This window comes from Nannobrachium achirus, assembly GCF_963921795.1.
Source record: "Nannobrachium achirus genome assembly, chromosome: 20".
Lineage (NCBI taxonomy): Eukaryota > Metazoa > Chordata > Actinopteri > Myctophiformes > Myctophidae > Nannobrachium > Nannobrachium achirus.
In genome coordinates this window covers 7,516,724-7,585,435 of record NC_137827.1, presented here as the reverse complement: position 1 = coordinate 7,585,435, position 68,712 = coordinate 7,516,724, and the positions used below count along the sequence as shown (strand labels likewise).

At 42.2% G+C, this 68,712-nt stretch overlaps 2 protein-coding genes across 2 annotated transcripts in view; both read left to right on the top strand.

Annotated features, from left to right (window-relative positions):
• The window catches only part of gabra2a (gamma-aminobutyric acid type A receptor subunit alpha2a), a gene marked incomplete at its 3' end in the record, with an annotated part of 18,273 nt that extends 4,574 nt beyond the window's left edge, over nucleotides 1-13,699 (top strand). Inside the window, exons 4-7 of the mRNA XM_080750426.1 lie at nucleotides 393-496; nucleotides 1,176-1,224; nucleotides 8,486-8,688; nucleotides 13,388-13,699. Of these exons, the coding sequence (XP_080606552.1) occupies nucleotides 393-496; nucleotides 1,176-1,224; nucleotides 8,486-8,688; nucleotides 13,388-13,699 (668 nt within the window). The remainder of the gene's footprint in view (nucleotides 1-392; nucleotides 497-1,175; nucleotides 1,225-8,485; nucleotides 8,689-13,387) is intronic.
• Nucleotides 13,700-32,898: 19,199 nt separating this feature from the next.
• Nucleotides 32,899-62,073, top strand: gabrg1 (gamma-aminobutyric acid type A receptor subunit gamma1; the record flags this gene model as incomplete). Its single annotated transcript, XM_080750312.1, has 9 exons — nucleotides 32,899-33,263; nucleotides 45,372-45,544; nucleotides 46,087-46,154; nucleotides 49,018-49,238; nucleotides 53,853-53,935; nucleotides 56,301-56,438; nucleotides 59,419-59,571; nucleotides 60,290-60,495; nucleotides 61,792-62,073. 9 exons carry the CDS (start codon nucleotides 32,899-32,901, stop codon nucleotides 62,071-62,073), a joined length of 1,689 nt encoding a protein of 562 aa, XP_080606438.1.
• Between the last annotated feature and the right edge of the window lie 6,639 nt (nucleotides 62,074-68,712).

Here is a 68,712-nt window from a genome sequence, read left to right as displayed (position 1 = left end):
ATATTATTGCTGTTGGGAAGAAATATCATATCTCCTTTTTTTCTTCTTCTTCGTAAGTCCTACGTCATCGTTGAAGAGTGTCACACAAACATAGCGAAAATGGCTAATCTGCAAGCACACAATGCCAATTGGGTCGTTTGTGTGTGTATTTGAATCTCCAAGTTAAAGTGTATGCACCATGCAATTTACCTTGCAAAACTTCATGTCTCTAAAATTCCCCCTAAGTATTTTTAACATATATTTGAGTCAGATTTCTTTGAAAATACATTTTAGACTAATTAGATCAACTGCGGCCATTTTGGGTAAATAACATATCACATAAACAGTAGAAAAATCACTTTAAGTTCAGTGTTGAGTAAATGTACTTAGTTACTTTTTGCCCCTGTCTCCAGGTGAGTACACGGTGATGACGGCTCATTTCCACCTGAAGAGGAAGATCGGATACTTTGTCATCCAGACGTACCTACCCTGCATCATGACCGTTATACTGTCACAGGTTAGTATTATCACTAGTAAGACGCCTCAGGGCGACAAGCGCGCCACAGTGATGTGGACATCAGGGATCTCCATATATGGGCATAAAAGGGATTTTGTTCCGCTGGCATCACAGGGATCTCCATATCTCCATATATGGGCTGTAAGGGATTTGTTCCCCCTGGCATCACAGGGATCTCTCTAACAGGGCATCATTAATATATGACGTCAGGGAACTCCATATATGGACATAAAAGGTATTCTGTTAGTGTGACATCACAGTGAAGCCAGAGCATGATGTCAGAGAAGCAAACCCATAGACCGTAAAAATGTGTACACATCTTCACGCAAATAACAAGCTGTGACGTTTCTCATAGTAAACTGCGACCTTGTAAACTACGATCTTCGGTCGCAACAACTACCTGTACTTCTACTAATATTTTTTGGACTTTATTCCTTCCATCCATCTATCTTTCTTTAATTGGTTTTCTTTTTTTTCCCTTTTTTATCACTCACAATTTTATTTTCAGAAATTCCCCCCACCACAGTTTACACTTTACAGTTTAGGCATTTAGCAGACGCTCTTAATCCAGAGCGACCAACATACTGTACAGAAAACAAAGCAAAAAATAAATAAATAAAAACGCTAGTTTCATTTACATGAATGTATTCACTAATTCATTGTATTAATTATGTTACAGGTGTCCTTCTGGCTCAACAGAGAATCTGTCCCTGCCAGGACTGTGTTTGGTGAGAAAACAATATGACTTTAAATCAATATCACCATTGTTTCAATATTTCACATAGTGTCTGTGTGTGTGTGTGTGTGTGTGTGTGTGTGTGTGTGTGTGTGTGTGTGTGTGTGTGTGTGTGTGTGTGTGTGTGTGTGTGTGTGTGTGTGCGCGCGCGTGCGTGCGTGCGTGCGTGCGTGCGTGCGTGCGTGCGAACAGCCGTTAACACTTATGTTGCAATGATTTTTTTCCGGCCAATGTCCCGCGTTGCCATGGTTACCATAGACTTCCATGTAATTGTGCAAGTGTGTAAAAAGTGCACGCCCATGCCTAGATGATGCACCACGTGTGTAGATGCTGTTCACAGCTTTCAAACAAAAAAATCCGCTTGGAAATCCGTGCAGGCATTCATGATTTATCAGCCATTATGTTTTCTTCAGATGTAAACAAACATGGCTGCCATGTTTGAAAGAATGGGTTGGTATGTGGGTTAAACATGCAATTTCGCGATCGCGATCATGCCTAATACATTTCTGGAGGTCCAAAGAAAATTTTTGAAAAAAAGATTTTTGAAAAAAAAAAAAAAAAAAAAATTCAAAAACGGCCCAAACTCGGGAAACTCGGGGTTGGCACAGCACTAGTACCAATACAAACTCGGGAAACTCGGGGTTGGCACCATATGTGTTAAGCCGTCCGTTAAGGTTTTTTAACGGCCTTGGCATGGCTCTGAAGAACCAGTTTCGATTCTAGTTGGCACCTTAATTTTTTTCTGTACGCACACTCTCACCAGCTTAAAGTGTGTGTGCAGGTTTTTCAATCATTGAACCAATGAATGACAAGTATAAACCAGTAAGACTCCCTAATCGAAAAGATAAGCATGTATGCACACATTGGCCTTGGCAACCTCAGGGTGGCACTAGAAGAGGGGCATGTGAGAAATCAGGGGTGGAGGTTGTGGTTTGCCAGCCAAAGATTGTGTGTGCAAAGTTTGGCATGGATAGGGGCAACGGTGCCGGAGATAAGAGTAGGGCCAAAAGTGTGACTTGACGTGACGGACAGACGGAGGGACTGACAGACAGCCGGCGGAGGTTTTCATAGTAAATTGCGACCTGACGGAAGCAACAAGAGCTTGCAACTAAATTATAACATTGGATACAATTGAACACAGGTCGTTTTTCCCATTTCCTGAAAAGTACGAGTTTTGCGCATACAAGGTGTGCACATACGAACATCTCTCGTCAGTGACTTATATATTTGCAGTGCTTCACAAACTCTCCAAAATTAATCCATAATCTCGCCTTGATTGCAGTAGCGGTGAGGAAGTTTAATTTAATCTTTTAAGACATTAATCTTCTCTGCCATGAACCCGGCACAGGAAAGATGAGATGTGCAAATGCACTTCAGATTTCACACAAAGGTAACTGTACACGATGATGGCTGTACATACAGTAATAACCAAACTCTGAGGTCAGCTTTACATGCACATGTACTGCTGCCAGCAGGTACAGTACATGAGTGGGTCCCACGCACGCACGCACGCACGCACGCACACACACACGCACCCCATGGTTGTGTTCAGATACTTGTGTTTGTCAGACACATCATGTCTTCAACGTTTTCAGGCCAAGGATCCCTTAGTTGAGATAAAGATGAAGCAGGGACCCCCACAACCTTTTCATAGCTTTCATATAGTTTCATTGTTTAACAGCACAATCATCAGTGTATTTTGGATTCATGTCCATTTGACTTGACCTTTCACTCTGTACTTAGTCTGCTATTTTCACAAACCCCTTTGCCGAAAATAGCCGGTCTACAAGCTCACAACGCCTCGCAGCGCGAGTCGTTGTGAGCTTGTAGATCTGCTATTTTTGGTTACAGTTCTCAGAATATGGACATAGGGTTCAAGTTGTTAATATAACAAGGATTGGAAGATTTGGAGGACCGCCTGTAGTAACTCTGAGGACCCCATAGGGGTCCCGGACCCCCTGTTGAAGACCCCTGACATATGTAACTTCCCTCTTCCACCCAGGATTTGAACCTGGTTTCCTCCGCATGTGCTGACCATTGCTCGTACCATATAGGCTAAAGTTTGAAATAATGGTGATGCACAGTATAACTAATAACAATTATCTGTGAGAACTCAATATCGATACTCAAATAGGCTATATCACTTCATTAAGTCTAACATATGTCACTACATTTAGCATAAAGGTGCATAAACTGACATCTGTAATAATACTCTGGTGTATTATTACAATCCACCAAATCTGGAAATACATTTCACACTGAGACCAGGGGTTGACTAACACACAGGAAAACTTGGGATGCATTGCAAACTCTCCCTCTAGGCTCTTTAACCGTGTCAACAGTTGCTTTCACCATTGCAAATGCAGCGTTGCAAATGTTGTAGTCTTGTTTCCATCATTTTAGAATAATAATAATAATAGATACCTATTTCCTCCCGCAAGGGAAATTAAGTATTTTCAGCCCAACCCAGCTTATTTGCTGCCCACAAGGAGCGTGTGAGCAATGAGGGGTTAAGAGTCTTGCTCAGGGACACACATCGACATTGCTACCCTTAACTGGGACAACCAGGGGCTCTGGTTCCCCAGGCGAGCTCCCTTAAAAGAAGCCCTTAAAGAAGGAGGAGAAGCTGTCACAGATAAAAACTCTGCGTACAGTAAGTCAGGCTGAAAAGTCTTACACCATGTTAAAGTTGTGGATTTGATTCCTGTGAGAGTGTCAACGCGTTCATCAAAGTTATCTTTGTAGCTTCCGCACGGCAATTCCATCGGGTGTCACTGAGCGACGTGACAGTTCTACAGGGGTGTCGCACAAAATTCTGGGCCCTGGTGTGGTTACAAGGATTCACTGCGGGGCCCCTGTGCTTTAACTATTGAAAAATAGCAGATATACAAGCTCACAGCGCGGCACCGAGTGCCGCGCTGCAAGCTTGTAGATCTGCTATTTTTGAAAAATCATGAAAATCTTTGAATATTTCAAATCCTTCTGAGGTTTTTTTGAAAAACCCATGTTTCTATGTCAGTGGAGCTCAAACCTTTTCATGTGAAGGACCCCCAAAATGATATGTATTTGGCCACGGAACCCCATCTCAAAATATTGAGTTCCAGGGACCCCCCAGAAGCAACATTTTAGTTACAAATGTTCGCTTAAAAAATACATATATTCAAAGATTTGCACACATTTTCACGACTTTTCAAAAATAGCAGATCTACAAGCTCGCAGCGCGGCACTCGGTGCCGCGCTGTAAGCTTGTATATCTGCTATTTTTCAATAGCTAAAGTATAAAATAATTAAGGCCCCTCCACCACCTTGGGCCCTAGTAACTCAGTCCCACTTTCCTACCCCTTGTGACGCCCCTGCAGTTCTAGCCCCACCTGCACATTGTTCATTAGCTGTCATTCGCTCAAACACAGCGTGGCACTTTGCACTGCCTTCAATGGAACTCCTCAGCGTCTGAAGTGTCCCAAAGGCATTTCGGGAGCTGCCATACCTTGGCTCCAGAGGAAAAAAAATAACTCTACTTCTTAAAATGAATTCACGAATGTCTTTATGACTATCTGCGTTGATTATTCTGTTATTAAATTACTTTAAACTAACTACAGTCCAAATTAGAGCAAAATGATTGCTTTCACAAGGTATTATATTCTCCACAACACTTGTATCCCCCCCTATCTTGACAAATAGGTCAGCGTACAGGCACATTCTTTTCTAGTGTGGCAGTACTTGTGCCTGCAGTAAAATAACACTATCCACTGATAGTAATCATCTTCTTCATGCCTGTTGCTAATTATGGCAACATGACTGGTGTCATCAACGTGATAAGGTATGGCAACATGACACCAGTCATGTTGCCATACCTTAGCTTTTGCTGAACTGACGCCACTGATTAGAAACCATACTTACCGGTATGTTCAAAATGATGTGCATGACAATGACCATAGACAGTTTTGTTTAGGATCCAGAATGCAACAACCTTGCATAGTGGCAGCCCAATCATCAGTGGTGGAAAGTAACTACGATTATTTACTCAAGTACAGTTTACAGTTTAGGCATTTAGCAGACGCTTTTAATCCAAAGCGACTTACAATAAGCAGGTAATACATCAATATAATAAGCAAGATAATATGTCAGTACATCAACAACAATACAACAAATGCATAGGAATACAAATCTAGAATCAATAATAACATAGGTAGACCACGCACCTAATCAGTAAAAAATAACTTTTCTAAAACCTAAAAATGCTATTTAGCTTCATGTGTGGTCATTGAGGGAGGGGGAGTGTTACAGTAGTTAGAGGTGAGTCTTCAGTCCATGGCTGAAGCTAGGTGGAGTCTGAAGAGACTCAACTACTTCAAGTACTCTACTTGAGAAAAAATATTTATGTATTTTCTACTTCACTGTAGTATTTCCTATGTTCAATATGTTTACTTCCATTACAGATATTATACTCACTCTACTACAGTGAACACTTTAATTACAAGTTACTGTGTTACTGTAGATTTTGATTATTATTACAAAACACACAAACTACTTCAGCACTATAACTTTTGGCCAAGTGCAACCACAAAGTGCAACGATTTGTGGGATGTTCAGCATCCCTAACAGTACCATAATCAATTGAAAAAACCTTTTGTATCAATGTGTAGGGAGGTTTAGTGGTATTCTTTCATATACCGTAGGCCTATTGAACTGTCTATTTCTCATTAAAAAAGTGCTTGTTGTTTAGGAAGGATGGAAATTACCACCTGAGAATGAAATAATATGGGTAAATTGTACATTTCCTGAATCCTTAGGATTATGTCAGTATTCCAGTTGTTGTGTTCAGTAACTCAGATTTTTCTTGATGCCACAGAACTAAAAGAACATATACGGTATGGTTATTGGCTGTAATTGTGAAAAAAGAAAAAGAAAAAAATATACATAAGTTTGAAGAGCTCCAGTGACCACTATAGGCTAATTATCATACATACTCACAAAAGGGTTGAGCTCCAGTGACCACTATAGGCTAATTATCATACATACTCACAAAAGGGTTTGAATGAAAGCTCAAAGTGTCCCCTTAAAATTATACCACACATTGCAGTATGTCCTAAACATAAGCCAATGTGTCATGTATCTAGAAGGTTGACAGTACTTCATTAGACCCCCTGGTGTGGTTGTTATGAGCAATTATGCATTCTCTTTTTATTTGGGTTTTTAGCTGGAGGATGCCACCTCCTGGGTCAGATGTGCCTGAAATTGTGAAAAAAGAAAAAGAGTTTTAGTGACCACTGTAGGCTACTTATCATACATGTTCACAAAAGGGCTTGAATGAAAGCTCAAAGTGTCCCCTTAAAAATTATACCACACATTGCAGTATGTCCTAAACATAAGCCAATACCAAGATATGCACATGTGTCTAAAACACTTTCAATGGGGGATCAGACAAATATAATTTGTCATCACAGGTGGGGCCGTACCAATAGTGAAACTTTGGGTCTCGGCCCAAGGACTAATGGGAGAACGGGTAAAGGGAGTACATTCATTGTTTCATCTGAAATTATGAAAGCCACCTGCATCCTTAACTTCAGCTACAAGTGTTTTTTTATTTTTTTTTGCACTTTTTTTAGCCATTAAATGAATCATTTTGTTTTGAGACTCACTGTATAGCATTTCCTTGTAAACATCTTTTTGACTAAATCATTGTCAGGAGCGTTGCAGTTTCACCAGTTCTCTTGCGTTTCCTTGATTCTCAATGAGGTGCTTTAAATATCCCCGGTGTTCTTCTTCCCCTGCTGTGCGTCTCGGGGTATTTAGTTGCGCTGCCACGTTCCCTTTTCCAGCTGCCATCTGCCTGAGGCGTCGAGATGGTTCAGTCTGGTAGGATGTTCACGAAAATTATATATATATATATATATATATATATATATATATATATATTTCCCAGTGGTGCAGTGGTTTGAGTATTTACTGATGTTGTGCCTGCGTGCGTGTGTGCGTGCGTGTGTGCGTGCGTGCGTGCGTGCGTGCGCGTGCGTGTGCGTGTGTGTGTGTGTGCGCGCGGCGCATCCGTGTGTTCTATATTTGACCAAATCAGTCCCAGCGGAGGAAGTGCTGCTGCTGCTGCTGCTGCTGCTGTTGTTGTGGTTTGGAAAGTCATTTCCTGTAGTGTTTTGTGCACTTTAGAGCTCATCCATTATGAAGATCCTTGCTGTGTCCATGTTTCACCTTTTTCTTTGGAAACCGTGTATCGTCAAAAACGTTACTTTTCAGATGATGCAAAACAAATATACATGTTTATATACTTTAATAAAATGTGTTCCAATGTTGTTAATTTAGTAACAAGCTCTTGTTAATGCCTTTCATTGGTTCAAGATGTATTACAAAAAATAAACATAAAAATAAACTCATAAACTTAAAGGACAACTTTAGTTTTTTACAACAAGGGTTCATATTTTCGATTGTAATTAGAGAAAATAAAAGATGAGTGTTCAAATGTTTGGTAACACTTTGTGTAGTTATGAAGCATTATGAATGCATTATAATGCATTATGAATGCCTTCATAATGCATTATAAGTGTGCTTCATAGAACATGTTACCGATACCTTTACTTAACTGCGGGTCGACTCCGAGATCGACATTCTAACTAGGAGACTCTCTGCCGAGCAACTATAATCGACGTTTATATTAAAAGCATTTTTTTGCATTTCTTTTTAATATTTTCGGCGGAGGAAAGGGTCTTACCTGACTGATAGCATTGTAACGAGTGACTGTGAAATCTAAGGATGAGTTCATGCCGTCACCGGTTTTTCAGGGGTCCTCTGTGTGAAATGGCCTCTCCTAGCCGTTATTTTCAATACACACTACTGTCCATTCCGTCGGATTTTGACCCGGTTTGAAGTGTCTGTGGTGTAGATACATGTCCCATCATAATAATTACACCATCAAGCGCGCGTGTGGCGCACAGCGTCCCGCGCTATTCCACGCAAATGGTTAGCTCCAGGCCAATGTAAACGGCGCAGCAGAACACGTGATCACTCAAACCTTGAATAGCATAGAATATGTTGAAAAGCTTGTCGTTGGCGCTCTCTGGTGATATATTAAATCCAACACAGCCTCTAGGCATTCAAAGCCCCCTTTTAATCCTGTAATGTTGAACTGAAAATTAATGATATTCCTGGCAGTATTAGCGCACATCCATATTTTGGGTTCGCAGGGAATGGGTTAAATAAAATAAAAAAATAAATTACTTTTTTCCCACCCCTGTCTCCAGGCGTGACCACGGTGCTCACCATGACCACTCTGAGCATCAGCGCCCGCAACTCTCTGCCCAAGGTGGCGTACGCCACGGCCATGGACTGGTTCATCGCCGTGTGCTACGCCTTCGTCTTCTCCGCGCTCATCGAGTTCGCCACCGTCAACTACTTCACCAAGCGAGGCTGGGCCTGGGACGGCAAGACCGTGGTCAACGACAAGGTACAGGTACACCAGGTTCTGGTTCAGGTTTTTTTTAGATCTTTATATGTGTGTTTTAACCCATTTAGGCCTAGAATTTTTTAGAAATGATGTATTCTCTTAGTATTTGTTTGTTTTCTCTTGGAGGCTGCCACCTTGTGGTGAAAAGTGTCAGTTAAAAAACACAGATACTAAGTATGTCACAGTATCAACTCCTCCCCTATTTACCATTCACCCAACACTGTGGGGTGTGGCTATATCAGCTGGGTCACCACCCATGCCATCCATGCATACTTAATGAACTGGGGGTGTGGCCACATAAGAACCCAATTCTAACTCTTTCTGTATACTTTTTTGGAAAAAATCTTCCTCCTAGTATAATCATAATACCTGATAATCATGTTTTATAGGGGGGGGGGAAATCATGGCACCACCTCTTTAACCAGTGAAAAATAGCAGATATACAAGCTCACAGCGCGGCACCGAGTGCCGCGCTGTGAGCTTGTAGATTGAAAAATTGTGAAAATTAGAATTGTGACCCGATTCTATAAGTGTCTTTTGAATCCTTCTAAGATTTTTTGAAAAACCCTATGTTTCTATGTCAGCAATCTGGCCAGCCATCGTCAAAGAAAAGGTCCTTTTCACTTAACTTGAGCTCAGTTAGTCTGTTCTTTTGAGAGACTACTATGTCAGTGGTTCTCAAACCTTTTCATGTGAAGGACCCCCAAAATGACATGTATTTGGCCACGGACCCCCATCTCAAAATATCTAGTTCCAGGGACCTCCCCAGAAGCAAAATTTGAGTTACAAACGTTCGCTTTGAAAATACATATATTCAAAGATTTGCACACATTTTCACGATTTTTTTTCAAAAATAGCAGATCTACAAGCTCGCAGCGCGGCACTCGGTGCCGCACTGTGAGCTTGTAGATCTGCTATTTTTCACTGGTTAAAGCATTCAATAATTCTAGGCCTGAATGCTATTTAGGCCTGAACGCAAATCTGTGTCACTAGATTTAGAACCATTTTAAACATTGTTTTAAGCTTTAACTATTAAAAAAAAAATTACAGATCTACAAGCCCACAGCGAGCTTGTAGATCTGCTATTTTAGAAGAATCGTGAACATTTGTGCAAGTCTTTGAATATTGTTGCAGCGAATTGGACGTGTTTTATTGCAATGCATTTATTCTATGTAAAGGTGCTTCTGTGAGGTTGCTATGACGACTGATGAGACCTGGGCATAGGCTGGGAGTCAACCAATAGCGGGGCACAGTCTACATTAGGGTGTCACTGGGGCACAGCTGCCAGGGATTGGCAATCACAGTGGGAAGCCACATATTTTTTCAACCATCTGTGCGTGCCTTTGTTTTTGTTTGTTTTCAGTTGTTTTGAGTTATTTTCCGTTTATTTCTAGTTGCCAGTTAGAAGTTTGATTTACAGTTTAACACCCGGCTTTTGTTCATGCTGTCATCATCTTCTGGCTTCAAAATAAACCCTTTAAATGCACTCAAGACCTGCTGTGCTGTCAACTGCACCACAATAACACGCTGGAAAGAGCTTGGAGATTACCATATCCCTCACTGGCAAGTTTTTGTTGTCCAATTGCCTTTACAAATATTTTTGAGCCAGATTCTATAAATGTCTTCTAAATAAGTGGTTCTCAAGCTTTTTCATGTCAAGGAGCCCCAAAATGCACATGTATTTGAAATTTACATCTCAAAATATGTTGTTCCAGGGACCCCCCAGCAAATATCTGAATTACAAGCGTTCGCTTTTAAAAAAGATACACTGTATACAAAGACTTGCAAAATGAAAATCACGATTTTTCAAAAATAGCAGATCTACAAGCTCGCAAAAAGTTCCGAAAAGTGAGTTCATTTGTCTCTGGACGTCGGCATCATCATCCAGGGAAGGGTGTGATTGTAGGTGAGGGTGAACGCAACAACCCAACTGGTAGATGGTGCATTGGACCGATGCAAACACAATGTGAAGTAACATCAAAGGTGTTACACCCTCCCCTACAACCACACCCTCCCCTGGATGATGATGCGTACGTCCAGAGACAAATTAAATCACTTTTCTGAGCCTAATTATTCAAAAAAATACAGATCACAGAAAAAAAACACTGAATGTTGAATATTTAATTTTTTGGGTGTAATTAATCTCGCCTACCAGGCTTTCTGGGGGAAAGCCTGGTGTTCGTTCACAACAGTCCGTTTGGTTTCCGCCTAGTCTGGGATCACTTCACTTTTCGGGTTTGTAACCGGTCTGGAGCGGAAACCCCAAAACGTCACGTTGTAGTACTCAAAGGACTACAATTTGCCGGAAAGATCAAACCGGATTCAGTTTTAACCCAAAATATTCCCCTGCGCTCAAGGACATACTTTTAGGGCCTACCTAATAAACTCCTCGATGCGGAGTAGTTTTGCTTTTGAAAAATTCGTTTGGTATATACATCTTTTAGTCCAACTTTTAGCGACCGGCAAGACCACACTAGGCTACTCGAGCATTTTAATAGGGATTGGGGAAACAAACGGTGGGAACCAAATCAAAGCGACGCCGCTTCTTCTAGTGGTTTCCGCACTTTAGGCGGAAACCAAACGGTCTGTTGTGAACGAACACCAGGCTCTCTCCCGGGAGAAAGCCTGGTAGGCGAGGTTAGTTTCCGCCTAAAGCGCGGAAACCACTAGAAGAAGCGGCGTCGCTTTGATTTGGTTCCCCCCGTTTGTTTCCCCAATCCCTTTTAAAATGCTCGAGTAGCCTAGTGTAGTCTTGCCAGTCGCTAATAGTTGGACTAAAAGATGCATATACCAAACAAATTTTTCAAAAGCAAAACTACGCCGCATCAAGGAGTTTATTAGGTAGGCCCTAAAAGTATGTCCTTGAGCGCAGGGGAATATTTTGTGTTAAAACTGAATCCGGTTTGATAGTTCCGGCAAAATGTAGTCCTTTGAGTACTACAACATGACGTGTTGTGGTTTCCGCTCCAGACCGGTTACAACCCCGAAAAGTGAAGTGATCCCAGACTAGAGGCATGTTTTCACTACAGTTCCGGAATTTTTCCTGCAAAATAATTAGCATAATCATTTTCAACTTGCCGGGAGTTTTGTTTTTTGGGTGTTTTCACATGAGCAAAAATGCTGGCATCGCCATAAAATACATCGTTTTCACTACTAAACCGTCACGGAATGAAAATCCGTGTTGCCAGACTTTGCGAGAGAAATAAGCAACCAGGTGTACGAAAATAAGCCCCAAAAAGTGATATTATCTAGGCCACAAAAGCAATTTAAAACTATAAGCATCGCCACATCAGCTACTTGACAATTACCGATCTAAAAGATCACAACAAATAAAAAGCAGCCAGAAACGATCAATACATACAAGCAACTTTACGGAAATCAAGACCATAGTCGCTTATAATTAGCAAACATGGCAACCAGTGCTTACCACACCGTCTGCGTCTGGACGCTTGGTCGCTTGCTAAAGCAGCAGCGAGTCACGTCTGTTCGTCTCTCCTTTTCTCTCTCACCAATGGATTTAACAAGTTACAAGAAATATTCTTCATGAAACAACACATGTGAACCTTATGTGTGTCACATAAGGTTCAGAAAGGATCGCTTATGCAACGTGTTGCACATGTGGGATTGTGGGCTTGTTTTTTTTTCTTCATGCGTCACCGATGGATGCTGGTCATCCACTCGCTCGCTGCTCAGTAAAACACTTTACGACGAGAAACTATTAACTAATGATGCCGCTCTTTGAGTTGGTAGCTTCCAACTTTCATCACAGCATAGGCCAAATGAGCGCATTGTGTCTCACTCAGACAAAAAATAGGCTATAGCACCGTAAAAAAAGTTGGTAAAGATTCCAGCTTTTATCACATTACGAGCGCATCGCGCTCCTGTCTCCAGAGCGGACTTGTATCAAAACCCACACAGCTTAATTACAAATAGGCTATAGAATAAACCATGCGTTGATCTAGCATTAAGCTTGCATTTCTCGACGTCTGTCTTCTGTGTTTGGCTGGCTTACATAACATTCGAATGCAATATGGATTCTGAAGCTTTCAATCCCAATTACAATGCTTTAACTGTTAATATTGGCTCCTTGCGTGCACCTGCTTGTCCGAAAAAAGTAAAAATCACGGTATGCCGTTTTCACTGTGGGGATATTTCTATTCTGCCGGGACTTTAGGCAAAAATTACTAGGTATTTTCCCGTCACGTTTGGGACACCAAAACTCACGGAAGACAAAATAAGTGGCCGTTTTCACATGGCGTGAATTTCAAAATTGCCGTCATTTTGGAAAAAACTTCCAGAAGTTTGACTCAGTAAAAACGGGGCTTAGGTGTAATTGAGGTCAGGAAACATGAAAAAAGCCTACCGTATTTTCCGGACTATAATGCGCACTTAAAAGCCTTTAATTTTCTCAAAAAACTACAGTGCGCCTTATAGTCCAGTGTGCCTTATATATGGATCATTCATTGACATTGACATTCCCTTTAGCACAGCTCCATCTGTTGGATGCATAACGCAACGGTAGCGTCTATTATGTGCGCCTTATATTCCGGTGCGCCTTATATATGAAAACAGTTCGAAAATAGACCATTCATTGACAGTGCGCCTTATAGTCCGGTGCGCCTTATAGTCCGGAAAATACGGTATTTTTTTCCCCACAAGACCTTTAAGTGTTTAAAAATGTGTTGTTCTCTCCGTGCAGAAGAAGGAGGCGTCGGTGGTGAAGAAGAACAACGCCTACGCCGTGGCTGTGGCCAACTACTCCCCCAACCTGGCCAACAAGAACTCCACGCTGCCCACCGTCTCCAAGGCAACGGGAGGGGGAGGGGGAGGAGGCGGGGCCAAGGAGCAGCAGCAGCCGCAGCAGAGCAAGAAGACCTTCAACAGCGTGAGCAAGATCGACCGCATGTCCCGCATCATGTTCCCCGTGCTGTTCGGAGGATTCAACCTGGTGTACTGGGCCACCTACCTGAACCGAGAGCCCGTCATCAAGGACATGGTGCCCTCCCAGTGAATGCCACAAGAGGCCGCCATCGCCTCCTGGTTTTTTGGTGAATTTCTTATTAGGTTTTCTTTTTTCGTTTAGATTTTTTAAAGATTTTTTATTTATTTTTTATTTATTTTTTTGGTTTAAGTTTACTTTTATATTTTTGAACCCATTTAAGACCCGAGTTCATGTCAAGGACCTCGCACAATGATACATAATTGGCTGCTCTGAAGTAAAGATTTGAGTCAAAACATTTTGCTTAATAAAAATATAAACACAAAAATTACACCGATACTTTGCCGGTTTTAATGGGTTAAAGTGGGCTTACTAGTTTAAATTAGTTTATATTTTGTGGACGTACCCCGCATTTTCTTCTTTTTTTTTCTCAAAAATATCATAATTATTTTAACTGGGGACACCCCCACCCTGACGAGCACTAAGAGTTGAGGCGTTACTTTTTGTAACACGGTTTTATTGTTGCGAGGCTTTGTGAGCATGTAGATCGTCTATTTTCACAATTTCTGCCGCCAATATTTGACTATTTGGCAATTTTTTTAAATTTTAGAGGTATTAAGAAGTCCTTAAATTGTCACCTTAGAAATGAGCAGATACCCTCAATACACTTAAACTTTATGTTGGTTTGTTAACTGTTGAGTGAGAAAACAACGTTGCACACGTCTGGGGATCCCGACCCACAGGTTGAGAACCAGTGGTTTTACCAGACCACTGGATTGGCCTTGGTAAATTAACCCACTGAGACCCAAGGCCCATTCTACAAATGGTTCTCACACTTTGAATATTTTTTCTAAATTGTTCATAAAATAGTAGCACGGCACCAAGTGACGCACTGTGAGCTTGTACATCTCCTATTTTTGAATAGCCATCTCTAAAAATAGTGGCACCAAAGGCTCTTAATAGAGCGACACACGGCCATACAATGGTGTACAGTATGTGTAAACTCGTGCTTTTTTGCACTGACCAATGGAGACTTTTGTTTGGCTCCGCACTATTAATTTAACTCATTGATTGCCAAGGCCCGAGTTTCCCGAGTTTTTCCCCGATGTCTCTGACGGCCCAGGCCCGAGTTATTATCATATTTATAAAATGTATTAAAAGAATAATTGCCGAAAAACTGTGCCGAAGTGCCAAGAATAAAGTGCTTCCTGTCTGCATTGTACATAGAGTAGAGTAGAACACGACTCTTTAGTTCCAGTGCATGAATTGTTCACACAGTGGACGGGATAAAAACATTGCTATGTGACTTTTGCATCGTTTTCACTACGGATTTGCTGTGATGCATCGGGCAAGCAGCTTTCTCGCTTCAGTTCATTAGAAATGATGGCCTTTAGTGCCTGAAGTCTATTTCCCATCGATTCACTCCATAAATGTTTCAGAAAATCATTGCGTAAAGAGTTCTTCGTTTGAAATCAAGCAAATCAAGCAACTGGGAGATTAATCGTGATCGTCGTCGGGCATTTGGACGCTCGGGTGACGCAGTGGTAAAGTCCCCGCTCACCACCACCACAGAGGTTTTCAATGTTAGCCCAAAGACAGCGCCCCGTTGCCAACATAGGGATTTGGGTATTGCATCTGAAACGGCTTGGAACGGCTTTTAAAACCTGTATAAAACCGTATTATGGACCAATATTTATATAAAATATATATTTTTAAAAGCATGGTGTGGCCCCTTTAATATTGGTTAAATATTTATAAAACCCATAGGCAGACGTAGCCACTTTCACTTTTCACCCGTTCTGAGCTTAAAGATTGCCTATTTTCACTAGTTTTTATGCGATACTCTTGTACAACGAAGTAGTATTGATTTACTAAAAAGAAAATAATATGGAATTTACTGGGCAGGGACGTGCTGGGCCCCTGATTCAAGAGTTGCAGAGGCCCTCATTGCGCACTATAGAGAGAGATCTCTCTCCATAGCGCTGCTGCTACTCAAAGATTTGCCATTTCAGATCATGACAAGTGACAAGCCAGTGGGCCAATTACTGTACATGAGTTATATTTTGTCGTTGTCGGGTGGAAACCTTGTATGTCCAAAACCGTTTGTTTTGTATTTATCATTTTAAAAATGATTTAAACTAGTGAAAACAGCCGATCTACAAGCACACAACGCCTCGCGGTGCGAGGCGTTGTGTGCTTGTAGATCTGCTGTTTTCACTACTTTTTTTTTTTTTTTGCTTTTTTTTAAAAATATATCAATTTGAAACTTGGAGATACAATGTTTCTGCCCGACAGTGACAATTTACTTTGTTGGCCGTCCAGCCCCCAAAATGGAACGAAGGCCGACATTTTATTTTATTTATTACCGGCCGTTCGGGAGTTGTCCCGCTTTTCCCAATGGCCAGCACGTCCCTGTTACTGGGACATTGTTCTCAACCCATTCATTAACGTCCTGTCTGCATTGTACATAGAGTAGAGTAGAACACAACTCTTTAGTTCCAGTGCATGAATTGTTCACACAGTGGACGGGATAAAAACATTGCTATGTGACTTTTGCATCGTTTTCACTACGGATTTGCTGTGATGCATCGGGCAAGCAGCTTTCTCGCTTCAGTTCATTAGAAATGATGGCCTTTAGTGCCTGAAGTCTATTTCCCATCGATTCACTCCGTAAATGTTTCAGAAAATCATTGCGTAAAGAGTTCTTCGTTTGAAATCAAGCAAATCAAGCATTTAGGCCTGAACACATTATGACGCAATATTTTATGCTTTAACTATTGAAAAATAGCAGATATACAAGCTCACAGTGCGGCACCGAGTGCCGCGCTGCGAGCTTGTAGATCTGCTATTTTTGAAAAATCGTGAAAATTTGATTTTTGACCCGATTACATAAGTGTCTTTTGAATCCTTCTAAGATTTTTTGAAAAACCGATGTTTGTATGTCAACAATCTGGCCAGCCATCGTCAAAGAAAAGGTCCTTTTCATTTAACTGGAGCTCAGTTAGTCTGTTCTTGAGAGACTACTATGTCAGTGGTTCTCAAACCTTTTCATGTGAAGGACCCCTAAAATTATATTTATTTGGCCACGGACCCCCATCTCAAAATATTTAGTTTCAGGGACCACCCAGAAGCAAAATTTGAGTTACAAACGTTCGCTTTGAAAATACATAATATTCAAAGATTTGCACACATTTTCACGACTTTTTCAAAAATAGCAGATCTACAAGCTCGCAGCGCGGCACTCGGTGCCGCGCTGTGAGCTTGTATATCTGCTATTTTTCACTGGTTAAAGCATTCAATAATTTTAGGCCTGAATGGGTTAATCGTGATCGTCGTCGGGCATTTGGACGCTCGGGTGACGCAGTGGTAAAGTCCCCGCTCACCACCACCACAGAGGTTTTCAATGTTAGCCCAAAGACAGCGCCCCGCTGCCAACATAGGGATTTGGGTATTGCATCTGAAACGGCTTGGAACGGCTTTTAAAACCTGTATAAAACCGTATTATGGACCAATATTTATATAAAATATATGTTTTTAAAAGCATGGTGTGGCCCCTTTAATATTGGTTAAATATTTATAAAACCCATAGCCTATAGGCAGACGTAGCCACTTTCACTTTTCACCCGTTCTGAGCTTAAAGATTGCCTATTTTCACTAGTTTTTATGCGATACTCTTGTACAACGAAGTAGTATTGATTTACTAAAAAGAAAATAATATGGAATTTACTGGGCAGGGACGTGCTGGGCCCCTGATTCAGCCCAGGAAAAAGAGTTGCAGAGGCCCTCATTGCGCGCTATAGAGAGAGATCTCTCTCCATAGCGCTGCTGCTACTCAAAGATTTGCCATTTCAGATCATGACAAGTGACAAGCCAGTGGGCCAATTACTGTACATGAGTTATCCGATCTACAAGCACACAACGCCTCGCGGTGCGAGGCGTTGTGTGCTTGTAGATCTGCTGTTTTCACTACTTTTCTTTTTTTTTTTGCTTTTTTTAAAAAATATATCAATTTGAAACTTGGAGATACAATGTTTCTGCCCGACAGTGACAATTTACTTTGTTGGCCGTCCAGCCCCCAAAATGGAACGAAGGCTGACATTTTATTTTATTTATTACCGGCCGTTCGGGAGTTGTCCCGCTTTTCCCAATGGCCAGCACGTCCCTGTTACTGGGACATTGTTCTCAACCCATTCATTAACGTCATCAAGCGCACATGTTGGCGTGACAAGCCAGAACAAATATGAATGAGTCTAAAACTTTTAATGTAGTTTAATCAGTCTTTTGAATACAATTTCATTTAGTTTTAGTCAACTAAATATCATAATATTTCAGTCAACTAAATCTACAGTTAATTTAGTCTACTAAAAATGTATCTTAGCAGGGGATTTATACTAAGCATGCCAAAAATAGCAGATCTACTAGCTCTCACTCGCCGAGCTGCTATGCGCTGTGAGCTTGTAGATCTGCTATTGTCAGTGCGCAAAACTGAGCGCACCCAGAGTTCGAGTTACGTGGGTGCCAGTGGGGTCTTAGCTCCCATAGTTAAAGTCTGGGACCCCATAGTCAACAACCCCCTTTGGGGTCTCTTTTTTTCTAAGTGTGTTTTTTTTTTTTTTTTTCTCGTTTTTTTTTTTTTTTTAATGTTCCATTGGAAGAATTTATATTATTTATGTTAACTAGATATACTAAATAAACATGTTAGACAGTAAGACTGAACAATGACATCACACCGTTTAATCCTACTATTCATTTTATTATTATAAATCAGGCGCATTTAATGTGGGGTGTGAGTCTTCCTTTACCGTCCGGGTTATAACACACTCGCTGCAATGGTTCCTACCTTTCCCCCAGGGCCGAGGAGGCCCTGGATGCAGACCTACCCAGCTGCGTGGTCTCGCCATGGCCTGGGCATGGGGTAAGCTAGGAACCACTGCATCGAGTGTTTGTTCTAGCCACGGCCCGGACGACAAAGGAAGGCGGACACGCCGGACAGCAACAAACAACCAAACAAAACAACGCTGTCTTAGCAAGACTGTAGCCTTAGTGTGCCTGTGCCCGTGACAATGTTTTTTTTAGTAAATAAATATGAACCCGACCCGCCTTGTTTTGAGAAAGAAAAATACCCATTTTAGCCGACTTTATGCTACCAGAACGGGAACTTTTGGCTGGATGGCTCAGAGCTCAGATCATCAGATGGAGGAATTGGGAACTGGAGGCTGAGCAATAATGGTGAGTTAATATGAACAGAAAAGACTGCCTGGAGTTGTCAACATAGCCAATGTGAAGCCCGAATTAATATTGTGAAAGGAAAAATATGATTTAATATAGGAAATACCCGTTTTAGCCGACTTTATATCCGCGAAATACCCGATTTAATATGATTTAATATAGGAAAGTACCCGTTTTAGGCGACTTTATATCCGCAATTACCCGATTTTTTTTCGCCGCCGCCTTCGGCGGCGGCGAAAGGCCCCCAGAGCTATGGGAGCCCTATTCTGGCGGCGCCTTCGGCGCCGCCAGAATAGGGCTCCCATAGCTCTGTGGGTATAACTCGTTCACTGAGCGCACCTAAACATAAAATGACTTCTCTTTTAGTTCTACTGGAATTGTTCTCCACTGTAGTCCCTCCCTGACATTTTAGTCTATTTTGTAAGTTGAAGAAATTGTCGATATAGCTAGTTTCTTTTCTTGATATATTTTTCTTTTCTGTGAAAAAAGGTAGCCGACTAACATCTTTCGTCATAGTTTTAGTCAACAAAATCAACACTGTCAGAAACAAGTGCCATGTTTTTTTGTTTTTATTTTACTTGATAAACCGTGCCATCGGAGCACTGAGAACAGTTCAAGTTCAGCTCTGCTTTGTTTTGTTGCTTTTGTAGCTCAAGTGTTGGGTCTTTCATGTCGCTGGCTTTTCTGAAATATTACAAAATCACACGCAGGAATGTGTCTGGATGTCACTAAAATCACTTGTTGAGTCATCTGATGTACACACACAGAGTTCAGGGAGGACTTTTTAACCGTTTGTAAATTGTTTATCCAATCCCACCCGGGAAGCCATGTTAGTGAACAAACACTCTATAGCAATGACTATCATAATGGAGCGCTATTTTTAACACTTTGTAAAACCATACAGCGTTTCACGTACACCAGTAACACCACCTTTACATTCTGACTCATCCTCAGGTGTGTGTGTTTCAGGGTTGCACCTGCCTCCTAAACCAGGGGTCTTCAACGTTTTCCCCTTAGCTGAAAGAGAGATGAAGCAGGGACCCCCTCTACATGTTGTATAAATGTGTGATGGTAGGGGGCACGGTGGTGCAGTGGTTAGCACTTTGCCTCACAGTTGGAAGGTCCTGGGTTCAATTCCCGCCGGGGGAAGCTGTGGGTGCTGGGGGCGCGTTCCTCCACCCGCATCATCAGCACCCACACCCTAGGTGGGGTTGGCGATGGGGCCTCTCTGTGGTGAATTTGCATGTTCTCCCCGTGTCTCCTTGGGCATAGGCCCTCACACAAAAACATACAGTAATCCTGGTTTCTATACTACCTCCTAGCCAGCCGAGTGCTCCCCAATGTCCCCTGGCGTGGCAGGGGGAGAGCGGAAACCAGGACTACAGGTTAAGTAGTCACCGGGTGAGAAAAATGGGTTGCAAAAATCGTGGCGTAAAAAATATATAAAAAAAAAAAGTGTGATGGAGATTTTCATCATCATTGAGAGATTGTAGATCTGCTATTTTTGGCTAAAGTTCACCTCAGAATAGGGATGCGAGGGTTATCAAGTTGTCAATTTAAAAGAATTATCCTATCGCACAAAGATTTGGCGGCCCCCCTGTAGTAACTCTGAGGACCCCCAAGGGGTCCCGGACCCCCTGTTGAAGACCCCTGTCCTAAACTGATGTCAAGCTTTATGTCTGACCCTGAAATGCATTGTTATTATTAGCATTATTAGCATTATTAGTATTAGTAGTAGTAGTAGTAGTAGTAGTAATAGAGTATATCCTATGCACAAATACATGTTTAGACTTCTTTATATCTCTGTTGGTGTGTTTATAGCTGGGGCCAGACCAGGGTTATTCATATTTATTTTGTTAAGTTTTGATGCACTTTTTAAAGCTGGTTTCCTTTTTTCATGGATTGGTTAGGGGCAAGAACATTTGCAAAAGCTATTATCGAGCTTGTAGATTCTTTGATATGTTTATTTGATCATTTATTTTACTTTGAATTAATCAATAACCCTGGTACAGACATTTGTACATTTTACAATGTTGCACACTGCACTGCATTTGGACGTGTGTGTTGAAACGTGTCACAGAATTGCACAGAACAGCACAAAGCCACGAGGTGTTGTTGGGTAAATACATGTCTTCTATGTTGCTGGTGTTTTTTCTCGATGTCTTCTGGAGAACGTCACATGAGAGCCGGACACTATTTTTTAAATAAAAAGTTCCAACATGTTTCTGTGACGTGTCATTCTATCTGCTTCTTGTTTCAGTGTTAATTGACACGATTTGATGTCACACAGGATGTATTCTCGCGTAGCCAAACAAATATTCCACAATCTCAGAATGCTATATAGAGTCTGGAACTACAGCTGGTGAGTAATGGAAGCTGACATTTCCGTTCAAGAAACTATATTTGAAAATGTCATTTCTGATAAGCAGCAAGCTAAATATGCTTAGATGATTTTATTTATATAATGAGGAGGAGGCTTCACTTCCGCTTTAACCAGGTACTCATCATTCTTCTTACATTAGCCCAAACTGTATGACGTGTGTGTGTGTGTGTGTGTGTGTGTGTGTGTGTGTGTGTGTGTGTGTGTGTGTGTGTGTGTGTGTGTGTGTGTGTGTGTGTGTGTGTGTGTGTGTGTGTGTGTGTGTGTGTGTGTGTGTGTGTGTGTGTGTGTGTGTAATGAGTCGTGTTCTACTCTACTCTATGTACAATGCAGACAGGAAGCACTTTATTTTTGGCACTTCGGCACAGTTTTTCGGCAATTATTCTTTTAATACATTTTATAAATATGATAATAACTCTGGCCTGGGCCGTCAGAGACATCGGGGGAAAAACTCGGGAAACTCGGGCCTTGGCAATCAATGAGTTGCCAAACAAAAGTCTCCATTGGTCAGTGCAAAAAAGCACGAGTTTACACATACTGTACACCATTGTATGGCCGTGTGTCGCTCTATTAAGAGCCTTTGGTGCCACTATTTTTAGCGATGGCTATTCAAAAATAGGAGATGTACAAGCTCACAGTGCGTCACTTGGTGCCGTGCTACTATTTTATGAACAATTTAGAAAAAATATTCAAAGTGTGAGAACCATTTGTAGAATGGGCCTTGGGTCTCAGTGGGTTATTTACCAAGGCCAATCCAGTGGTCTGGTAAAACCACTGGTTCTCAAACTGTATGACGTGTGTGTGTGTGTGTGTGTGTGTGTGTGTGTGTGTGTGTGTGTGTGTGTCTGTGTGTGTGTGTGTGTGTGTATGTGTGTGTGTGTGTGTGTGTGTGTGTGTGTGTGTGTGTGTGCGTGCGTGCGTGCGTGCGTGCGTGCGTGCGTGCGTGCGTGCGTGCGTGCGTGCGTGCGTGCGTGCGTGCGTGCGTGCGTGCGTGCGTGCGTGCGTGCGTGCGTGCGTGCGTGCGTGCGTGCGTCCGTGCGCTCGCACAACATTTCTATTTGAATGATCTGTTTATTCCAAACAGGTACTGAAGTAAAAGTAGTACATAGTTACTGTCCACTACTGACTACTGACTTCACAACGTCACAAGCCCTGAATACATAAATATTGAGGATAATGATCTAATTCTGGCAGAACACTCAGGACTGTCTCCTAGCCAAGTACAGTATCTCTCTGGCTCCATTCTCTCTCTCTCTCTCTCTCTCTCTCTCTCTCTCTCTCTCTCTCTCTGTCTCTCTCTCTCTGTCTCTCTCTCTGTCTCTGTCTCTGTCTCTGTCATTGCAAGCAGTAGAGAGAGTCATCAGACTGTGCTTTGAGATCCACATGTGTGTTACCAGGGGTCATTGATGGGGTTCCAGGCCCCTGAGGATTAAATACTAGTAAGACGCCTCAGGGCGACAAGTGATCAGGGATGTGGACATCGGGGATCTCCATATATAAAAGGGATTTGTTCCCCTGGCATCGCAGGGATCTCCATATCTCCATATATGGGCATAAAAGGGATTTGTTGCCCCTGGCATCACAGGGATCTCTCTAACAGGGCATCATTAATACTGATGACATCAGGGGACTCCATATACGGTATGGGCATGAAAGGGATTATGTTAGTGTGACATCACAGTGAAGCCAGAGCATGATGACATCATGATGACACATTTGGGTTTGCCCATAGACCGTATACACGTCTACATGCGGACAAGCTGTGACGTTTGTCATGGTAAACTGCGGCAATAAAGCATCACAATCAGAAGCTTGTAGATCTGCTATATTCCAAATATACAGTTTGAGAACCAGTATGGTCTAGGAGGCTACGGAGCGATGGCCAGGGTGCCTTTGGGAAGGGAAGGACATCCTCCACATAAGCTCAAGGAGACCTCCTGGGGCTTCAGCACCACGGAGAGCTCCTCTACAAGGAGACCTCCTGTGAGGCTCCAGCACCACGGAGAGCTCCTCTACAAGGAGACCTCCTGGGGCTTCAGCACCACGGAGAGCTCCTCTACAAGGAGACCTCCTGGTCCTGGGGCTTCAGCACCACGGAGAGCTCCTCTACAAGGAGACCTCCTGGGGCTTCAGCACCACGGAGAGCTCCTCTACAAGGAGACCTCCTGTGAGGCTCCAGCACCACGGAGAGCTCCTCTACAAGGAGACCTCCTGGGGCTTCAGCACCACGGAGAGCTCCTCTACAAGGAGACCTCCTGTGAGGCTCCAGCACCACGGAGAGCTCCTCTACAAGGAGACCTCCTGTGAGGCTCCAGCACCACGGAGAGCACAACGGGCGGTTTGATCCGATCTAGGCGGAAACCACAAGCCGAAGAAGCGGCGTCGCTTCGTTTTGGTTCCCTCCGTTTGTTAAAATGCTCGAGTAGCCTAGTGTAGTCTTGCCAGTCGCTACGACTTGGAATAAAAGACGCATATCCCAAACACATTTTTCAAAAGCAAAACTACTCCGCATCAAGGAGTTTATTAGGTAGGCCCTAGAAGTATGTCCTTGAGCGCAGGGGAATTATTTTGGGTTAAAACTGAATCCGGTTTGATAGTTCCGGCAAATTGTAGTCCTTTGAGTACTATAACATGACGTAAAGTGGTTTCCTCTCCCGACCGGATCAAACCTCGAAAAGTGAAGTGATCCCAGACTAGGGCTAGGGCACCGCAACGCGTTGTGAGCTTGTAGATCTGCTATTTTCAAAAAAAAATTTACTTTTACTTTTGGTACTTTAAGTATATTTTGACGCCAATACTTTCGTACTTTTACTCAAGTACATTTTGAATTCCAGACTTTTACTTGTAACGGAGTATTTATATATTCCAGCTGAGTACTTTTTCCACCCATGCACTCGCGCTCAGAGATGAGTCAGGAGGACACGTGGCATCCGACTCCTGAAGCCACGTTCACACTTCACACGTCACAACATCCTGCCAGGTTTTTGTTGTGAGCTTTTAGGTGGGCTTTAAGATGAGGCTTAACGCTACCTAATGCACACTGCTGTGCTGAGACCTCTGGGGTGATAAAGACCTGTGTGTGTGTGTGTGTGCGTGCGTGCGTGCGTGCGTGCGTGCGTGCGTGCGTGCGTGCGTGCGTGCGTGCGTGCGTGCGTGCGTGCGTGTGTGTGAACACATTTCCTTAACGGTTATCCGGTCACTAACCAATAAGGCCTAAAGGTAACCGGTTAATAAAATGCATCCAAATGGCTCTCCCTATAGCAGATACTCAAAAGACATACGTAGTACTCAAGTAGGCCTACCTACCGGTATCTATGCTGAGCTGTGAGGGTCAGCAGTGCTGAGAACACAGTAATGATAAAGACCTGTGAGGAATCCATAATCCATCAGCACTTTATACCTCTGTGTGAGGCAGCACCCTGCAGTGCTATTCAATGGAGTAAACAGTAGATACACACGCACACACACACACACACACGCACGCACACACACACACACGCACACACGCACGCACGCACGCACACACACACACACATAAACACAGAATAAGCATTCTGCGTATGTTTCTTTATCCTCAGCTGCTGACAATGCGGTTCAGGCTTCTTCTTTTTTCTTCTTCTTCTGAAAGGAATCAAAACTATACTACTGGTATGACCTTAAAGCAAGGTTATTACTTAATGGAATAAGCCAAACTAAATGAGAAAACTAAATAAATAAAAAATACTGAACTGAAACGATAACAAAACGAACAAGGCATTTCGAAAAAGGTTTCACAACAAAAGAAAACTATAGGCCTATTTTGTTTTTTTACAGGACTAACTGAAGGTAACTAAAATCACAGACGTCCTCAGTTGTAGTTTTTTGTGGACTTATTGTTTGTGGGTGACATGGATGTTGCTGTTGTTGTTAACCCATTAAAACATGGCGTTAATTTTATACTTTGGCTATTGAAAAATATCACAATTTTTAGGAGGTCTAGGAGGTTGGGCTGGATGACGTATTTATTTATTTATTAGCACATAGTTAAACAAGAAAAAGTACATTTCTATGACATATTGTGAAGAAGTTAAGAAGCAAAGAGGCTTGTGAAGACCTTCCCCTAATTAATAAAATCAGACATAAGTATACATATTATACAAAATAAAATACAAACATTATACAATAATATGTTCAATAAATATGCTTAAATATAATATACATACAATAAAGTACACAAAGTACATGCATATACTGTAGTGTATACTACAAACTCTAGCTACAAACCTGTACACACATAACCAAATCCCTATGGTTGAGTAGCGACCTTAGGGAGTTCCAGCTAATTTGACGATTTAGACTTACCTAAAGTTTTTAGAAAATGACAAAAAAGAAACAAGTCAACATATATACATACTGTATGCATGAGACATGGTGCTTGGGGGCGCACATTAATGACGATAAGATTGTGTGCAGTATTAAAATGCACATTCGCACAAAATACAGAAATGCAACAGTATACAAGTACAACTAAAACATGAACACTTACAAGCAAAGGCTCTTCAAAGCACACGTGAGGAGGAAAAGGGCAGAGGAGATCTTTACACTTTGAGACACACCGTGTGAGAACCATGGCGTGTATCCAAACCTGCACGCGTTTGATGAGAATGGCTGCCGATGTGAAACCACGGCGTGGGCAGGCTGCGAAGACCCCCGGGCACACACTGATGACATCACAGTGGCACGCTATGAAGCCCCCCCCCCCCCCCCCAAGCACACAATGATGACATCACAGTGGCACGTGGAGCTGGAAGCTGTTCCTCAGACATGAAGAAGTTTAACCCAAGGATCTAACATTTTCAGGCCAAGGACCCCTAGTTGAGAGAGAGATGAAGCAGGGACCCACACAACCTGTTCCTAGATTCCATAATAGTTTAATTGTTTGGCAGCACAATCGCCAGTGTATTTTGGATTCATGTCAATGTGTGTTTTCAGATATTTAACCACTTGAACTGTCAATACTTAACCAGTAAGACTCCCTAAATCGGGAGATAAGTGACCGTCAGGTGGCTTGTAAAAATCGGCCTGATGGTGGAATAAACTTGACCTTTCACTCTGTACTTGGTCTGCTCTTTTTCCCTCTACATGCTCACAACGCCTCGCAGCGCGAAGCGTTGTGAGCTTGTAGATCTGCTGATTTTGGCTCAAGTTCTCAGAATATGGATGCTAGGGTGCAAGCGGTTAATATAAAAGAAAATCACACAAAGATTTGGAGGACCACCTGTAGTAACTGTGAGGACCCCCTAGGGGTCGCAGACCCCCTGTTGAAGACCCTTGGTTTAACCCATTTAGACCAGGAACGCATTATTACTTTCACCATCATGTTGTGCTTTAAAAGGATATTTCACTTTTTTGGTCATTTTATCATCAGGCTTTTGGGAACACCCTGAACGGGTTTTAATTAGCTTGATTCAATATTTAGATATTTGATGTAAATGTTATCAGGCCCTCCCCGTCCAGATTGATTGATTATTTTATTAGACAAAAAGTATAGTCAATACCACAGAAAAGTAGTACAGAAATCACAATACAAACAAGGTTACTCATCTATATGGAATAATCCGCGTATCTTGATAGGTAAACACTCTTTTTGCTGGGAGTCATGGCAGAGGAATGGTTTAGATGTGATTGATGATTTGTATAAGGAGGGAAATTTCATGTCATATCAGGAGTTAGTAAAACAATATAATCTGGTGGGGAAGGGAGAACTGTGGAAATATTTTCAATTAAGGAGCAGTGTGAAAAGTGTGTTCAAGCTTAACAGGGATATAGAAGAAGCTAATATGATAGAAAGCGATTTTGAGTTGCCGCCTAGATTGCATAGAGCTTCAACATTCTATCAAAGTTTAATGGAAGTACAAAATGTGAAAACTGACAATCTAAGACTGATTTGGCAAATAGATCTAAATTTGGAAATAAGTGAAGAGAAATGGCGGCGTCTAGTATCCAATGTGGGATGGGCCACAAGGGATATTAGGAGTAAATTTACCCACTACAAAATTATTCACAGATACTACTATACCCCTGTAAAGCTTTTTAGGATGGGTCTGATCGAAGACAAAAGATGTTGGAAATGCAAGGGAGAGGATGGAACCTTCTTACATGCCTTTTGGGACTGTTCGGTGGTATTACCCTTCTGGAGAGAAGTGCTCGGTAAACTGGGTGACTGGGTGGGTGTGAGTCTACCAGAGTCCCCAGGGCTTTGTCTCTTAGGAGATACCACAGGTTTACCACAGGGAGTCACCAGGGGACAACAGGCAATCATCACAGCAGGCCTATCACAGCATCAAGGATTATTTTGAGAAATTGGAAGAGCTCTGTAACGCCAGGGCTCACAGACTGGACTAAACTAATGACCGAGACTGCATCGTATGAGTATATGATCGCCAGAAGGAACGATGTTAAAGGCAAATTCCATTTAATGTGGGACTATTTCTTTCTGTATATCAAGGGTTTGCCGGGGGGGACATTGTTTAGGGGAGGGTCCAGTTAGGATAGAATCATTACGTATGCATTACGATTTAAACGATCACTACTAATGTATATCTAAGAATTGAAGGGGTGTTGTCCGATTAGCTTAGCTCGACTGCCGTTTTCTTTTGTTTTTGTTTTTATTATGTATATGTGTATTGGTATTTTATTTATGCTTATATATATTTGTTGATGTTGATGTTTAATATAAAAATAAAAAATATTTGAATGAAAAAAAAAAAAAAAAAAAAGTAGTACAGTACATAGATAGATAGATAGATAGATAGATAGATAGGTAGATAGATAGATAGATAGATAGATAGATAGATAGATAGATAGATAGATAGATAGATAGATAGAGGTTTTTATTAAAGTGTCCTGCACCAAACGATGCCCAGCCCATACGAAGATTGACCGACATAAAAATAAGCGGATATATATGTTTATTATTTTATTTTTTTCCCCCGGACCCAGACCCCAAAAAAATATTTGTGGACCTTCAAGATTTGTATTTGAGGACCCCTGCCATACGGGCTTACAAGACACTCACAAACATAGTACATACATACACCAAGATAAACCACACAAAAAAAATGCAAAAGAAAAACGTAATGATTGTCCATGCCGTTATTTACGGATACAATGTTCTCCAACGCAACTGCCATGCCTTCTCTATGAATTTTGCTAAAACAAAAACTTCCTTAGTGAACAGCCAGCGTAACATGGAACATTCAGATATCCAAAACAAATCTGGATTCTTGGCTTGCATTTTTTCAAATAAGACATTTCTTAAGTCATGATACAGCGGACAGTGAAAAACAAAATGAAACTCATCCTCCACAACTCCTAGATCACAAAGAACACAAAAACGCTGCTCCTCAGGAATACCAGTATACCTACCCACCTCAACTGCCAGAGGTAATGCATCAGTTCTCAACTGGGCACAGAGGGACCGCTGTCCTCTCTTTAAGTTAAATAAAACATAGGATTCCGTTATATAGTCATCTTTAAATTGAATATAATTTCTTAACTTTGCTTTTTTACAGATATCCACCCTCCATTGATCCTGGTGTAATATTGACAATTTATATTTAACCGTATTTATATTACATTGGAGATTATTCATGAAATATAAATTTAAATCAGAAATTGAAAAAATTAAAGAAACTTCTCTTATCCATGGATAGTTACCTGTTCTATTGCAATTAAATACAATTTTTGTAAGCCTCCCTTCTGGCAGTTGGGTCAGGCGGTTCCACAGTCTAATCATCTACAATAGCCGGGGAGCCACAGGCCCAAAAGCTCAAAGAATAGGATGTTACCTGTGATGTCATGACATACTTTTAATTTTTGTTTTTTCTATTAATTTGGTCATCAAGGTCCACAGAATGAGAGGCCTGCTCTGCCGGAAATCCTGCGAAAAAAAGTTATGGCCATTTGTATATTCACTCCATCGACTTCAATATAAAGGAAAGAAACACACCAAAAAAATATGCTTTAAGTAGCATGTGAGGGGTCAAACTAGGGATTCTTGATGATTCTGAATCCATTGCAAGCATTTGTTTTGCATGAAAAACATTCCTTGGGCTAGAAAACGGACCAAAATAACGGTGAAAAGTGATGACTCATCACTTTTCACAGGTTTGAGAGGCTGAAATCTAGCCCAAGGAATGTTTTTCATGCAAAACAAATGCTTGCAATGGATTCAGAATCATGAAGAACCCTTAGTTTGACCCCTCAAATGTAGTATAGTGAAGTCAATGGGAAACTTTTTTTCGCAGGATTTCCGGCAGAGCAGGCCTCTCATTCTGTGTACCTTATTGACCAAATTAATAGGACAAACACAAATTTGGAGTATGTCATGACATCACAGGTCCTCTCTCATTTTGGCCCAGTGGCTCCCCGGCTACAAGTACAGTTAAACACCCTGCCTAAAAGGAACATCCCAAATAAGACCTTTTACGGTCTTTTTTACGTTGGAATTCCTTGATATTTAATTCATGCCCTGTTACGTTCCACGTAGGTTTGTCTGGTATTTCCGTGTCTTCCTCCTCCCCTCCTCCTGTCTCTCTTTCCTCTGTCCTACTCTCAGGTCTGAAGTCACCACCTCATCAGCTGTCAATCAAACCATTACCTGACCATTACTCATCCAATCATCACCACCTGCTGTCTATAAAAGGCTGGGCTCCACCCACCTCAGTCTCTCCAAACCAGTCTGTGGCAATACACCTTGCCACTGACTGGACTTTAGTATATTGCAGTTTGTTTTCCCAATTTTTGAGCGGTGGTAAACCGCTCCTAAGATAGCCTGACTGCAAGCGTCAGACTCTATCACACACTTCGTTTTACACAACACCACCACTACCAACAGGGGGTGGTGTTGTGCAGTCTGGTTTATTAACCAGGCTACTCCTAAGAGTGGCTGTGCGTGTGTCTGTAGCCACTTTCCCTCAGCGTTTTGCCATAGCAATGTGTTTTCCTCAGCGTTTTGCCATAGCAATATGTGTCTGCGTGTAGCCATATTACATCACATTACATCACCAATTTTCCTCAGCGCTATCTGTAGCCACTTTCCCCCAGCGTTTTGCCATAGCAATGTGTTTTCCTCAGCGTTTTGCCATAGCAATATGTGTCTGTGTGTAGCCATATTACATCACCAATTACATCCTAGACCTATATCCTAGTCTTTTTCCTCAGCGTTTTGCCATAGCAATGTGTTTGTGTGTAGCCTGTATTACATCACCAATTACCAATTGATGAAGACGTTATTCAAGCACGACCACCGCTCACTTCACATTGGGTGTGATTTTTAACTAATTATTTCACAACACAGGGTAAAGTTTGAGTTTCACTGTATTTATAGAGAATGTGATTTGTGGATATTGATATATTGGCTGATTAATAGGTGGTATGGACTCCATTGAAGGGAGTGTTCATGCACACCTGTGCTCAGTTAGACCTCTTTACCTGAATGCTGAAACATACCAACTGTGGGTTTGGGTGAATTGTGGCCTAATGATGTGAATGCCAATATGATGTGAATAATTATTGAGATATGTGAATTATTTGAGATGTGATGAATCTTTAAATGTTTATTGTCTTTGGACATGGAAAGAGACTGGTTTATGTATCGTGGAATCGATTCAGAATTGGTACGGTCCAGTTGGAGGGGCTTAGCCTTTAAGAGGGAGACCTGCCATTGCTCTAAAATTAGTTAATGTAGAACTGTGGGAGAGGAAAGAGCTGTTACCAATTGCTGGCCAGTGAGCTGTATATACTTTGTTTGATGACGTGCCTTTTTGATCACTTCTGCCCGAACACTGGAAAGGTTTGTTATTTTGGCAACACCGTGTCCATAGGTAGTGTATTTTCTCTATTGTATGTCTACACATACATTTTGAATTTGTAAATATTTGTAAATACTTGACTTATAAAAGAAGTGTAAAAAACACCTGCACCTTTTCTTGCTCTTAATCTGTGTTGACTCCTTCACTTGCTCATCCAATGCTCAGCATCCCTGTGTTTTAATTTATGTTACAACCTTAAAACGTCTAGACCAGTAAGACTCCCTGATCGGGATCGGGAGATAAGCGACCGCCAGGTCGCATACACAAACTTTAGAAGGGAATATGGGAAATGGGACAGACCCATGTTGATGACATGACTTTAGAGATACTGTGTACCACTTTGCGAGATTTTAGGCCAAAATCTGTAGCAGCAGTGTCCAAAAATGTGCTTTGCATAAATCGGCCCGATGGTGGCGCTAGAAGAGGGCCATGTGAGAAATGAGGGGTGGAGGTTGTGAGTTGCCATCCAAGGAGTGTGTGTGCAAAGTTTGGCATGGATAGGGGCAAACTTGGGTGCAGCTGCAGGGACGTCACAAGGGGTAGGAAAGTGGGACTGAGTTACCAGGGCCCAAGGTGGAGGGGCCCTAGTAACTTTAGCTATTGAAAAATAACAGATATACAAGCTCACAGCGCGGCACCGAGTGCCGCGCTGAGAGCTTGTAGATCTGCTATTTTTGAAAAGTCGTGAAAATGTGCGCAAATCTTTGAATATATGTATTTTTTTAGTGAACATTTGTAACAAAAATGTTGCTTCTGGGGGGTCCCTGGAACTAAATATTTTGAGATGGGGGGGGGGGGGGGTCCTTCACATGAAAAAGTTTGAGCATCACTGACATGAAAACAGAGGTTTCTTGGCACACATTTTCACGATTTTTTCAAAAATAGCAGATCTACAAGCTTGCAGCGCGGCACTCGGTGCCGCGCTGTGAGCTTGTATATCTGCTATTTTTCAGTAGTTAACATTCATGGGGGGCCCGCAGTGAATCCTTGTACCCAGGGCCCAGAATTTGGTGTGACGCCCCTGGCAGCTGCATTGGGAACTCCTTATATGGTTATGGCTGAGTCAGAGTGACATCAGAGGCTGGCCGACCTGCCTTCCATTTCTATGACGACACACTAAGTGACATCATACTGACATCATAGACTGGCCTCCTATATAAATAGTGGCATTGTTCAATAAGACTGTTTTACAGAGCAAGGTGGTAAAAGTATTGATTAAACCAGTGTTGCTGCTGCTGGTCTGTCAAATAATGCACTGTACAGTGAAGCTGCGAGGAGCCCCAGATATCACCCATGGTCTTGCTGTATCGGTGGGAGTATTGGTGGGACACAAAGTGTACTCATTTGGAGGTAGCGATTGGAAAACTCAAATCAAAGTGTACGTCTTCAACACAGTGTCTCTGAGATGGAGGACGTTGCCCCCTGTGACGACTACAACAGGAGGACTTCCTCCTGTGGTTCCCTGTAGTCGCTGTGGCCACACAGCTGTGATCATTGAAGACACCGTCTACCTCTGGGGAGGATGGAATAAGCATGGGCTTTGCAACAACGTGCTTGATGCATTTGATGTCAACGCCCACAAATGGATCATGACTAGGGTTTCTGGGACCGTTCCAGAGGGGTGTTTGGGTCACTCAGCCTGTGTGTTGGGGAAGGTTATGTATATCCATGGAGGATGGACTGATGATGATCTCTTTAATGACTTCTACAAGCTGGACACCACCACGATGGTCTGGTCCTTAATTAACACTGGAGGCACTCTTCCTTTTGCTTCAGCAGGTCACTCAGCCACCATCATCGGAACAAAGATGTTTGTATTTGGGGGTGCAGGGGACAGGCAAGTCCTCTACAACAACATCAGAGTGTTTGACACAGAGACCGACTGCTGGCTGGACATTCCTTCTGCAAAGCATCTTCCAGAAGAACGCTTTGATCATTCAGCATTTGCCTTCAAAGGAGAGCTGTACATATGTGGTGGTCGGAACTGGAGTGATGAAGACTCTAAAACTGTAATCTGCAATGTGTGGAAGTTCAGTCCAGAGACCTTCTCCTGGAAGGAGGTTAAGCTCAAGGTTAATGACTCATTTTGGAGGACAGACTGCTGTTGCATGGTGGGAAGTCGTGCCATCGTCTTTGGAGGATATACAAGAGTCTTCACACCCAACGATGACCTGTACATCCTAGACTTGAGTCCTAGTCTTAAGACGCTCTGCAAGCTAGCAGTTATTCAGTACGGTCTGGGGCAGTCAGAACTCCCACACGACATCAGGTGGGAACTGGCAGCCATGACTGATGCATCCAAAAAAAGAAAAAGAAAAATTAAAGCTATACTGTGTAAGTTGCTCAACTGGTGGTCTGTAGCAGTATAGCAAACCGCGGTCGCGTTTGCTTTTTTCGTCCGGACCGGCCGTCAGACCATCGCGTCCGCCTCGCCTCGCCGAGACGCTTTCAATGAGGTCTCCCGTGTCCTTCTACGAGCAGCTGTTGGGGAGTTACATGCTAGACTCCTCCAGTGTAAACACTGCAGTGTACTTCCTGAAGGCGTGTTTCCTAAACCCACCAGAGAGCCCGGCAGTGTATGTTCTGCGCTGTGATTGGCCGGCAGTGTATAACCCTCGCTGTGATTGGCCGGTAGTGTGATGACGCAATTTTTGCGCGAAAACCGGTCCCGGGCAGGGATCATAGAAAACATATAAAGAGAAAGCTTTAGAAGCTGAAAATAATGGAGAGGGGGTTCTAAAACTTTAGCGATTTAACAGCTAGGACCATTTTAAGATTTGTTTTATAAAAATAGTTACATGGTACAACTTTAAATAAATCAAAAAACAAAACAATGTTATTATAGGATTACTGAACAAAGTACATGCCTTGACTGATGGAGAAGTCGCAGTCTGCCTCCAAAACTATTATTTTATCTCTAAGAAGCTCTGTCTCTAGCAGCTCATTGGTGCATGAACCAACCGACCGGGGCTAAATGGATTGACGGACAGGTCAACCAATCTGAACAAGAGGCGGTCTTGATTGGTGTGCTTATTTGGCAGGCTGTCAGTTCTATCGACCAATGATAGAACTTCTCACAGATCGTCACAGACACAACATTTCTTTAGGAAGCACGGTTAGCCGTCTGAATATAATAAAATAAAAATTGAAAATAAAAATAAGCAATCGCATGTTTCTTGCTTATGTCAGCAGAAAACTGCTTATAGCAACTTAAAGTGAGAAATGAGGTTGTGGTTGTGGAGGTTGTGAGTTGCCATCCAAGGAGTGTGTGTGCAAAGTTTGGCATGGATAGGGGCAACGGTGGCGGAGATATCGTATGAGTAGGGCAAAAGTGTGACATGACGGACAGACAGACGGATAGACAGACAGCCGGTGAAGCTTTTCCTAGTAACTTACGACCTGACATTCGCAACCATTTGGTTTCGTAATATGCCCATATATGGAGATCCCTATGATGTCATCAATATTAACACTTTGCCAGCCGTATGGAGATGCCCATATTAAAACCGGAATATACTGGACATCTGAGCAAGGACGTCACAGCTGTGCCGTCTTTTACCGTACTGGGTCATTAAAAACGAAATAAATGATTCTTATCTGAAAATCGGCGGAATTCACGTCAGGTCCATTCCCTGCAAAAGCTTCCCAGCAGCCGTCCATTTTCTGTTTAGACGATAACATTAGCATGCTGAAGTGCTAAGGGCTAAGCTAGCGAAAATGCTCATATCGACTGTTCAGTCATACCTGGACCATATGCTTGGATTATATGCGCACGGATCGCGCACGCGAAACGCACAGGGAGAAGATGCCTCGGCCAAAACCGCCGCTATATGCCAATGGAGATCCAGATATTCATGGTGAGCTAATGACCGGGGGAACGAAAACAAAGAAAAAACAAAGCCGTTGTCCAACAAGGAGGGGGAGCGGGCTCATGTTTATAAACATAATATTATATGTCTCAGATCATAATACAATAATAGAAATTTCGGCTGGCGAAGTGTTAATAGTAAGGGGATTTTATAAGATATTTGACCAATCTGCGAAGTAAATCGCTACCAAGAAATGTCTTCACCAATGTGTTTCTAAAGGTGTGTAATAATATGCAAGCATTTGTTTTGCACGAAAAACATTCCTTGGGCTAAAGTCGGACCCACAAAACGATGGTTTAGTGATGAATCATCACTTTTCACTGTTTTGTGGGGGCCATTTGTCGGCCATGGAATGTTTTTCGTACAAAACAAATGCTTGGAATGGATTCAGCATCATGAAAAAACCCTAGTTCGACCCCTCACATGTTACTTAAAGCAGATGTATGTTTTGTATTTTTTTCCTGTATAGTAGAGTTAATGGGACACAATAAACACAAATCATTTTTTTATGAGGTTTCCCCCGGGAGTTGAATTTCAACCTTTTAGTACATATTATTACACACCTTTAGAAACACATTGGTGAAGACATTTCTTGGTAACGATTTACTTCGCACATTTTCTTATGTTCCCCTTACTATAAGCTCATATCTATGAATGCCCATTTATATGGCCATATTGTGCCAGTCTCATGTGGTCTCAGTGCTTTTTGCCTTTAGGGCGTTCTATAGTGCTTGCTTAGTCTGTAGGCTACATATCTATGATCGTTATTTAGAGCGTGTTGATTATTACGCTATATAAACACATTTAGCTGGGGCCTGGGGACCTCCTGGTATAATAAATACATTAAATTAATAAGAAAAGAATGAATGATATATAATAACGTAATAAATACATAATTATCAGCACTTGCACAGGAGACCCTGGTTCAAATATGGCTGTGGAACGGGTACGATTTGCAGATTATTATTCTGAGCCTTCATAATAATATCCTCTTAAACCCTGCAGTGTCTCCCTCCTCAACGCCTCTTCACATCAGCATTAAAGGTGTGTTTGTGTCCCATGTTGCCAGCAGCAGCTGCATGTCCACTGTGACTCATTCACACTGTTAAAGCCCTGTCTTCATGTGTTACATGTCAGAGTTGTGTGTGTGTGTGTGTGTGTGTGTGTGTGTGTGTGTGTGTGTGTGTGTGTGTGTGTGTGTGTGTAGTGTGTGTGTGTGTTGTGTGTGTGTGTGTGTGTGTGTGTGTGTGTGTGTGTGTGTGTGTGTGTGTGTGTGTGTGTGTAGTGTGTAGTGTGTGTGTGTGTGTGTGTGTGTGTGTGTGTGTTTAATCATGCTAAAATGTTTCACTTACACGTTGGTGTAAAGTAACTAGTAGGCTACATTCACTTAAAACCCACTGTAACTTCAAACTCCATTTTAACTATGATAGATTAATCAAAAACACCCTTTTTTATCCTGTTGACTCATCTTTTCATCTGTAGGAGCAGTGTCCAAACATGTGTTTTGCAAAAATCAGCCTGGTGGTGGCGCTAGATGGGACAGATGTTGATGACCTGACTTGATGAGAGATACTACTGATTTGTGTTATTTTTGGAAAAAATCTGAAGGAGCACTGTAAAAAAAAATGGGTGGCTGGTGGAGACAATGACATGTTTCCACGCAAAGCCACAGAAATCGCCCAATACAGGACAGAAGAAATGACAATTCATGAGCATGGCAGGAGATGCTGGGGTCAAAATTCAGGAGACTCATGCCAAATTCAGGAGTGTTGGCAAGCCTGGAGATGGCAGAGAAGATGGCACCAGAGTTTAGACATGATGATCATGTAACAAATGAAAACAGGATTTATAATGGCCATCCTCAGTGTTCATTCAATTCATCACAGTTAAAAGCGAGAGTGTAGCCTAGTAGGCTACACACCACGTCCACGAGTCCATTTGGTTCCACGTGTAGTCTAGTATGTAGCCTTGACTCGTGGGAAGAGGGTTCAATGATTGAAGGCGGAGCATTTCCACCGCGTAGCCACGCACAGCTGAGATGATCAGTGCTGTGTGTGAAAGCGGCCGGCAGCAACACTGCAACGCTTCCACAGAACACTGAGTCTGACTGATCATCAATCATCATAATATCATCAACATCAGCAGCAGCGGCAGCACAACGCCGCGTCCACACATCTGCAGCTCTCTCTCTCTCTCTCTCTCTCTCTCTCTCTCTCTCTCTCCCTCTTGGTTGGATCCTTTCCTGTCATTTTGGATCGCTGACTGTCCTCCTCATTAAACCGATCGTCCCGCATCACACCGCACCGCACTGCCTTCACCCACCACCACCAACCCCGCACACCGTGCCGTGCCGTGCCGTGCGTGGCTGTTTGCCGATCATGAAGGTGACCAGAGGAGCGAGGAGGATGATGATGAGAACACGCAACATTGCGGTGAATCCCTGCGTGCTGCTCTTCTTCTGTGTGCTCGGACTATGGTGAGTTCCTTTCCTTTTCTTTTAACACGCATGGATGCGGGGCTTTATTAGCTATGAGACCCCCCCCCCCCCCCCACACACACACACACACACACACACACACACACACACACACACACACACACACACATACACCGCACGCACGTATACAGCTGTGCATGACAACAAATGGTTGCAGATGTGACAGTGCGGGTCTTTTGTTTTGTGCTCAACATGCAGTCTGTGGCGTTAGGAGGACTGACTGAGCGTTTTATAGCCTATAGGACTATAAATAGCAATGTGGTGTGAATCTCTTCTTGCGTCTTACTGTGTCAGCCAGTGGTTCTTCTGAAAAATGTCAAGAAGCACCAAGATTAATGACTATGTATTTGTCCGCGGAATGTAGTAGACTATTTGCCAGGGACCCCCTATGGCTATATTATACTAAATTTCCCCCTTGGGATAATAAAGGTATCTATCTATCTATATTACAATAACATCTACACAAAGCTCACAACGCCTTGCATTGGAACACATTGTAGATCAGTTATTTTCAAATAGTCGACATGCAGTAGACTTAAAGTGGTGTGACGGGTTGTGATGCACTGAGCATCCTTGTAGCTGTATAAGTGTCCCTGTGAATTCAGGTGGCAACCTTGGGAAATTCATCTAGGTGACATATTCATCTTATAGCTCTGTAACCTTTGCTTTCAACATACTGAATGTCCCTTGCATGATACAGTATATATAGGTTATATAGGTTATATATACATACAGTGTGTGTGTGTGTGTGTGTGTGTGTGTGTGTGTGTGTGTGTGTGTGTGTGTGTGTGTGTGTGTGTGTGCGCGCGTATGTGTACGTATGTGTACTGTACTGTGTATAATTGCTTCAATAATGACTTCAGTATGGTCCATTTTCCAATACTTTTCTCCTCCAGCTCACCTCGAGGCAAATATTGTAGCCCCAGGGGTCTTCAACGTTTTCAGGGCAAGGACCCCTTAGTTAATTAAGAGAGAGATGAAGCAGGGACCCCCCACAACCTGTTCATAGATTCCATAGTTTCATCGTTTGACAGCACGATCCTCAGTGTATTTTGGATTCATGTCAATTTGTGTTCTCAGATATTTAACCACTTGAACCGTCAAGGCGTCAATACTTCATAAGCTTGACCTTTCTTTCATCCTGTACAGTCTGCTCTTTTCACCCTCTACACCAAACCTCTTTGCCGAAAATAGCCGATCTACAAGCTCACAACGCCTGGCAGCGCGAGGAGTTGTGAGCTTGTAGATCTGCTATTTTTGGGATAAAGTTCTCAGAATATGTTCACTAGGGTTCAAGTGGTTAATATGAAAAGGGCAAAAAAAGGTTTCTACCACACAAAGATTTGAAGGACCCCCTGTAGCAACTCTGAGGACCAGCTAGGGGTCCCAGACCCGCTGTTGAAGACCCTTGATGCAGCCTACTGTTTAATCATTTGACAGCTTAGATTTTGATTTGATTACTAGATTTTCAGGCAGCCTTATAATTCAGTCCAATGTTGCGCATGACTACTGCTGTGTCAATACTTTTGTACTTTTACTCAAAGTAAATATGGAATAAGGGTGCCCTCACACCAAAGTACTTTTACTCAAAGTAAATATGGAATAAGGGTGCCCTCACACCAAAGTACTTTTACTCAAAGTAAATATGGAATAAGGGTGCCCTCACACCAAAGTACTTTTACTCAAAGTAAATATGGAATAAGGGTGCCCTCACACCAAAGTACCCATGAGAGTGGAATCCGCGTTCTGCAAATGCATTTCAATGAGAGTGAAGCGGTTTCATGCCAGCAGAGGATTTCTGCAAAAAACACTCCCTTATCATTGAAATGCATTGACGGAACGCGGATTCCACTCTCATAGGTATTTTGGTGTGAGGGCACCCTAAGGGACTTGTACTTGCAACAGAGCACTTCTCCTAAGCTTGCTTCAGTCTATTCTCAGTGTAACTGGAGAGGCAGCGCAGCTCATTGTGTTCAGTACAGACCTCTAAGCTTACATCAACCACCTAGACCAGGGGTCTTCAGCACAGGGTCCGGGACCCCTAGGGGGTCCCCAAAGTTACTACAGGGGGTCCTCCAAATCTTTGTGTGATAGAAACTTTTTTTTCCTTCTTTTTTATATTAACCACTTGAACCCTAGCGTCCATATTCTGAGAACTTTAGACAAAACTACCAGATATACAAGCTCACAACGTCTCGCTGCTCATACATTGACTATTTTCGGCAAAGAGCTTTAGAGGGCATAAAGAGTGAAAGGTCAAGTTTATTAAGTATTGACGGTTCAAGTGGTTAAATATCTGAAAACACAAATTGACATGAATCCAAAATACACTGATGATTGTGCTGTCGAACAATGGAACTACAGTATTTTCTGGACTATAAGGCGCACCTGACTATAAGGCGCACTGTCAATGAATGGTCTATTTTCAAACTGTTTTCATATATAAGGCGCACCTGACTATAAGGCGCACATAACAGACGCTACCGTTGCGTTATGCATCCAACAGATGGAGCTGTGCTAAAGGGAATGTCAATGTCAATGAATGATCCATATATAAGGCGCACTGTAGTTTTTTGAGAAAATTAAAGGCTTTTAAGTGCGCCTTATAGTCCGGAAAATACGGTATATGGAATCTATGAACAGGTTGTGGGGGTCCCTGCTTCATCTCTCTCTCAACTAAGGGGTCCTTGGTCTGAAAACGTTGAAGACCCCTGACCATGGGTCTTCAGCATGGGGTCCGGCGACCTGCAGGACTCCCTGGGTTCCAGGGGGTCCCCAGCAAAATGTAGTTAATATAGCAACACAAGCCTTTTATCCATTTATAATGTTGGCTGTTCACAGATTGTGCAAACATACTGTATAAACTGTATTACTGTACTGTAAAACACTTTTTTGCATGCATAAATCTTCTCTTCTGGGGACCCCCAAGAAGCTAAAATCTGAGTAAAAATATATAAGCCTTTTAAAATATGTGCACACATTTTCATGATCTTTCAAGATAGAGGATCTTTCGCTATGAGCTATATCTGCTATCTTTGAATAGCCAAAATATAAAATGATGGTTCAAATGGTTCAAATCTAAAATAAGTGTGCTTTCCCAGTTTTAATGGGTTAAAAAACATGTACATAATACATTTGAATACTAGAATGTTTACTTCTGTAGTGTATAATTTGCAAGGACGTGCAGAGAATGTTAGAGAGGCAGGGGCAGACATTATTAAAAGGGAACTTTAAAATATCAAAAATACTGTAGCAGCCCTCCAAGTTCTCAATGTATCGCGCTGCGTCATGTTGTGAGCTTGGAGGTCGGCTATTTTCGGTGCTTGATATCACACTGAACTAAGCATTATCAAATCAATACTGGAGATGTGGCGTAACGGTATGGATTTCTACACAGAGAGGGCAATTCTGTCAATGTAAGACGCTGCATTCAAGTTCAGGAGATTTTGGACAAGGCAATTCTCTTGAATGCTGCCTTCAGGTATGGCATGGAAAGAGGGCATTTGCGTTTCTTTCACCATCGTAAAAACTGCATTCATGGTCTGGACACTTTTTACAGACAGATAAAAGGGCAGGGGCTCAAGCCCCCTTTGTTGTCTGTGTGTGCACGTGCAGGGGCTCAAGCCCCCTTTGTTGTCTGTGTGTGAACGTGCCTAACACGCTGTCTACCACTGGTTATTTGGAGTCAGCAGTGAATCATTTAGTGCTGTTCTGGTAGTTTGGTGTGTCCTTAGTAATTATAGGGCTGCTGAGCACTGCTATTAGAAACACCTTGCTGTGACCTGCTATTATAGGCTACGCACTGTCATTATACACACTGTATATGCACATGTAGCAATATATCTGGCTATAGGCTGCGGAACCCCATCTAGAATAAAATAAATATAAACTCAGAACAAAAAGAAAGGAAACTTGACTTCCGTCCATTATATCTCCCCTTTAATACTACCATTTTGTATTGTGTTGTATATCATTTTTATTGTTGATTCATCATAGTCCAGGCGTTTCGGGCAGTATTTTGATGGAATCGTGCACTTTATGAAAGAAGCATGGAATTTAGCACGCAGTTAGAACAGGCCATATGGAACATTTTTGGCTATAGGGGCATCGCAGATTTGTCATGGGAAACTTGTGGGAGCCAATCAAAGTTGGGCTCTCATAGACTTTACTATAGAGTAAAATAATACAAAAATAAATATGCTTTAAGTAGCATGTGAGGGGTCAAACTAGGTGTTTTTCGGGATTCTGAATTCAATGCAAACATTTGTTTTGCAGGAAAAACATTCCTAAAAACTGACCCCATAATTTGGCAATAAAACTATGATTTAGTGATGAGTCATCACTTTTCACAGTTTTGTGGCAGACGTTTCTTGGAAAGGAATGTTTTTCGTGCAAAACAAATGTTTGCATTGGATTCAGAATCCCGAAAAACACCTAGTTTGACCCCTCACATGCTACTTAAAGCATATTTTTTTTTAATTATTTTACTCTATAGTCAAGTCTATGAGAGCCCAACTTTGATTGGCTCCCACAAGTTTCCCAAGACAAATCTGCGATGCCCCTATAGCCAAAAATGTTCCATATGGCCTGTTCTAACTGTGTGCCAAATGTCATGCTTCTATCATAAAGTGCACAATTTTTGCCTGAAACGCACTGACTATCACCTTTACAAGGAGGTCGTTTGCAAGCATCGGGCATTCTTGGAATGAGCACCAAAGCCAAACGTTTGGGTAGCGCCAACCCAACACTTAGCAACATTCGGTCCATTATATCTCCCCTTTAATTATGCCAAATGGTATTGTGTTTGATATCATTGTAATCTTTGGTTTGTCACCTTTACAACAAGGTACAGATTGTAAGGATCTGGCATTCGTGGAATGAGCAACACAGTCAAACGTGTGGGTAGCGCCCCTCCAAAAATGGTCAAAATGGCCTGGCAGGCCTGCAATACTGTTCTTTCGGTGTTCACCTTTGTTACTTGGTGCATTGAATGATCTCACAGCAATAAGGAAAATAAAAAACAACACATATTGGCCATTTATACACTTTGTTAAGTTTGAGCTCAGTGTCAGGGATGCCCAAAACGAGAGTAAATGCCAGCAGAACAGCATTGCAAGCCATTTTGGCAAAACTTTGGTCGGCGCTACCCACACGTTTGGCTGTGTAGCTCATGCCTCGAATGCCCGATGCTTACAAAAGGTGTAAAGGTGACAAATCAACGATAAAAATGATATAAAACACAATACAAATTGGTATTATTAAAGGGGAGATATAATGGACAAATTCAAATTTTCTTTCTTTTTGTGCTGAGTTTATATAGCACACACACACACACACACACACACACACACACACACACACACACACGCACATGCATATACCGGTATATATGCGACCCAGAAACTCGAGGGTCGCTTGTATTAATTGAATAGCCAAAGTACAGTATAAAATATGTTTAAAGTGGCTGTCGACCAAACTATTTGTGAAGCTCTCTACCTCTGTTAGGGCCATCCTATGGAAATGACCAGTGTTGGGCAGTATTATTAACGTACTTACTTAGTAATATATTACGGTAATATTTTACCCAGTAACGACGAGTTTTGTGCAAGGGATTACTCTGTCAAAACAGTAATATTATACCATAATTCTATGTGTTTTTTGTATTTTTTTTAATTCTTTTAAAAAGGATAAAACCCAAGATAGCACATTTACAGGAAACACATTTAAACAATGAGGAACATGAGAAGTATTCCAAGGATCGGGTCGATCAAGGAAGTAGATCTCCTGGATGTCTAGAGAAATGTAAATCCTACACTAAAGACATATACATTTAATAGCCGTCCTCATTCTACAGCAACACACATTGATTATATATTCATATCAAAAGGCTTAGCCCATCTATGGTTCAGATATGGGACACATTGCTCTTTCTGATCATGCTCCGGTTACCATGAAACCAATCAGACCAATTGAACGCTCATTCTCTTGGAGGATGGGATGGATCCATTACTATTCTCGGATATTTATTGTTTAAACTATTTGGAGGATCAAAACGAACTATTCCTAGAGTGTCATGATACAGATTAAACTGATCCGGGAATAGTGTGGGAGATAAGGGGTCGCAAAAATAGCAGCTCTACATGCTCACAACGCCTCGCAACGCAAGGCGTTGTGAGCATGTAGATTGCTACTAGATTGCTACATGTAGATTGCTACTGCAATTAAGTAAGCAATTGCTATTGCTTACTTAATATTTGATAGTTTGGTCAGTTTGGTATTAAAACAGTCTTGAAAGTCCTTAAAGTGTCTCTTTAGAAATGTGCAGATACCCTATACACTTATACTGTGTGTTGGTTTGTTTACCATTGAGAGAAAAAAAATACATCTGGGGACCCCACAAAATAATTTGGGGACCCCACTTTACTTGGGGTCCCGACCCCAAGTTTGAGAACCACTGATCTATACAGTATATGACTAATTGCGACCGTAAGGTCGCAGTTTAGTATGAAAACCTCCACCGGCCGTCCGTCGGTCACACGTGCGGTCGACCGCACGTGTGACGTGCGGTCGACGTGTGATGAGGTCACGATGAGTCATCTATGCCCAAATATAGATTTCTAGGTCAGATGGCCCATAGAGTTTGTGATGTCAAACCTAGCAACCCAATATAAACAAACCTGATGTCAGACCTGAAGTATCCTTTTATACCCATATATGGAGATACAGAGATCTCCATATATGGGCATATTAGAAAGCCCATATATGGGCATATACGGATGACATCAGGGATATCCATATATGGGCATAAAAGGGACAAGGGCTTACAGTTAAGAGATCTCCATATATGGGCATATCAGAAAGCCCATATATGTTCATATACTGATGACATCAGGAATATCCATATATGGGCATAAAAGGGACAAGGACTTACAGTTAAGAGATCTCCATATATGGGCATAAAGGGACAAGGACTGTTACAGTAGATATAGAGATGTCCATATATGGGCATAAATGAACAAGGACTGACAAACACTGAGATCTCCATATAACCTATGGGAATATAAGGGACGAGGACTGTCAGCTTGTAGACCTATTTTCTAAATATTGTTGTACCTGCCAAGCCCGAGGAACCCGAGAATTTCCCGATGTCCCACCCTGCCACGCCCGAGGAACCCGAGAATGGCCGCCATTTTGAAAAAAAAAAATTTTTTTTTTTCAAAAAATTTTTTTTTTCAAATTTTTTTTTGGACCCCAAAAACGTTAGTAGGCATGATAGCGATCGCAAAATCGCATGTTTAACCCCCATAGCAACCCCATCTTTCAAGCATGGCAGCCATTACATTATAGGAAAACATAGTGGCTGTTAACTCATGAATGCCTGAACGGATTTCCATTCTGATTTTTTTGTTTGAAAGCTGTGAGCAATGTGGACACACGTGGTGCATGATCTAGGCATGGGTGTGCATTATCCGTGCACTACTGATTACATGGAAGTCTATGGAGACTCATGGCAGGATTGGAGTACGAAGGTATTGTTAAATGGCAGCAGATGAGTTAAAAACTTGAAATGGGTCGTTCTGCATAGTACTTGGGATTTGTTGATGTAAATGTTCACATAGAGTGTAATAATTGGTAAAACAAACTTTTGGCCTATTTGTGGAGATAAGCGACCAACGGTCGCTTATCTCCCGATTAGGGAGTCTTACTGGTGTTATGTAACAAGCGTGTGTGTGTGTGTGTGTGTGTGTGTGTGTGTGTGTGTGTGTGTGTGTGTGTGTGTGTGTGTGTGTGTGTGTGTGTGTGTGTGTGTGTGTGTGTGTGTGTGTGTGTGTGTGTGTGTGTGTGTGTGTGTGTGTGCATGCGTGCCTGTGTGTGTGCGTGCGTGCGTGCGTGTGTGTGTGCGTGCGGTCCACAGTGCAGCCATCGAGCCCAGTAAAACGGAGGAGGAAGACTATGAGGACGTCCCCATCAATAAGACGTGGGTTCTGTCACCTAAAGTCTACGAGAGCGACGTCACCCTGATCCTCAACAAACTGCTGCTGGGCTACGACAACAAGCTGCGGCCCGACATAGGAGGCAAGGAACTATGTAGACCAGGGGTCTTCAACGTTCTCAGGCCAAGGACCACTTAGCTGAGAAAGAGATGAAGCAGGGACCCCCACAACCCTTTCATAGATTCCATATAGTTTCATCGTTTGAAAGCACTAATCATCAGTGTATTTTGGATTCATGTCAATTTGTGTTATCAGATATTTAACCACTTGAACCGTCAATACTTAATAAACTTGACCTTTCACTCTGTACTTGTCTGCTCTTTTAGCTCCTCTATACCAAACCTTGTTGACGAAAAAAGCCGATCTACAAGCTCAGTGAGCTTGTAGATCTGCTATTTTTGGCTAAAGTTCTCAGAATATGGACGCTAGAGTTCAAGTGGTTAATATAAAAAAGGAGAAAAAAGTTTCTATCACACAGAGATTTGGAGGACCCCCTGTTGTAACTCTGAGGACCCCCCTCACCCTGTTGAAGACCCTTGCTTTAAAGTCATAAAATTGCTGTTTCAATGAAGTTACATTGTGGTATTGCTACTATTACTGCAGTAAATACATTGATTATTTCTTTCTGTGTTTCAGTGCGGCCCACTGTGATCGAGACAGCGGTGTATGTCAACAGCATTGGACCTGTAGACCCCATTAACATGGTGAGACCAGCGTTATGAATAGTTAAAAAATGAACACCATTCTGCACAGCGTTGGTTCATGTAGAAACACGGAAGGCAGAAAGTTACATGTTATTTCTCTCCTCCCTCATTCATTCGCTAACAAGTTACAGTAATTCATACATACTTGGACCAGTCAGTCTGTCTCTCCACGTTAACCTCACTTCATTCTCATTGGCTGTGTGCTACTTCACACTCTGCCTCATTCCCAAGCAGGTTGTTCAGCTCTCTGTGTCAACATTCCTCCACATCCCCTGCCTCCTTCCTCCCTGTGGCGTTTAGTTACTTGTACATGACACAAGTTGGCACCTCAACAGAGTGCAGTTCTAGTTTCAATTGTAATAGGATGATTCCGTGGATTGTACTACTACTAGCTCTTACCCGTTCAAAGATATGAGCTCCAAAATGATGTGCAGTGTGTGGGTTATGGGATGTGCACTGTGCACACAGTATATGAGGGATGGAAAGTAACTTTAACTGGTGCTTGCATGATGTAGGAGCATCAATGTAAGAAACCCGTTTCGTTTAATGGCTACAGAGATACTGTTAAACATTTTGCCTCAAGCTAGATGCAGAATAGATGTGCCTCATGCTAGATGCAGAATAGATAGTAGATACACCATAAAAATGCTAATATACAGCATACGATTTGTGAAAGTGACAAACGGGCTTCACAGTTATGTCAGGTGTGTTCTAGGGATGCGAAGATATACCGGTACGGATCGTAATCGCGATACAAACGTCCGCGATACGGTTGAATCGGTTCATTCAGTGTGTACCGGTACAATAGACGGCCGAAATCGTGATGGATCGTACCGTGAGTGTCTGGATCGGTAAATTCCGCGATTGTATCGGTTCGTCCATATAGTATTTCATTCTATCCTGTGTTTCCGAGGCGCCATGAATGCACCATCAACAGCCGTTCAGCCCCGTTCAGCCCCCTCCCCAAAAGCCAGTCTTTAACGCGAGCTGCGACTCGGACAGACGGACAACATCTGCACTCTGCATGCAGGCAACCAGGGAGACAGACAGTACAGCGAAATGCGAGTGAATCAACACGGACGAACTAGCAGCCCCACGGGTTAAAAAGATGCAAGATTAGTTGTACAGTACTTGGCTTTATAACATCCAAGTCCGCTGCGCTGATTGTTGTCACAGAGTAGCACAGGCTGATCGAGTGATATGTAATCAACAGCCGTTTCTTAGCGAATCTCCGACGGACAATTGATTGAGATCATCTTCTGCGCTATATTAACTGCACACACACACAACAACAATGTTGCTGGGTGTTGTAGGACTACTGCTTGCGTTTAAAACAAAGTATTTGTCACTGTTCTACAACTTTCCTGTTGATGCAAGCAACTCTCTCACTTTCTCTGCTGCTAGTTCTGCTCTGGGAAAGAAGCCTAATTTATACATCGCAGTACAAGGGTGTCGCACCTAAAATAGCAGACCTACAAGCTCACAATGCGTCGTGGATGCGACGCGCTGTGAGCTTGTAGGTTTAAAAACATTGTTTTAAAACATTTTGGCTATAAAAATTGCATAATCCTGGATTAAATATAATATAATATAATATAATATAATATAATAATACAAACTAGGGAGGGACTTTATTGTTTTTCAGGTCAAGGACCCCTTAGCTCAGACAGAGATCAAGCAGGGACCCTCGCTGTAGGCTAGGCATTATAGCCTACTGTATCACACAAATATTTGGCACTGCAGGCCCCCTGTAATAACCCTGGATTGGGGTCCCTGACTCCCAGTTGAAGACATATAGGCCTACTAATAATGACATAGGCCTTCTATATGATTAGTTATCAAACAATTCTACAATAGCCAGCAGCTTTGTGTTCTCCCAGAATACTATATGTTGGGTTGTTAGACAGAGCCTAGTACTACAGTGAAACAATAAATTGCCTTGAATTTAAATTTCATACATTTTTAGTCGCTATGTTTTGTAAATTTTGGGATTTGGGCTTGAATCGTGGTGAATCGTGAATCGTATCGCATCGTATCGGGAACAGGGGTGGATCGTGATGTATCGTATCGGCAGGATTTCAATGTATCGCAATTATATCGTATCGCTGGCGGTGTATCGAGGTCCGTATCGTATCGCCTCAGTGGTCGAGATTCGCATCCCTAGTGTGTTCATATGCTTATGGTGATGCGATTTCAGATCAATTGCTCCAGCCACTGAGGAGAAACGCTGTGACAGACAGACAGACAGACACTCACTCACTCACTCAGACATTCGCAAAATTATAGTATAGATATGGTTCTATGGTTTATTGTATGATATATGGTAGCTTAAATGATACAAGATCATCAATTGCATCATTTTAGCTACACAACATTCACAACAATATGGTAAATGGTTAATTCTGAGTTGACGTGTCTAAATCAGGAACGTTTTCAGGCCAAGGACCCCTTAGTTGAGAGAGAGATGAAGCAGGGACCCCCCCACTACATATTGGATAAAATTGAGTTGCAGATTTTTATAGATTTCATAGATTGATTCATAGACTTGTTTGACAGCACTGCCATCAGTCTATGTTGGATTTGTGTTAATGTGTTTTCTCAGACATTTAACAACTTAAATCGTCAATACTTTGTCAATTTGATCTGCTCTTTTTATAACCTCTACACCAAACCTATTTGCCATGACATATCTTTCAAGAGTTTGAGGAATATCCTTCAAACTGAGATATTTTGATTGATTGATTGATTGATTGATTGATTGATCGGTCGATCGATTGATTTATTGAATGACTGACTGACTGACTGACTGACTGATTGTTTCGTCTGCTGGACACATTGTGTTTGTGCCCTGTGCTTTCTGCAGGAGTACACCATCGACATCTTCTTCGCCCAGACGTGGTACGACAGCCGGCTGAAGTTCAACAGCAGCATGAAGCTGCTCATGCTCAACAGCAACATGGTGGGCAAGATCTGGATCCCCGACACCTTCTTCAGGAACTCCCGCAAGTCGGACGCCCACTGGATCACCACACCCAACCGCCTGCTCAGGCTGTGGAGCAACGGCAGGGTCATGTACACACTCAGGTAGTCTAACCTAACAGGGTCATGTACACACTCAGGTAGTCTAACCTAACAGGGTCATGTAAACACTCAGGTAGTCTAACCTAACAGGGTCATGTACACACTCAGGTAGTCTAACCCAACAGGGTCATGTACACGCTCAGGTAGTCTAACCTAACAGGGTCATGTACACACTCAGGTAGTCTAACCTAAGGGCAGGGTCATATTGTACACACTCAGGTAGTCTAACCTAACAGGGTCATGTACACGCTCAGGTAGTCTAACCCAACAGGGTCATGTACACGCTCAGGTAGTCTAACCTAACAGGGTCATGTACACGCTCAGGTAGTCTAACCCAACAGGGTCATGTACACGCTCAGGTAGTCTAACCCAACGGCAGGGTCATGTACACACTCAGGTAGTCTAACCTAACAGGGTCATGTACACACTCAGGTAGTCTAACCTAACAGGGTCATGTACACACTCAGGTAGTCTAACCTAACAGGGTCATGTACACACTCAGGTAGTCTAACCTAACAGGGTCATGTACACACTCAGGTAGTCTAACCTAAGAGGGTCATGTACACACTCAGGTAGTCTAACCTAACAGGGTCATGTACACACTCAGGACACGCTCAGGTAGTCTAACCTAACAGGGTCATGTACACGCTCAGGTAGTCTAACCTAAGGGCAGGGTCATGTACACACTCAGGTAGTCTAACCTAACAGGGTCATGTACACGCTCAGGTAGTCTAACCTAACAGGGTCATGTACACACTCAGGTAGTCTAACCTAACAGGGTCATGTACACACTCAGGTAGTCTAACCTAACAGGGTCATGTACACACTCAGGTAGTCTAACCTAACAGGGTCATGTACACACTCAGGTAGTCTAACCTAAGAGGGTCATGTACACACTCAGGTAGTCTAACCTAACAGGGTCATGTACACACTCAGGACACGCTCAGGTAGTCTAACCTAACAGGGTCATGTACACGCTCAGGTAGTCTAACCTAAGGGCAGGGTCATGTACACACTCAGGTAGTCTAACCTAACAGGGTCATGTACACGCTCAGGTAGTCTAACCTAACAGGGTCATGTACACGCTCAGGTAGTCTAACCCAACGGCAGGGTCATGTACACGCTCAGGTAGTCTAACCCAACAGGGTCATGTACACGCTCAGGTAGTCTAACCCAGTGGTTTTCAAAGTGGGTGACGGGGCACCCTGGGGTGCCGTGATGGCAGTCCAGGGGTGCCGCGAGATCATTTGATAATATTTGGAATTCATTTGGACACTTGAAAAAATAGTTAGTATCGTTTTAAACTTGAAGTACGAAGTTATTTTCAGTCAGTTCTAACCAAAATGGCTATTATCTCAACGTTTTCCTCACAACATAATCACTAAAATATCGTCACTGTCGGGCAGAAACCTTGTATCTCCAAGTTTCAAATGTGTACGTCTTTTGGTAAAGCTCACAAAACTAGTGAAAACAGCCGACCTAGATCTGCTGTTTTCACTAGTTTAGTACATTTTATTGATGATAAATACAAAATGAATGGTTTTGGACCCGACACCCGACAACGACGATATGCTTAAATATAAGGTGCTGGGAGTGAAAATGATCATGTAGGGGTGCCTCAGATTAAAACAAATATTTATGGGGTTCCCTGAGACAAAAAGGTTTGGGAACCCCTGGTCTAACCTAACACGGACAGTCTATGCCTCCGGCAAATCTCACCGGCTCCTCCGGCATCTAGAATGGACGCGGAGGCAGTGTTGTTTTTGACAGCAAATTTTGATTTAGTTTTTAGTCATAGTCTTTTGAATACAATTTAATTTAGTTTTAGTCATAATTTAGTCACCTGAAAAGTATTAGTTTTAGTCTAATTTTAGTCAACTAAATATCATGAGATTTTAGTTGACTAAATCTACAGTTGATTTAGTCAACTGAAATGTATTTTGGCAGGCCTTGATGGCATCGTAATGACTGATTTTACACTTGGTGGCATGCTTAAAATAGGCGATCTACAAGCACGCTTGTCGATCTGCTATTTTCAGCACGCAACACCTGAGAGCAACCAAACATAAAATGACTCTCTCCTCCACTAGTCCCCCCCTAACGTTTTAGTCTAGTTTTTATTTTGTTGATGAAATTGTCAATATATTTAGTCTTAGTTTTAGTCATCACAGCTTAGTTTTTCTTTAGTTTTTCTTTAGTTTTTGTCAGTGAAAAAAACGCAGTCGAACATTTTTTTCGTCATAGTTTTAGTCGACAAAATCAACACTGCGCGGAGGGGGACATGACTCCTGCTGCTGTCCGCTTTGAGTACATGAGGAAGTGATCCGCGGTGGAAAACCAGTGATAAATCATAGCGATTTTATAATTATGAACAAAGCCTAAATAGCCTAAACAAACCAGTTCACATGAACAATACTGATGTAAAATAAGACATCTGTACCGCCACATATATTTTATATAAAATTAAAGTGTCGTGAACCACAGTTACAGGGGGGCTAGCCCAGCCTTTTCTTTTTGAAATGCCTGGATCCCGAGGCTAACGCTCAGGTAATGCAGTGTTAACTCGCTCCCCAATGTACGGCAGCCATATTGAGAAGAAATTGGGCCCCTTCCTTACTTCCTACATAATTCTTAGCAATTAGTCAGGGGATATCTTTAGAAATAGTCTCAAATCCTGGAATAAATTCCTTACAAAAAAAAATCTTCACCAATGTGTTTGTAAAGGTGTCTAGTAACACATCTCACAAAGACTGAAATTCAGTTTCCCTAGGAAAATCTTTGACAGCTAGGGTAATTCTGGGTCTCATTCACTCACTATACACTATACTATGGGGGAAAAAATCACTCCCAAAAAATATGCTTTAAGTGGGATGTGAGGGGTCTAACTAGGTATTTTTAATTATTCTGAATCCATTGCAAGCATTTGTTTTGCACCAAAAACATTCCTTGGGCTAGAAATGGACCCCCATACCACTGTGAAAAGTGATGACTCATCACTAAACCATCATTTTATGGGCTGTTTTTAGTACAAAACAAATGCTTGCAATGGATTCAGAATAATTAAAAACACCTAGTTAGACCCCTCACATCTCACTTAAAGCATATTTTTTGGGAGTGATTTTTTTCCCCTATAGTATAGTGTATAGTGAGTGAATGAGACCCAGAAAGGGAAACTGAATTTCAGTCTTTGTGAGATGTGTTACTAGACACCTTTACAAACACATTGGTGAAGAAATGTTCACCAATGTCAGGACTTTTTAAGATATCCCCTGATTAAATTATTACTCTGTGGAGTATTGTCGTTATGGAAAAAAAAGAAGAAAAAAAAAGAGAGATTTACCATTAAACTCCATCTGCTCACCGCTCAGAGCTGTTTACTGCTGCCAATAAAAATGATTGGGGAATCATGACCATTAAAAAATAAAAAGTATTTTACATAATCAAAGGTTTTATGGTCATGTTTCATCAGGATCCTTCGACACATCCTGCATGTTTCCGCGCGGTTAAAATAGCTGTAATCTACAAGCTCACAACGTCCCGTTGATGCGTCGCGTTGTGAGCTTGCAGATCGTCTATTTCCGGCATACCGAGGAGGCGATTCACACACAGTACTTCCACGTGAACGCAAAGAAAAGACGAGACGTCGGGCGACTGCTGGCGCCCGAACAGACAAGCTGACAAGCGCCGTTCTTGTTGTTTTGTGTAGCTCTGACATGTCGCGTAACGTCTGATTTATACTTTGTTGTCTTACGGTGTTGTTTATGTGTCTCTCATGAGTGTATGTTGTTATGTTGTTGTTGGGGAGCCCTTATTATAAGGCCCCGTTCACGCTGGAAGCCAAATCCATCCTGAATCAGATCTGAGCCACAGCCAGAGTGGAATCTTTTTATTTATTTATTATCATTATTATTTTTTAGATTTGTTTTGGGCTTTTATCCCTTTATTGATAGGACAGTAGACCAGTGGTTTAAAGTAACTAAGTACATTTACTAAAGTACTGTACTTAAAGGGGAAGACCCCTTAGAGGAGTTGTGTGGAAATAGAAAAAAAGTTCCCCCTCTTCTGTGTTGCCTAGAACTGGAGGATTGATTTTGGGGTTTGTATTGTAAAGTACAATGTGTGATGTCATCAAGTTGTAATTTACAATACAAACCCCAAAATCAATTCTCCAGTTCTAGGCAACACAGAAGAGGGGGAACTTTTTTTCTATTTCCACACAACTCCTCTAAGGTATATTAATGACATATTTCAATATTGAAAATGGGTGGTCTTCCCCTTTAAGTACAATCTTGATGTATTTATACTTTACTTGAGTATTTCCAATTTCCAATACTTTTATGCATGCCCCCAGCCACTGAAATTCAAATCATTAGAATCGCTAAAATGATAGAAAGCAGTAAAAAAACATAATCTTTTCTTTTCTCTAATTCAATCTAAAATATGAACCCTTGTTAAAAAAAAAACAAAAAAAAAACAACTATTTGGTTCCCTGCTGAGACTTGTTTTGTGTGTGTGTGTGTGTGTGTGTGTGTGTGTGTGTGTGTGTGTGTGTGTGTGTGTGTGTGTGTGTGTGTGTGTGTGTGTGTGTGTGTGTGTGTGTGTGTGTTTTCCTGCCAGGTTGACTATAAATGCAGAGTGCTACCTTAAGCTGCATAACTTTCCCATGGATGAACACTCCTGCCCCCTGGAGTTCTCCAGCTGTAGGTGTCTTGGTTCCTTTTCCCCCCTCCATGTTTGTGTCAAACCAGCTCATCATCCTGTTCACCCCAGAGACGTACCGTTGTTTCCTGTTGAGATTGTCACATTTCCTGGGGCCACCTGCAATGTACTGCAGGGGTCTTCAACGTTTTCAGGCCAAGGACCTCTTAGTGGAGAGAGAGATGAAGCAGGGACCCCCACAACCTTTTCAGAGATTCCATATAGTTTCATTGTTTGACAGCACGATCATCAGTGTATTTTGGATTCATGTCAATTTGTGTTTTCAGATATTTAACCACTTGAGCCGTCAATACTTAATAAACTTGACCTTTCACTCTGTATTTAGTCTGCTCTTTTCCCCCTCTACACCAAAGCTCTTTGCCAAAAATAGCTGTTGCGAGGCGTTGTGAGCTTGTAGATCTGCTATTTTTGGCTAAAGTTCACGGAATATGGATATGTTTATATAATTATATAATACAAAAAAAGGAGAAAAAAATCCATCACTCAAAGATTTGGAGGACCCCCTGTAGTGACTCTGAGGACCCCCTAGGGTTCCTGGACGCCCTGTTGAAGACCCATGATGTAGTGCACTGCTTGCCTCCTGTGAATAGTTTTATTTTTATTTTTGTTTATTTTCTGTTTATTTCGTTGCTGAGTGAGGTCAGCAGACAAAGTGACGTGAGTGAGATGAAAAAAAACCTGGGTGAAATGTGCCAATCTAAACAGGAAACATTGGTAGCTAGCGGGACGCAGGCAACGCGATTCACCCTTTGTCAAGTCCCGCCCGTTGTCCCGCCCCTCTTCGCACCCATTGGTTGCTGTGTGTTGGTGGGACAAAAGTCCTTTCTCTCCAATCTACTACCATTGAAATTCAGTTGCTACTTATTGTTATTATGTGTATTCAACTCATTTTAAACTTGGTTTCAGTGAAAAGGAGCCTCTCGGGTGCAGTATAGTGACTGGGAATGTTTTTAAATGTTTTTATTTCTCCAAAAAATGTTGTTTTAGCAAATTCAACATAAAGAAAGGCGGAACCAGGGCGGGACAAGGCAGAAATAGCCTGCTGGTTGGTCAGTCAGGGACCAATCAGAAGGCTGACAAATAATAATATGACATAATATAAACGAAAATATCGATTATCGTCCCATCCCTACTTGGGGCGTGCGACCCCGTTTCTTCTATCCGCCTGCAGCTATCTATCACTATGAACTAGGTCTGCTGCTAGCTATCCATTATTTATACAACTATCCATTATCTTCCATTATTAAACCAAAAATAGAGAAGTGCATTTTACGGACGCACCCACGCACACACGCACGCACGCACGCACACACTTCTGGTAAATTATATTGTCTTTCTAATGTGTGAGGGGGGCGTGTTTTTTTTTCTTGTCTCCACCAGGTCAAAAGGTTTTGCAACCTATCCGTCAGTGCGTCTCTCTGTTCGTCCGTCTGTCCGTCCGTCGTTGTGTCCGTCTGTGGACAGCTAATCTCCGTCACCGTTGTCACAATAGCAGTGAAACTGCGCACGCACACTCCCTGGGTGCCAGAGCAGAATCTCTGCCCCAAATCTTTAACACATTTTTAGACACTCCTACAGATTTTGTCCAAACATCATGCAAATTGGCACACTATATCTTTTGCTTTAATGCTCCAACCACTTGGAATGAGTTGCAACTTAATTTCAAGATATGTTCTCCCAAAACTTACGGTCATTTTAAATCTTTGATAGTAGACCTACCCACGAGTGCCTGCAACTGTTTCTAAACTTGTTTTGTGAATATTGATTGTACATACTGTTTTTTTTTAATGAATATTGATGTATCTCGATAATACTGCAAATGAGGGCAACCTCAATGTTTTTCGAGAATAAATAAAGGTTTGAATGAATCTCTATAGTCATCAAACAGGCCTCAAATCATGAACACAGCGTGCGATTTCCATGAAATTCCCACTAGGCCGAAGACGAATGCCACAAATGAAGACTCATGGTGGCGCTATAACAGGCCGATTCCTGTTTTTACCTTTAACTCCACCGATCAGTATAACATGTACTATATGCACACTCCCTAGAGGCCAAGGAAAACCCTGCGCCCTGCAATTTTCCCATCTGTCTTTCTTTTTTATCCCAAAATCGTGGGATAAAAACAATAAACAAGAGCCTGTGACTTTTTTCCCCCAATTACTTGAAGTAATTATTGTGACGTACGAGGTTCCCAGCCACAATTTGACCAGTGTGTGTGTGTGTGTGTGTGTGTGTGTGTGTGTGTGTGTGTGTGTGTGTGTGTGTGTGTGTGTGTGTGTGTGTGTGTGTGTGTGTGTGTGTGTGTGTGTGTGTGTGTGTGTGTGTGTGTGCGTGCGTGCGCAGATGGCTATCCTAAGAATGAGATCATGTACAGGTGGCAGAAGCGCTCGGTGGAGGTGGCAGACCAGCGATACTGGAGGCTCTACCAGTTTTCCTTCGTGGGGCTGAGGAACACCTCGGAAATAGCAAACACCCAGTCAGGTGACACTGGAGCCGTTTGGTTCTTTTCCCCCGTCTAATCTTGAACCAGTTCAGAGCGTTTCCACTGAAAAGGAATTGGTTCAGAAACGTAAAAGTTGGTTCGGAACTGATACTGAAAACTATATGCTTTTTCTCGTCCTGAACTGGGAACGAAAGTGGGCGTATTGTGTGTTGTACTTATATTATACAATATATACAGTGGAAAATCAAGCAGAAACCCATCATTAAAAATACATCCAAAAAGGGAAACTATCTGACATTGTCGATCGAATTTCCGTGAAATTAACAGTTTGACCAATCAGGCCAGGCCTGGAATCCAACCTGGGCCAACTGGGCACGTCTGCTCCTTCTAACCATTCAGTTATGTCCCCTAAAAGCTGCTGCTTGGGGACATCTGCTCCTTCTAACCATTCAGTTATGTCACCTAAAAGCTGCTGCTTGGGGACGTCTGCTCCTTCTAACCATTCAGTTATGTCACCTAAAAGCTGCTGCTTGGGGACGTCTGCTCCTTCTAACCATTCAGTTATGTCACCTAAAAGCTGCTGCTTGGGGACGTCTGCTCCTTCTAACCATTCAGTTATGTCACCTAAAAGCTGCTGCTTGGGGACGTCTGCTCCTTCTAACCATTCAGTTATGTCCCTAAAAGCTCCTTCTAACCATTCAGTTATGTCCCCTAAAAGCTCCTTCTAACCATTCAGTTATGTCCCCTAAAAGCTCCTTCTAACCATTCAGTTATGTCCCCTAAAAGCTCCTTCTAACCATTCAGTTATGTCCCCTAAAAGCTCCTTCTAACCATTCAGTTATGTCCCCTAAAAGCTCCTTCTAACCATTCAGTTATGTCCCCTAAAAGCTCCTTCTAACCATTCAGTAATGTCCCCTAAAAGCTGCTGCTTGAAATGCAAGCCGGTTATGTTATGTTATGTTATGTTATGTTATGTTATGTTATGTTATGTTATGTTATGTTATGTTATGTTATGTTTTATTTATTTGACATGGGCATCACAATCACATTGGACGAACCAGATGCATTACAGTTTACAGTTTACAGTTTAGACATTTAGCAGACGCTTTTAATCCAAAGCGATTTACAATAAGCATTGATTAAAAGTGAGTATAGCACAAGTGCTAATTCTCATCCCCTGTCCACAGGAGGCTTTTCTAATACAAATCTAACACCCAGTCAAGTACAATAAACAATAATACTAATCTAAAACCCAGTCAAGTACAAAAATCAAACCTCGGTTCGAAGTGGAGCGGTGAATTTGAGCAGCTGTACCCTATGTGAGTGAGTGTAAACTGTGCCTGTGAGTGAGTGGTGAGTGTGCCTGGCCTGCACAAAACAGCGCCCCTCCTTTAACTAGTGTGTTGTGTGTGGCCACTCAAGGTATTGCCAGGCTACAAACACGGCCAGCCACCCACCCACCCACCCACCCACATACCCACGGACATACCTGTCTATTGGGAGCGCTTTCACCGCTCCAAAAATATATAATACACGTTTATAAGAACTAACATCACCACTACCTGGCCCAATACATCACCTTGTGGGACAAACAAAAACATAAGTAGACTTAAAGGAGTAGTTCACCCCCAAAATTACTGTTTTTCTATTGATTATTCATGCCATGGAGAGTAGAGTTCAATAATATTTTGGGTTTTTTGTCACATTCCAAAGACAAAAATTTGATTCGAGTAAATTTACCCCCATTGATTCCGGATGGGGACCCGTTTCGAAACGGGTCACCATCCGGAACGAATGGGGGTAAATTTATTGTTATCACATTTGTGTCTTAGGAATGTGACAAAAAACCCAAAATATTATTGTAGGGGCTTTTACCAATAAGCCCTACCGAGGGCAATGAGTATAAAAAACATAGGTTTGACGCGTGTAGTGTTTAGTAAGTGAATGTCCAGAGAGTATATTTAAAGTTGGATATGTCAACCCATTTATTGACACAAAAGATGCAAAAACTCTTAACACATCGGACGCCCACGTGATTTCTGAGGTCTTAATGTATTCGTGCCCATGGCAACGCGTCATTTTACCTACCGGCGAGAGTACTGGCGAGAAAAGTAATCCGAGTAAATGCAATCCGAGTATGTCCTGTTTATTCCGCGAAAATCTTCTCTTTCAGTCAGGACCGTTTTTTATCATTTCTGAGCCACATTGTTTGTGTTACGGCATGTAGAAGAGGCTGCCGTTTTGAGAAAAAAATTAAAAAAGGAAGAGAATCCGGAGAAAACAGCCCTTTTGTGCAGCCACTAGACAGGAAGTCAACGAGCCACACAACACGTCCGGGTGACGTAATTGCGCGCTGCATGTTGGGAAATGGAGTTGTTTCATCACTGCGGTAGCCAAGTGCAGTAGCTACAGTACAGTATAGTTTACTGTACAACACGTCAACGCGTCGTTGGGCACTCGTACAGATCAAAAAGATTGACGCGTAGACACCTCGTGGGCACCCGATGTGTTAATAAAACAAAAAAGCATTGAATGCCGACCTGCACAGCATAAACACGATATCACGGTGAATATATCAGCTGAACACGGAACACGGTCGAAAACCGTTTGCTCCTTCCCTCATTGCAACCCACCTGGCCGCAATCAAGGCCAGGTCTATATCAAGTTCCCATGGCAACCAACAATGATTGACAGCTGACAGCAGCGCCATGGCAACCAGGCAACCACCTGAAGTTTCATGAGACCATTCTTTTCAATAAACAAAATAAAATTAAACAATAGTGTCCTTTTGGCTCCAACAATTATTGAACTCTCCATGGCATGAATAATCAATAGAAAAAATGTCATTTTGGGGGTGAACTACTCCTTTAATTATTCAAACAGCAGGTCAGGAACTGAAACTATTCATGTGAGCACAGTTGATTTGAGTCCTCTGTAAAAAACATGACCATCCCTCTCTAGTCCACTTTGGGCTCACACTGGTGACTTGAACATCTTTTCTGTTGTCCTCTTGGCCAGGTGAGTACGTCATCCAGACCATCTTCTTTGACCTGAGCAGGAGGATGGGTTACTTCACCATCCAGACCTACATCCCCTGCAGTATGATCGTGGTGCTGAGCTGGGTCTCCTTCTGGATCAACAAGGACGCCGTCCCCGCCCGCACCTCCCTGGGTGGGTGACGCCCTTCTGATCGCAGGCTTTCTCAAAGCAGGGGGCCCCGCAGTGGTTCTCACAACCTGTGGGTCGAGACCCTCTGGGCTGGGGGTCCCCAAATTATTTGTTATGTGATTAATGTGCAACGTTGTTTTCTCACTCAACAGTAAAACAAACCAACGAGAAGTTTAAGTGTATAGACCAGGGGTCTTCAACTGGGGGTCCGGTACTAGCCTGGTTCCAGCCCATAGACCCCGCCCACTCTCAGAGTGGACTGTTTCTCTGGTCTGGAGTTGAGTAAATTAATCTGCATTTTCCCGATCCAAAATTGCGGCTTCTCCAATGAGTGCAGGGGGTGGGGGTGGGGGTGGGTCTAACGAATATCCAATCCACGCAGCAGTTGAAACGATTACATTTCAGGAAGTTCACACACCAGGCAGGCAGGCTCGCGCGCACGCACGCGCGCACGCACGCACGCGCGAATTGTAGGTATTGCATTTAATGTGACTCTGTTCCGCAGATAAATATTGTGAAAATGGCAGATCTACATGCTCACAACGCCTCGCAATGCGAGGCGGGCTATTTTCACAATGTTCGCCTCTTGCTGACTTAATATTTGACATTTTGGCCAGTCCTGTCGAATATTCGACTATTCGAATACTTTGAGGTTGAATAATTGGAATACTAAAAATCACTATTCGTGAATGCCCTAATGCTTCTGGTCCTTACCGTGCAGGCATCACCACGGTGCTGACCATGACGACGCTCAGCACCATCTCCAGGAAGTCTCTGCCCAAGGTGTCCTATGTGACGGCCATGGATCTGTTCGTGTCCGTCTGCTTCATCTTCACCTTCGCTGCTCTCATGGAGTACGGAACGCTGCACTACTTCACCAGCAACAGACAGACCAAGAAGTCCAAGAGCAACGGAAACACCGCGCAGGTTTTTATTCATTCATTCATTCATTCATTCATTCATTCATTCATTCATTACTAGTCCTGTGCTCGGAGGTGTGCGATGAGGGATTGAATGTAGGAGTCTCAGAAGTAATGTTGGAGAACCCCAAATTTGGCCACTGTAGTGATGTCAGTCAGTGATGTCAGTTGGGCATTGTTACCATGGTGGCGACACTGTTTAGTATCAGTGATGTCAGCATGCAGACATACGGTCAGACAGACAGACAGACAGACATTCGGTAAATGTATTTTATAAATGGGACCATATTTTCACAAAACGCATATCATGGTGATTGAAAGGAGACGTTAAACTAGCGACAGGAACCATAAAGTATGTGTGAATATGAACATCTAAAGTAAAGTTCGGGGGAAATGAATGGGAGAACAATGGAGAACAGAGAACATATTCCTTTTGGTATCAGCCGGGGGAAAACACAGACACTAGCGGCCAATCGTAGGAACCTTTAGTTCCGGGTTTGTTTCCTGTTAAATCTGGATAACCGGCCCCCTGCGTCCACCCCTCCTATAATCGCTTCCCAGTGTCTCTTCAAGCCCCCCAACAAACAATTCATTAACTCTAAGCCTTGCATTTTGTTTCTGTGATTTTCGGAATGGGCGTGTCTTGAGATCGGCCCAATTCTATGTCACAGGGGGCTAGTACCGCCCTCCACTTCAGTTTCCTGGCAACTGAAGAGAAGGGGGCGGTACTTTTGGGGTGGATTCTATTGAGACTATGGGGTGGGCGGGGTAAAGTGGTGCTAAATTTGGAACGATACAGGGAACATTAGCATGGTGCCATGCTAAAATTGGAAAGATACAGATAATATTAGCATGGTGCATAGACGGGTTTCTTGTTTACAAACATTGAGACTAAATGCACAGCTGACTGTATCATGTAATCAATTCCGTCCAATCCCCAAACCTGTTGTTTTGGGGAACGCTGGTTTCATTGGCTAATTTTGGTACGGACCCTGCGCACGCATCTAGTTTTATCAGTGAAACGTGGACCAGAAACCCGTCTATAGTACCATGCTAATCTTCTCTGTATCGTTCCGATCTTAGCCCAAATATGGCGCCCCGTTGCCAACAAACGGCATTTTGGTATTGCATCTGGAACGGCTTGGAATTAGAGACGGAACATGAAATTTCAATATCCGAGTGGTTGTTTGGGCTAAAACCTGTATAAAACCATATTATGGACCAACATTTATAAAAAAAAATATATTTTTAAAAGCATGGTGTGGCCCCTTTAACAAGCTCCGTCCCTACTCGTTTTGTCCAGCAGAGGGCGCCCAGCATGCTGAACATCCGGCCGGGGACTTCGCTGCTGCACATGAACAACATGGTGTCGTCGTCGTACCACGACGACGACTACTACGACTGCCTGGACGGCAAGGACTGCGCCAGCTTCTTCTGCTGCTTCGACGACTGCCGCTCGGGCGCCTGGCGGCACAACCGCATGCACGTCCACGTCTCCAAGATCGACTCCTACGCGCGCGTCTTCTTCCCCACCGCCTTCGGCCTGTTCAACCTGGTCTACTGGATAGGATATCTGTATCTATAGAGGAAACGTAAGAGTTAATGCAAACGCTATTGGATATCTTTATTAAAAAAAGCTATATATCGTTGTTGTCGGGTGGAGACCTTGTATGTCCCAAAACCGTTTGTTTTGTATTTATCATTTTTAAAATGATTTAAACTAGTGAGAACAGCCGATCTACAAGCACACAACGCCTCGCACCGCGAGGTGTTGTGTGCTTGTAGATCTGCTGTTTTCACTACCTTTGTGCAGCGGCCTTGTCTGATGAAGCAGGGCTTTACTTGAAAAAACAAACACATTTGAAACTTGGAGATACAAGGTTTCTGCCCGACAGTGACGATATGATATCTGTATTTATTAAAAACTAAAGCTATGGGATATCTGTATCTATTTAAAACTAAAGCTATCTGTATCTATGAAAACTAAAGCTATGGTTTACTGGATAGAATACATCTTTATCTAAAAAGACGAAAAGAAAAAAAAGAAAACAAAAAAAACGGAAGCTATCGCGGTCAAACCAGGAAGGGGGAAACAGCTTGTCCAGATGCGTTGTTTACTCTCACTCGCCTTGCTAATGATACAGCTGTACAGCTGATAACGGTACAAAGAAAGTGCGTTGCGCTCGCACTCGTAGCAGGTGGAACTGTGGGGAATGTAGTACCCTTTCTACTGAATCTTTGAACAACTACTGTATTTTTCTAGCTCTAGCTGGTGGCGTCTTTGCTCATTAGCTGTTGCATGATCAGGATCTCTAACTAACCTCTGGGACGCAGTTCATTCTGATGAAGCAAGCAGGGCTGTTTCTTTTTTTGCTGCAGCCACATTTTGTATACTCTATGTTGTCTATTAGTGGCATTCAAACACATTGGAAGGTTTATCCAAATCGCAGTGGTGGAGGAAGTAATCGATGTGTGTTGGTTAAATGGTGGAATGTCCCTTTTATTGTTTGCGTCTCAGAGGTTTTCAAGACGCTGCAAGCTCACAACTTGTCACATCGTGACTTTGAATTTGTAGACTGTCTATTTTTGATCAAAATGCCATTTGATTTTTGATCAAAATTATAATAATAATAATAAACTACATTTGTCAAATAATTGTTGGGGGGAGGGGGGTAAACAAAAGAAGAAAAAAAAAAGGTATTGAAAAATGGAAGTAAAGTTAAAGTAGCTAAACTTGTACTTAAAGGGGAGAACCACCTATCTTTTCAATAAATACAAACCCCAAAATCAATCCTCCAGTTCTAGGCTTTTTTTCTTATTTCCACATGACAACTCAAAGGTATATTAATGACATACCGGTAGTTCAATGTTGAAAATGGGTGGTTCTCCCCTTTAAGTAGAATAATACTAAAATAATACTTTGTTATTCTCCACCACTGCCAAATTGGGGCCTTGCCTTTGTTTCTGGACTAAACCCACAACGATGCAACTGGTGAATGACTTGAATTCGTTTTTGTACAATAATCCTGTGGCATGTTTTCAATTAGATGCTTTCCATCCGTCCGTCTGTCCGTCCGTCCGTCCGTACGGCCAAAGCACCGAGCTTCCCCAAAACACCTCTCAACGTATTCTCACTAGGGCATTAACGACTTGTGATTTTTGAAGTCGACTCGACTCAGTAAAAAAGTTGAGTTGAAGTCGACTTAATCGTTTGATGACGTCATCACATCACACACGACCCCCCAATTATTTTGGGGGGTCGCCAGATGATTATGTGAAACATTGTTTTCTCGCTCAACTGTAAACAAACTAACAAAGTTTGGGTATCTACACATTTCTAAAGTGCCAATTTAAGGACTTTTTAATACCTCTAAAATGTCAAATTAAACATTGTCCAAATTGTCAAATATATAGAGGCACAATAGAAAGTATTAATTTATTTTTTTCAACTTCGACTTTCTCTGGTGGGAGTTGACTTGTTTAATGAAGTCGACTAAGTCGACTTGTCGACTTCTTCGTTAATGCCCTAATTCTCACTCTCAAGCCGTATTGTAGCTGAACAGAGGTTCTCAACCTAAATATAGTGGAGTAAAAGTACAATATTTGGATCTGAGATGTAGTGGAGTAGAAGTAAAAGTACTGGAAATCGGAAATACTCAAGTAAAGTGCAAATACCTCAAAATTGTACTTAAAGGGGCACTCCACCACTTTTCAACCTATCTTCATATAATAGGTTCTCACTAATGTTCATGATAAAATATCACAATTTTTTTCTACTCAGTTTGGGTCTCATAGGAGAGCTGTGGGTGGGTCAAATCCTTCCTACCGGTGACATCATCAATGGGAAATGCAAGCTAATAGAAACTGCAGGCTTTCTATTCCTGAAAAAGTTGCAATGTTAAAGTGGAAGCCATTGTTCTCGTGATTTTTTTTTTCAAAAATATTATTTAATCTTTTTTTGTCAAACGATGATGTCACCGGTAGGAAGGATTTGACAGCTCTCCTATGAGACCCAGACTGAATAGAAAAAAATTGTGCTATTTTATTATGAACATTAGTGAGGACCTATTATATGAAGACAGGTTGAAAAGTGGTGAACTACTCCTTTAAGTGCAGTACTTAAGTTACTTTCCACCACTTGGATGACCTAGCATTTATCGGGGGGAAAAAAAGGTTTGAAGCGGACTACGAGAGGCACCGCCGAGCGCTATGAAGTCAGCTTCCGCCGAATCAGCGCCGCTTGAGTTGCATACGATCAGGGACAGAATACCTTGCACATCAGACCTTGCACATCTTATAGCTCTTATTGAAATCGCTGTGCTTCACATTGATCTACAATGTGTAGTTTGATGTTACAAACTGCAGGTTAGTGTGCAAACATAAACACACAACATAAGTAACACTGAATTCTCTGAATTCCCCCATGGCCATTAGCTCCACCAAACGGTAGCTGTAAATAGTCTGTATCAATATCGCTGTAGCAATAAACTCAAGACAAGTAGATATGAAATAACGTTTTATTGCTTCATTAAAAGAAAATATATATTACAGGATTAAGCGATAATTTTGTACTGTACAATTTCCAGTCTGGCATTTTCAATTGGTTTTGTCTAACATGACAAACAACGAATGGACCCGAACCTTTTGGCGTTAAAGTGCTTTTAGTAAGGAAGCCAAATCATGTAAGCTAAAAGGGGCAGCCATTTTGTGGTGCAATAGATAGAAAACCAATTTTTTGGGTGATCGTGACGCGACCTGGTGTTTCCCAAGGAACCTAAGCACAACAGTGGGGGCCAGTGGTGGGTAAGGAGGTAGGGAACGCTTCGCTGTGTTCACTTGGACTGCGCGGAGGTGCCGAAAGATTGACTATTCCGTCCATATCGGCACATAATTCGGTAACGGCGCTGAGTCGGCTCATGCGACCTTCGCAACCCCCGACTCGGCGACTCGCTTGGCGGCGTCTCACATGGCTCATGGTTGCCCGAGACGGCGTGCCTCCGTCGTCATCACCGAAAACAAGCATTCCTTTCCCTTGCAGCCCCCGCCCACGCCCACACCCCCACCGTCGTGCTTAGGGTCATTGGGAAAAACGTGGACACGATCGTGACAGCAATGACGTGAAGTTTTCACATCGTTTCATCCCTAATGGTGACATGATGACAGCGTTATGAAGATCTGATCCATAATAATTTGTCATATTGGACAAAACAGAGCCCAGAACTGACAGTTATATATATATATATATATATATATATATATAAGATTCTATTTATTGTATTGCATGTACCTTGTATTTTAAATACTTCCAATTCAGATAGTACGTATTATAGGACGCAACCTGAACATAACATTACTCTCATGCTCTTTCAAATGTAGCTTACAGTAGACAACAAGACAGCAACCATGAAATAACTACTGCAAAGCTAGATCAGCTGTAAGGTTTCACATGAATCAAAAACTTGAACTGCTATTATGTTCTCAACTTTTGTGCGACACTCCTAAATACTTTAAAGAGGCGGTGCCATAGTTTTGTACTTTTTCTGGTTTTCATGTGTCTATGAGGTGTCTACTTCATTAGACGCCCTGGTGTGGTTGTTATGAGCAATTATCTATTCCTTTTGTATTTGGGGTTTCTTCCTGGAGGCTGACACCTTGTGGGTCAAAAGTGCCGATCCAAAAACAGTGATTAAATTACATCATATAATCATCCAGTCCCCTTTTACCATTCGAGCTCTAATGTCGCACCGCAGGTGGAAAGTATAGGAACATGAAGCTACAGTTCCACCCTTAAAAACAAACAAACAAATGTAACTGGCCTTAAGCAGACAGGCACGGAGCACGTAGCATCATTCACTGTGAGTTCCTGCAGACTAGAGACCCAAACATAGGGGCCCTATTGTTGTCCATACTAAACCCTAAACCCCTAAACTTTTTTTTTTTTTTTACTATTTCTTTTAAATAGTTCAAATAGCTGTGATTGATGTAGATCGGCTATTTGAAGTATTTTAAAATATGTGTTTTTCGTCAAAATATAAAAAAAGGCAAAATAAATAGGGGTTTAGGGTTTAGCATAGAGGAAGATAGAGCCCTATAGTGTCATATAGGGTTCAGTGGCATCATCTGGGATACAATCCCTTTTATGCCCATATATGGAGATCCCCAACAGAATCCCTTTTATGCCCATATATGGAGATCCCTGCTCTGAGTATCTGACATCACTGTGATGTCACAGTGATGTGTGAGGGGAACCACAGTGGACGTCAATGGACAAGGAAACCATGCAAGGCACCAACCTGCTCACCGGGTGCAAATAGGGGTTCAGAGTCTTGCTCAAGGACTCTTCCACACTAACTCTGGGGGAGCCCCGGGATCGAACTGGTTCTAAGACGGCAACTCTACCCCTGAGCCACTGCCCGCCCGCCCCCCTTGTAATTATGTTGTAAAGTCATCAGTCTTCATGTTTGTAACTCAGAGAATGTACAAATCTAACCAAATTAACCCGTAAGGGTCCAAGTGCACAGTCTCAGAGTCAAGTCAACATGTATAGGAATTTACTGTGTATAGCAGTTGACTTCAAAATCTGCTTTGCATTTTTTTGTTTTTCCTCAAGGTTGTGTTTGTATAAGCAAGACCTTAATGTTGGTGTTCAAGTCAACGCAGCCGCCATATTGGCAGGGGCAAGCCACGCCTCCTATGTGTATATCCTAATGTCTATTCACTCTTAATACCATCATAACTCATAATGTATATATGTCTATTGAAGCATTCATTACAATAATTCATAACTGGGTATTTTTTTTTGTTACAAATGCAGTTATGTTATGATACAGGATACTTGGTTAAATTAAAAAAGGTGTTTTCTCATATCAAAGTAGGCCTACGTAGCTTACAGTAGCAACAGTAATGGTAGTGGAACAGAGACAATGTTTTATAGTCTCCAGGCATGCAGTGCAACTCAGGCATAGTGCTTGCAGTGGAGTTATGGTCATTTGCCTGTACCAATATGGCAGCCATGTTGACATAAGGTCCAATGTGGTGTCCGCGTATCATGTCTATGTTGGTTGGTGTGCCATGCTGGCAGTGGTGGAAGAAAAGTAGTTGCATTTTCACTCAAGTAAAATGAGCAATGCCACAATGGTAACATACTCTGTAGGTCGGTATGCACAGTTGTACTCAAATGAACATAAAGTAGGGGAGAGTGGGGAAAACTGAGACACTTTTTACATTTGCTCCCCTCTAGGCGAACTAAAATATATATCAGTAAAGAATGTACACATTTCCCAGTAATTTGAGATGTTTTCTAACAATGGAAGTTTTCAGAATGTATTCAAGACAAAAGGCAGTGAAAATATGATTGTTTAAAAACAAGTGGTCTTGTGTCTCACTTTACCCCAGCACCGGGGTAAACTGAGACAGACCAGAGAAATCAAGTGGATAAAGTGATTTGAGCAAGAACATTTACTGCAAAAACATATTTAATGCAAAAAACATATTTTTGTGAAAAAAGCTTGTTTTCCACAGCACTATCAGGACCATTCCTTCATGACAAGGGGGACATTCAAGGGGCTTGAAAATATAATGGTCACATGACCACAAATGTGTTCCATTGCCTAGATACAGGCGGTGTTTCAGTTTACCCGGTGTCTCAGTTTACCCACTCTCCCCTACCTTTGTAACTAGTACTGAACAAAATGTGTTATCTACATTCTAGCTCACAGCTTCTTGTCCTTTTTGAATAGCCTTAGTATAAAGTGGGGCTTAATGCTGTAGCATCTGACATGAAAAATAATACTGATATTAATAATCGATACTAATATCAAGAAAGAGGGATTGTCCACAGAACTTCAAAATTAAATGTCGCATCTTGTTTATTCATCATCCAAACAAAAGTATAGTCCAACAAAAGTACAGATCCTTAATCAAAGTAAAAGCTCTTCTTCTGAGGTTCTTGTCCAATTCTCAGCAAATAGCATATTTTCCTTTTAATGTTGCAACATGGAATCTAGCTCCGAAACCGGAGGGGGTCCTGGTGGAATGGCCCAGCGAGTGAAAGCTGCAAGCCTTTTTATGGTCAGAACAGACCCTAAAACAAGCTCACACAATAGAGGAGACAAGTGACACCATTAACCTAATTCAAGTGAGTCAAACTCATCATCAGAGTGCCCAGAGTTGTATGTCAAAGTACATATGAGACCCATGCTAAAAGCTCCACATGACAATTCTT